Here is a 56879-nt window from a genome sequence, read left to right as displayed (position 1 = left end):
CAAAACTATGTTTTTAACTCCTACAAAGTCGACTATGTGCGCAAGTCATTCGACTAAGTCTCTCACAGTTTTGAAATTATGTTAATGCTTGTATTAAATGTTACAACAGCTATATTTTTAAATATGTTGACCAAGCATTTATTGTGATTCGACTGCATTAATCGTACATTCAATTAATTGCAATGATTGTTACTAACTGCTTTAACTGAATTGTGATATTCGACTGCATTAGTAGCTAAGTCGACTAGAATGCGTCTGAGATGTGTTATCTATATATTGATGCGAATTTGAATTCTGTGAGTGCTATTGTGATTCTAATCATTTTGATATCTTTTGCAGAAAGTATGAAACTTACAGAAAGAGAGAAACGCTCCAAAAAAAAAGATTGAACCTGTGATTATCAATTTCTGATTTCTTGAGAAGCAAGCTTGCTCGGGTTTTCAAAGAGTTAATCAAATCTGCACAGAGAGGTGTTTACTGGAAGATCAGAGTTGACAATCTACTAAAGATTGGGTTGATTCCATGTTGTGATTACAGGAAGAAGAGCGTGCGGCATTCTTGCACTAGTGCAGAATTGGCCTTTAACGTCACCCCATAGACGTCCGTCCACAAAAGCCCGAACGTAAATAATTGACCGGTGGCATGTCCGTAAATAAGTGAAACTGTAGACGTTCGTTGTGAAGGGGGTCGGACGTCTATAATATTATAGACGTCCGGGCCCCTACCACAGACGTCTAAGAGGCTGGAACAATCACCTCTTCAACTCCCTCTGTCAGCCCTTAAACGTCCGTTGTGGAGGGGGCCGGACGTCTATAATATTATAGACGTCCGTTCCCCCATATCGGACGTTTAGGGTGCTGGCAGGGTGGTTGAAGAATTAAATTCTTCAACCACCCTGTTAGCACCCTAAACGTCCGTTGTGGAGGGGACGGACGTCTATAATATTATAGACGTCCAACCCCCTCCACAACGGACGTTTAAGGGTTGATAGAGGGAGTTGAAGAGGTGATTGTTCCAGCCTCTTTGACGTCCGTGGTAGGGGCCCTGACGTCTATAATATTATAGACGTCCAACCCCCTCCACAACAGACGTTTAAGGGTTGATAGAGGGAGTTGAAGAGGTGATTGTTCCAGCCTCTTTGACGTCCGTGGTAGGAGCCCTGACGTCTATAATATTATAGACGTTCGACCCCTCCACAACGGACGTCTAAGAGGCTGACAGGGAAGTTGAAGCGTTCATTTCTTCAGCCTCTTAGACGTCCGTTGTGGAGGGGTCGAACGTCTATAATATTATAGACGTCAGGGCTCCTACCACGGACGTCTAAAACCCCCCGCGAATATCAAATTTAAATCCCCAAAGACGTCATATTAGTGATAGCCCCAACGTCTATAATATTATAAACGTCGGGGCCCCATAGTACTGGACGTCTAATAGTATTTATACTAAAACGCGAACCCGCGAGCAGTTACGCTCACTGTTCATCGTCTTCCCCGCGAACTCTCTCTGCAGCATTGCATTTCCAGGTGCGTTTTCTCTCTTTTGGACTGTTTAAATTTACTTTCAATCCGATTACATTGCTATGTGATGAAATATCTTTGATTTGAACCGAATAAAAATCGTTTTCGGTGCGTTTTGGTGCAGTTTGGTGCGTGTTCTTGGGCGGCTTTTTCGACTGTTTTTGGCCTACATTTTAGGCCGTGCCCTCCTCGATTTCCCTCCCTTTCATTTGGAATCTACTTTTCAGGTTAGCTTGTTCGTTGATAAAGACTTTTTGTATGCATGTTATTGGTTTTTGTGTATGCATGTTTTTGACTCTATAAGGTATGCATGTGTTATTGGCTTTTGAATATTCATGTATTAGTTGTGTTATTATAATTGTGATATGTTAGAATGTAAGTATCAAATCATTGAGTGACACTTAGTTCCTGTTTGAAATTTAACACAAACGATTAATCTTTTAATCGTTTGTGTTAAATTTTGAATTGTCCGATTGGACAGTTTGAGAAAATTAATTTTCATTATTTGCAAAACATGTGAAATGGAGTTTACGGATAAGATTGATAAAATTTCGGTTCAATATTTGTGTTGTTCTCCGGATGCATATTTGATTGTGGTCATCGTTGACTACTCTCATTTCGTGTATTTCGGAGACCAATGCGAAATGCTGCCGAAATCTTATCAATTTTATCATGTAGACTTCTTTGCACGTGTCTTAGCAAATTATGAAAATTAATTTTTTTGAATGGGTAGGGCCTAACCTTGTGAGAGTTAAAAAACTTATACTGATGATTTTACGAACATAGTATGGATCGAAGCTGGATGAATGAACGTCGCATAAGTGAAGAATATGATAAGGGTGTTTTAGAGTTCTTGCAATACGTTGAACAAAATGCTAAGTCTGTGAACGGGACATATTTTTGTCCTTGTGTTTGTTGTCTTAATCAAATACGGCAAGACTTAGGCAATGTGCGTGACCATCTATTCATGTACGGCATAATGAGGACTTATACCGTTTGGACTTGGCATGGAGAAGTACTGGACCAACCTACCACGTCACGAGGAACGAATTATGTGAAAGAATGGATGAGTGACCATTTAGAGGACATGATACGTGATGTCGGTGAAGATAATTTTGGAAGAGCTAATTTGTATGATTCTCTTATTAATGATTCAGAGCAACCGTTGTTCCCAAGATGCTCGAACTTTACACGTCTGTCTGCAACTTTAAAGTTGTTTAGTTTAAAACCAAGGAATGGATGGACCGATAAAAGTTTCACCGAGTTGTTGGAGTTGTTTAAGGAGATGCTTCCAGAAAATAATACTCTACCTATTCGTAATTTCGAGGCCAAAAAAATTTTATGTCCAATGGGTCTTGAATATCAAAAGATACATGCTTGTCCTAATGATTGTGTTTTGTACACAAAGGACTTTGCTTCGCTAAAGTATTGTCCAACATGTGGTTTATCCCGTTTTAAAAAGAAATATGACAGAATCACTACTAATGAAGGTAATGATGGTGCACCTGCTAAGGTGATGTGGTATTTGCCTATAATACCTAGGTTCAAACGTATGTTCTCTGTAAAAGAAGATGCAAAGAACCTTAAATGGCACTCTGACGAAAGAAAGTGCGATAATCTTCTTCGACACCCTGCTGATTCACCACAATGGAAAAAGATTGATGACAAATTCCCAGAATTTGGTGCAGATCCAAGAAACTTAAGGCTTGCACTTGCAACTGATGGTATAAATCCTTATGGAAACTTAAGTAGCAAACACAGTTCGTGGCCAGTTATGTTGATGATTTACAATCTTTCTACTTTGTTGTGCATGAAGAGAAAATATGTGATGTTGCCCATGATGATATCGGGTCCTAGACAACCTGGAAATGACATTGATGTTTACTTACAACCTTTAATTGATGATTTGAAATTGTTGTGGGAAGAAGGGGTTGACGTGTTTGATTCACATGTTCACGAACAGTTCCGTTTGCGTGCAATGTTGTTTTGCACTATAAATGATTTCCCAGCGTTTGGAAACTTGAGCGGTTATAGTGTTAAAGGTCATTTTGCATGTCCCATATATGAAGAAAACACTAGTTACCTTCAGTTGAAGCATGGTCAGAAGACGGTATATACAAGACATCAAAAATTCCTTCCTCGTAATCATCCTTATCGTAGATTGAAAAAAGCATTTAATGGAAGTGCTGAGGATGAGGTTGTGTGCAGACCCCAGAATGGTGAAGAGGTGTACAACGAAGTCAAAAACATTGACATTGTGTTTGGAAAACATCATAAAAGTACCTCTGCAAAAAACATTTGGAAGAAACGATCAATATTTTTTAAGCTTCCATATTGGTTTGAGCTTGATGTTAGACATTGTATTGATGTGATGCATGTTGAAAAAAATGTTTGTGACAGTGTCATCGGAACTTTATTAAACGTCAAAGGGAAGAGCAAAGACGGAATAAAAGCACGACAAGATTTGGCTGACATGGGAATCCGATCTGAGTTACATCCACAGATAATAGGAAGACACACCTATCTGCCCCCAGCCTGTCACACACTTTCTAAAAAAGAAAAACAAAGTTTTTGTAACTGTTTAAGAAGTGTGAAGGTTCCACAAGGTTATTCTTCAAATATTAGTAACCTTGTGTCTATGCAAGACTTAAAGCTAGTTGGTTTAAAGTCTCACAATTGTCATGTATTGATGCAACAATTGTTACCTGTTGTTATTCGAGGCATATTACCTCCTTCTGTTAGGGGTATTCTGACACGTATGAGTTTTTTCTTTAATGCCATTTGCAAGAAAGTTGTTGACCCTCGAGGTTTAGATGAATTGGAAAATGAGGGAATAAGACTACTATGTCAATTGGAGATGTATTTTCCACCTTCCTTTTTTTGACATCATGGTACATTTGATTGTTCATCTAGTCAGAGAAATTCGAATATGTGGGCCGGTCTTCTTAAGGTGGATGTACCCAGTTGAAAGATACATGAAGATCTTAAAGGGATATGTCAAGAATCAGTATAGACCAGAAGCTTCAATCATAGAGCGATACGTTGCAAAGAAGCCATTGAATTTTGTTCAAGTTATATGCCATCTTGTGAACCCGTGGGTCTTCCCAAGAGCAGACATGAAGGAAAATGTGAAGGTAAGGGTGTTCGAGGTGTGAGAACTCAAAGTGTTAGCAGAAAAGAAATTGACCAAGCTCATTTGTACGTCTTAAACAACACTATTGATGTGATTCCTTACATTTCTGACCACGTTAATGAAATACAGTCAGCAGACCCAAAAATGAGTGAAAAATGGCATCTTAATGAACATGTGAAAACCTTCTTACAATGGTTTAAGAAAAAGATTTATACGACTCCACATGTTTCTGAAACTTTATTGAGGTTATCTCGTGGGCCGAACACGGATGTCATTACATATGGTGGGTACTATATAAACAATATTTCTTTTCAGACAAAGGTAGAAGATGACAAAAGCAGAGTTCAAAATAGTGGCGTCACACTACAAGCTGAGACTGTGCACTTTGCTAGTTCTAAAGACAAAAATCCAATCACAGCATCCATCAGTTATTTTGGAATAATACAAGAAATATGGGAAGTTGATTATGTCACTTTTAGAGTCCTAGTTTTCAAGTGTAAATGGGTTGATATAAATTATGGTGTCATGACAGATGACCTTGGTTTCACATTGGTAGACTTGAACAAGATGAATTACACTGATGAACCATTTATCATGGCTAGTCAAGCAAGACAAATATTCTACGTATATGATCCAACGAATAACAAATGGTCAGTGGTTTTAGAAGGAAAAAACATGCATGGACATGATGATGACGATTCTCTTGATATACTTGAGACAACATCTGTTGCATCTAGACCCACTGAAGACCCAGTTGATGACGTTGCCGATGTCATCCAGGCAATTCGTAGTGATCACAATGAAGGGATTTGGGAAAAAACAATATCTTAATAGGTTGATATTTTTGTTTTTTATTGACTTTATATGTATGTTCATCATAATTGAATTATTACTAACCTTGTATAATTTTTCAGGTATGTCGGCCTCAGACTCAGGATCGGGAAAGACCAGACGTGGTCGAGGTGTCACCCGAGTGGCAGATGTGACATCCGGACGTGTGGATGGTCAGAGGAGACATGTTGACATTGACCCCAGATCATGTCATCCATCAGGGCCAAATGCTGATAGGTTTAGGAGTTATCTGGGTAAGTTAGCAAAAAGTCATGTCTCTATCCTTCATGCATGTTGGGATGACGTCCCAAAGGTCGACAAGAACCTCTTATGGCAAGATATTCAGGTATGTTTATACTTCATGCAATTTGTGATATACTTATCTTTCATGTTTTATTATCAATAACATATTTTTTGTTTTTGACAGTAACATTATGATATTCCAAACACAATACAAATTAGAAAGAAAGTGTTATCGCATATAGCGATAAGATGGAGGGATTTCAAGACAAGGCTGACACGACTCTATGTCTTTGGAGACAGGCAACATGAAAATCCCTGTCAGCAATATACATTCACAGAGGAGGATTGGATGCAGTTTCGTGCATCTAGAGAGTCTGAGGAATGAAAGGTATGTTTCTTAACATCTGAAAATGTATTCATTGAGTTTTTATGATTTTACACTTATTTATATACACTGTTTCACAGGGTAAAAGGTTAGCCGCCCAAGAAAGACAAAGGCTAAACGATGCACCACACTTGTTATCACGAGGTGGTTATGCAAAACTGGAAAAGAAACTTAGAAAGTCTAGAGCGGATGCCTTAGGACTTGAGTCGCCGGACCTAGCACCTGCACCTGCTAGGTACGAGCTGTGGAAGGCTGCTCGGACTAAATCTGATGGGAACATGACATCTTCTTCAGCTGTCTTGATCTCACAGAGAATTGTAAGTTCAAATTATAAGCAGTTGTTTGATTGTGTATCTATCACAGCATGTCTTCTAAGTAACGATTGTTTTTTTATGTGCCGGATGAGTTGGTTGAGCAGCAGACTCAGGGCACATTTGCTGGCCAAGGTAGGGACGACATTCTAACAACGGCCATTGGAAGGCCCGAGCACCCAGGACGTGTACGTGGAGTTCCTGGGGCGATTGGTCTTCGTGACTACTTTGGCCCTACACAGAAAACCCCCCATCAATGAGTCAGGAGACACTGAGGCAGATGGATCTTCAGTGGGAGGAAAGACTCAACCAAAGCATGAGATCAATGGAGCAACGATTCATGAAGCAACTACAAGAACAAAAAGAAATACAAAGAACGCTTGAAGAAAAGCTGCATTCCATGACGGAAGGCAACATGGGGGCCGCTGAAACTCCCACACCACCTCGGGTCAGCACTAGAGGATCATGCTCTGCTGTAGAACCCACTCAGTATAGCGGTCAGTATGAGCTATTGGTTGATGGGGATCCCCCACGCATTGTGGCTGTCGGACGAGTGCTTGAGGGAGGGCAGACTATTCATGGTGTTGCCATATTACCCCAGCACGTGCGTGTGACGATTGACGAGGTTTGGGATCCCCAGGCTCAGGTGCCTGTACCCACTCCAGAAATTAACTTTGTGGGGGAGGCCATAGGATCATTTATTGCCTGGCCTAGAGCATTGATCATGTCACACATCGCTACTCCACAGGTATAATGTCTTTTTCCTTAGTATTTCTATGTTTATTCTTCAAATATTTGTTGATAACTCTTTGACGTAAATTCTTATCTTTAGTTCACACGTCCTCAAAAGCAGCCAATTCATGATACAGTCACACATGAAGATGATGACATGGCTGAAGCGGAGGATGATCCTCTATCAAAGCTAATGACAAAATTACCTAGGTTAAAGAAAGCACTAGTAGAACTATACTGGGATTTGAGAGTATTTGGTCTTCCCCCACATGTGTCAGTTTATATCACTCTCTCTGATGCATTGGAGATGATTGGGGGAGACTGGATGTTGAATATTTCCATCATTCAGCTGTGGTGCATGTAAGATAGTCAATTTGGTCTTTCATATTACTTTTATTTAGATTCTTATAGTTTCTAACAAACTTAACTTTGTTGTTTTAGGTACATGGACACAATCATTGTAGACCAAGGTCGGTCTTCCATGTACGAATTTGTTGAACCTCAGACCATTCAACCGTCTGGTAACACACTTCAAAACAGACAACATTATTTGCAAACATGGATGGATGAGTCAAAAAGAGACGTATACCTTGTGCCATACATTGATGGGTAGGTGTTGTTATATGTGGCCAGTTCATTATTATAGTTTCCTTAATTAGTTAAATAACTATTTATCCTTTATGATAGCATGCACTGGCAGCTGATGGTCATCATTCCCAAAGCATGTAAAATTATATGGTTTTGTTCGTTGCATAGGAAGATGAAAAATGACTTGAGAACAATGCTTCAAGGGTAAGTGTTTCTCCAAAAATGACTTTGAATTTGATGTTCACCTTCAACTTTTATGATAAATATAGTCATATTAATTTTACTTTGTGTTTCCCATATGTACAGAATTATTGGTAAATCACGTGGTCAACTGGTTCAAATTTTGTATCCAAAGGTTTTAAGTCATTTATAGTTCTAATTCATTTTCTATGTTATTGAATAATCTAAATTCTTAACTATTTAGTTTGTTATTTTAGTGTAACCAGCAGCTAGATTCATGGGAATGTGGCTTCTATGTGATGTGTTGGATTAAAACCATCATTCGAGCTGTCATTACAGATGACTGGAATGAGGTAATGACGTATACCTTGAATACATTACAAATCAAATTCATCTTCAAACATATATGAAACCAATGAATCTTTCTTGAATTTTGCAGCGCTTCAAGAGTACATCACCTATACCAGAGGACACAATTAGACAGATAAGGCAGGAGTGGACCGCTTATCTTCTGCAAAGATGGAGTTAGGAATAGTTTTATTTGTTGTTGAACATTGCTTAGTTTTAGTTTAAGTTTTATCTTGATAGTTTTGGTAGTGGATTATATTTTACATTAAGTAGAACTTTGTTTATATGAAACACATATATATATTATTGCAAAATTGTTCTGGACAATTTTCTGCTTTTAAGGTGTGGTTTTATTGCAAAAATAAATTAATTTTTTTAAAAAAAAATGCCCAGTAGACGTCGGTTAGTGCACTATCGGACGTCTATAGACGTCTGTCAGTGCACACACCGACGTCCAACCCCACCCCTAGCACAAAACAATTCAGGCATGTGGTCGTCGGGTGCTACACCTCGGACGTCTGTATAGACGTCGGGGGCGGAGGCGACGGACGTCTGTGGGGACGTGTGACGGGGCACATTGGACGTCTATATGGACGTCCGAGGGTGTAGACCTGACGTCTGGATAGGCGTCGGGCCTGACACATCAGACGTCTAGACACACGTCCGATGTGGACCCCTCGACGTTTGAGTAACGTCACCCACAAAGACGTCGAGGGAAGGTCGGACGTCAAAAAGCCAAAAGAACGGACGTCTAAAGCCCTTTCTGCACTAGTGTTGACTTTGAGGGGTTTCTCAAAGGGTGTAGACAATAGAAGAGGGGATTCTTGCTGCTGGTCTTTTTGTTGTATGCCTATATTTTGATTAGAGGGTTAGAGAGGTGTTTTATATTTTTGACGTGGAGGTCTCTATAAAAGCCTTGTTGTAAAAACCTTGATCATTATAGTGCATTTGCTTCGTGTGGTGGAAGGACACTAGATGTAGGCTTGGTCGAACCAGTATAAAAACTCCGCGTTTGATCTTTCTATCCCTACTCTGTTACATTCAGTCGACTTTATTTTTCACGCATTCGATTATATTCCGCTACACTACAAAGCCTTTTTCCTTGCGTTTCAAGAAAGCTTTTAAATGCATCTACTTTGCGAAAAAGATTTAAAGAAAACATTGTTTTTGTGTTTCACCAATTCACTCCCCCCCCCCCCCCCCCCCCCCTCTTGGTGTTGAAAATTAAGCCATTCTATTTTAACAATTGGTATCAGAGCTGGTTTTCATAAAATATTTGAAAAACAAGTCGATTACTTTTTTCTTTAAATCGACTGATCCTCGAAAATGGCTTCTGTTTCTCAAACAAGAAGGATAAGTGAATCTGCATTTGAACTGATATCAGCTACTTACAATGCAAAATTAAACTCTGTTACTAACGGCTTCTATGAACATTTTGAAACAGGGATTTAATGAAAGAAAGAAGTTACTTGTGTCAACAAGTTCAGCTCTAGATCACAAAGATTAAATCTGCAGGCTGAAAGATTTTTGAGATTTCTCAATATGAAGAAAGATGATAAGATTCAAAGTGAAAACAAAGAAAATGTACAAGAAAGGATCTCATCATGATGGCAAAATCTAAGACAGCAGAACAATGCTTGAGACAAGGAACGAAAAGCTCCATGTGGTACCTGGACAGTTGATGCTCAAGACATATGACAGGAGATCCAACAAAGTTCATTAGTATATCTTACAAGACTTTTGGTTATGTCACATACGACGACAACAACAAACGAAAGATCATGGGTATAGGTAAAATCAAAACTCCTTCTTCTTATGAAATTAAAAAAGTACTTCTTGTTGAAGGGTTAAAGCACAATCTACTCAGGATCAGTCAGTTATGTGATAGAAGATTGAAGATTACATTTCAACCTAAATATTGTCAGATCAGCAATGGTTCAACTGATGAGATGTTACTTGTGGGAAAAGACATAATAATATCTACATAATCGACTTCAAAGATATGCCATTCAAGTTTGTCGTTTGTTTGATGACTAAGGAAGATGATGCCTGACTGTGGCACAAGAGACTAGCTCACATCAACATGGGTTAACTGAACAAGTTAGTATCAAAGGATCTTGTCATTGGTCTTCCCAACATTCACTACGCTTCTGAGAGATTATGTGATGCATGCCAAAAGAGAAAACAAACTAGGCAGTCCTTCAAGAACAAAAGGGAGATGTCAACTTCTAGACCTCTGCAACTTCTACACATGGACTTATTCGGTCCCTCAAGGGTAAAAAGTCTAGGTGGAAATTCTTATGGATTAGTAATCGTGGATGACTATTCTCGCTTCACTTAGACCTTCTTCATCCTTGCCAAGAATGACACATTCAAAGTGTTTAAGAAGTTTGCTGCTATTATTCAAAATGAGAAGGAACTCAGAATCAAATCGATTAGAAGTGACCACGACAAAGAATTTCAGAATGAAACATTTGATGAATATTGTGCAGAAATGGGAATATCTCGAAATTTCTCAGCACCTAGAGCACCTCAACAAAATGGTGTGGTTGAAAGAAAGAATAGGGCATTGGAAGAGTTAGTAAGAACAATGTTGAATGAAAGGAACACGCCAAAGTATTTCTGGGCAGATGTAGTAACTACAGCATGCTATGTGTTGAACAAAACTGTAATAAGATCTATGTTGAAAGTAACTCCATATGAGCTATTCAAAGGAAGAAAGCCAAATATCTCACATCTAAGGATCTTCGGATGCAAATGTTTTGTACTAAACAATGGAAAGGAAAACCTTGGTAAGTTTGACTCCAAGGCTGATGAAGCAATTTTTATAGGATATTCACTTACAAGCAAAGCTTATCGGTTATACAATAAGAGAACAATGCGTGTTGAAGAATCGGTTCACATTGCGTTTAACGAGTATGTTGAAACCGCTGTTAATCCTGAACAGACTAGAAAATTTATAGAAGCTGACAACTCTGCTGGAGAAGAGGAAGAAAATGAGGAAATTTCAAAAGAAGAGAACTCTGAAGACGTAATCGATTCACCCATAGCAGAATCGGTTAAGGAATGGAAAGTTCCTAAAAATGTCTCTACAGGAAACATAATTGGTGATATTACGAGAGGTGTGTCTACAAGAAGGCAACTGAATCAGTTCTGTATGAATGTTGCATACGTGTCTAAGATTGAGCCAAAAAGGGTTGAAGATGCTCTTGCAGATGATAATTAGATGATGGCCATGCAAGAGGAACTAAACCAGTTTAAGAGGAATAATGTATGGGAACTGGTACCAAGAACAGATAACCTGCAGGTCATAGGCACTAAATGGGTTTTCATAAATAAGATGGATGATTCAGGTGAAATCATAAAAAATAAAGCAAGATTAGTTGCAAAAGGCTACTGCCAAGAGGAAGGAATCGATTATGATGAAACATATGCACCTGTGGCTGGAATGGAGGCAATAAGAATTCTTCTTGCTATTGCATCAGTGATGACATTCAAGCTATATCAAATGGATGTCAAAAGTGCATTCCTAAATGGATATATTAAAGAGGAAGTTTATGTGGAACAACCACCAGGATTTGAGGATGAGTTTGAGATGTCCATGATGGGACAGCTTACTTACTTTCTTGGTCTTCAAGTCAAACAAGCTAAAAATGGCATTTTCATTCACTAATCCAAGTATTCCACTGATCTGTTGAAGAAATTCAAAATGTTGGATTACAAGGAAGCTACAACTCCCATTGCTACAAACTGCTACTTAGATCATGATGAAGCTGGTAAGAACGTTGATCAAAAGATGTACAGAGGTATGATCATGTCTTTGTTATATCTAACTGCCAGTAGACCTGACATCATGCACAGTGTATGTCTTTGTGCTAGATTTCAGTCTTCACCTAAAGAATCACACCTAACTGTTGTAAAAAGAATTTTGAAATACCTCAAAGGAACAAAAAGTCTTAGACTATGGTATCCAAACGGTACAAATATTTTTCTTGAAGGTTATAGTGATTCTGACTTTGGAGGTTGTAAGCTAGATAGAAAGAGCACTAGTGACATTTGTCATCTACTTGGATCTTCTTTAGTCTCTTGGCATTCAAAGAAACAAGCTTGTGTGGCATTATCCACCACAGAAGCTGAATATAAAGCAGCTGGTAGTTGTTGTGCTCAGTCTCTTTAGATCAAGAGCCAACTAGAAGATTACGGTATATCACTAGATCACATTCCCTTAAAATGTGATAACACAAGTGCAATAAATTTGACTAAAAATCCTGTTCTTCATTCGAAAACTAAGCATATTGAAATAAGGCATCACTTCATACGAGACCATATCCTCAAGGGTGAAATTAAGGTCGAATATGTAGATACCTTACATCAATGGGCTGATATTTTTACAAAACCGTTGAACAAAGAAAGATTTTATACTATTCGAAATGAACTAGGAATCTTAAATGACAGTAGTATAAAGTAGTGATTTATATCTGATTAAAGTCAACTGTGTTATGTGTGAAGTTGATTGCTTTACTATTTATCATTGCATTCATACATTTAGACACACAAATTATACCTATATTAATTATTGCATTATAATGATACTAAGATGCTTGATCTGGAAAGAATCTTGAAAGGTTTTGCAAGAACATTGCTTCTGGATGAACAACTAGAGATTAACTCAAATGGAAAGCAATGAAATCGATTGCAATTGTGGATCAATCGATTACTGTTTAACAGGGGTTATAAATTCCATGATTTGGAATTCGGTTATTCTGATTATTGATTACTTACTGTTGATTGTTTTATATCTGATATATCTTTGCATTATAATTGATTGAAATGTTTGAGAGATTATATTGAGATTGTGGAATGATATTGTATCATTGTTGCATTAATGTGTTTGCATCAGTTATGAACTGATACAATATTGTTATATGCTCATATATGCTCTGATATAATCTGTGCATACTGCATTGTGCATCTGGGTTTTGAATATAAAACATGCATAATGACAGGGGGAGCATTACATATTTTTTAAATATTTCACATGCCTATATTTAAGGGGGAGAATATATCTTTAACATGTGATTATCTGTGACAGGGGGAACATCTTTATTTGTTTGATTAACATGATTTACTGATGCATCTCTGAAATAATTGATTATCTAAATATCAATACCTATTTGCATACCTTTTTTGCTAATGCACAAAGGGAAAGAATGCTGGGAGAATGTTTTGATATTCCTTTTGAGCTCTGATATACTCTGATATGTTCTGATATGAATTGATATGTTTTTTGCTCTGAATAAAAAATGACAATCTTTCAACATTTACTCTAATACATTTTGATCATTTGCTCTGATACATTTTGATATAATATGATTTGATTTGTACAACATGATTGTTTATTAATCATTGTTGTGCATCATCAAAAAAGGGGGAGATTGTTGAGATTGTTGATAGGGGGAGATTGTTTAGTTGAACCTACAATCTCAAAGTTTCTAGTTTTTTATGATGACAACACATAATTAATAACACATGTGTTTATGTGTTACATGTTCATTCTTTCATGATTATGAATATATGAGAACATGTTTGTGTTGTGTTGATCATTGCAATTCACTATGTTATATGTGAGATTTAATCTGTGATTGCATGAAAATTGTTTTGGAAAAGAAAAACCACATGCACTTTTGTTGAACTTATTATATGTGGCAAAACAACAGTTTTAAGTCGACTTCATTATGAAGTAAGTCGATTAAAACTTGTGGCTTTGCACAAACCTTTTCAAAGTATGCTGTGAGAATTTTTGAAGAGAAAGTTTTTCAAAACTATGTTTTTAAAAAGTCGATTATGTGCGCAAGTGTGAAACTTACAAAAAGAGAGAAACGCTCCAAGAAACAAGTTTGAACGTGTGATTATCAATTTGTGACTGCCCCCACACATCAACACGAGGCTTTCCAATGTGCTTCCTCACTCGCACACTTTCCGGGAAAACTTCCCAGATGGTCACCCATCCCTAAATTACTCCAGGCTAAGCATGCTTAACCATGGAGTTCTTATGGGTTAGGCTACCGAAAAGCAAATGCATTTTGGTGATATGAGTAGCCAAATCAATCCCTTTAAGCTATTGATAGGTTGTCGTTGAAGCTATCAAATTAATACTACTTTTCAAGGAAACTTCAGTATTGCCAAGTAATATTCAAGAAGGTAGATAAGGCTAAAGTAACCCTGAGTCGTCTCCCAACGAACACGGAATTGCTTTTGAATATTTGACTCTTACGAATGCTATGCAATGCTTATGGATAAAAGTAATGTTTGGAGAATGTTTAAAGAACAAATAAGAAACTTAAAAACAATTACGATGAAATAGGCTAATTCCACTACTTTTCCAAGATAGATTCATCATCGGTTATTCACGGATAATTGTTCAATTGATTATTGTTTAAGTTTCAAATTAATTAAAGTACATTCTTAATTAATTCGAGGGCGATCATGCATTTAACCAAAGTAAATTCCCAATCAAATGAAAAACCTTTCTAGATTATTCACAATAAATTCAACCAAAGTACATTCTCAATCAAATTCTATTGTGTTTAATCATGTCTATTCTTAAATCTCCTAACCAAGTTAAAAGTTAATCAATCAAAGTAAATTCTCAATTAATTATAGTTGAAATTATTACTACCAACCAAAGTACATTCTCAATTGATAGTAAAAACCATTTAATCATATGAAAGTTCCTAAATTAAATCAAAGTAGATTCTTAATTAAACCTAGAAACCCTAGAACTCATATAATCAATATGCATGTAGATTCAAACACATTATGATGCAAAAATCTTTACTTTTAACAAGATAGAGAGATGAAAGACATAGAGAGATGAAAGACATAGAGAGAGAACAACTTAAATCAATAATCAAAATAAACAATTGCATTAACTGAACGTAACCTCAGAATCCATCATGGAATTACAGGAGAATAGCCCTAAATGCTTAGCTCTCCATGAATGGAGTTGAATACGAGATGAAAGAAAAGTGAGAGGAGTATGAGAGAATGAATGAATTAAGTGAAGTCCCCTTTTCTGCCTCCCTTGGGTCTCTTTATATAGGCTTGATTGGGCTTGGACTCTGAATAGTTTGTTGATAAGATATTTTCTGTTGATATATTATATCTTTCAAATATTCATTAGATTAAATCAGTTTTAAAGAATATTTGATAGATATTAACTCAATTATCTTATATCCTATATCTTCCAAATAACTAAAAGATTTAGATAATGATAAAATTATTTGGAAGATATTTTCTGTTGATATTCCCAAATTAAATTCAACAACTGAATTTTATCTTTTAGATTTTCTGACTTTCCAAAATTGCTCAAATACCCTGAAATGTCCTCTATTTGCACTTTAGCCCCTTCAGAATTCTCCAAAATTGCACCAAAACCCCTATTTGACCAACTTTTACCAGCTTTGACTGAGGAAGGGCGCGACCATTGAGAGCTTGCCACGTGGCAACCCTCTTTCTCACCCAATTAGGATTTCAAATAAAATCTTATTTTGGCCTTAATTTGCAATTTGACCAATAAAGTTTCAATTTCAGCTGCACAAATAAATATTAGAACATCCAAGAATAATTTATGCAACTAAAAATCACTTTTTAAGTCTCTTTTTATTCCTAAACCCAAAAATTCCAATCATCACAAATCCTCTTTCAATCAATCATTCAAGCACATGAATTTCATAAAAAATTTAATTTTAAAGCATAAATGTGGGCACAAATATGCACTCATCAACTATCCTTCAACTGTATAGTCTCATACCTATACAGTCTCTAGATCCCTCTCATTGCGGTGTATGTTCGATTCATCCATGTGTCCCTTCCATTGGAAGCCTACCAGAAGCCGCTCTTTGTTTGTGCCTCTTGCACTTCGTGCCTCTTGCACCGGCGATCACTCCCCGCCCTCGTCAGTGCCCGGGTGTCACACTTGTTGCTGGTCTTTTTGTTGTATGCCTATATATTGATTAGAGGGTTAGAGAAGTGTTTTATATTTTTGACGTGGAGGTCTCTATAAAAGCCTTGTTGTAAAAACCTTGATCATTATAGTGCATTTGCTTCCTGTGGTGGAAGGACACTGGATGTAGGCTTGGCCGAACCAGTATAAAAACTCAACGTTTAATCTTTTTATCCCTACTCTGTTACATTCAGTCGACTTTATTTTTCACGCATTCGACTATATTCCACTACACTACAAATTCTTTTTCCTTGTGTTTCAAGAAAGCTTTTAAAGGCATCTACTTTGCAAAAAAGATTTAAAGAAAACATTGTTTTTGTGTTTCACCAATTCACCCCTCCTCTTGGTGTTGAAAATTAAGCCATTCGATTTTAACATAACTTTTGATGTTTCTTTTAGCACATACATATTCCATGTTACTTGTTCTGTCGTTTTTTGCTAATGCCCAAAGAGGGATAGTAACTGGAAAACATGTTTCTTATTGGTCATCATCGAAGAAAGGGAAGATTGTTGATAGGGGGAGCTAAATCTACCTTATATATCTTGGTTTTTTATGATGAACAAAAGAATGGTTTTATAGTTTCTTACACAACAAATAGCATGATAATTGTTATATATGTATCTTGTTTTTTTGTGCTTGTTATGAGAATTCATTTGTACTAAATTGAATCATGCTTTAAATAGATTGAATATATCATTTATGGGTGAAATAATTGATTTAACAAATAATATAATCTGTTAACTTTCACCGGATATCATTGTATGCTTAACAAGAGCAAACTGCTTTTTAATAATCGATTGCATAAGTTGTATAATCGATTAAAACAGAAATTTATGCCATTATATGTTTCATTTGTGATATATCTGTTTAAAATGAAAATTGGATTGAAAATTTGCTTAAGTATAGGATTAATCATTACATAAGTTGTATAATCGGTTAAATCAATTTACTTTGTTCAAATTCATTTCATTTGATAGCCTGAATTGTCATAATGATCAAATGAATTTATAACTAGCTAGTATGATTAAATAATCGATTACATGCTTAGGATAATCTGTTAAAACCGAAACAAACTTGTTAAAGCAGAAGGAAAAGCTTAACATATTACATATATACCTTAATTGATTATAATGTGTTAGGATTCAGAAAATCCTATATATATGCTTCTTGAGCTCTATTTCAAAACGTACAATTGTTATCACTTTCATATACTAAATGTTTTATTAAATTTTGATTACATGAGCATTCAAGAAGGGATCTTGAAGAATCAAGGTTCAAATTGGGTGATGTACATATCAATATTCTTTCAAGAAAGTGGGTTGGATTGTTCTGATTTGATCTACACCAAGAGAAGTGTGACTAAAAGATCAGAATCATCATTGACAATATGTATTTGTCTACCTATGCGTGTTGGCGAGGTGTTGATAGCTATGAGTGTTCTCAAGGGTTGTAAGAGAGTGAGGGTTGTTGAAGGAGGACTGGATGTAGACTTGGGATTAGCCAAACCAGTATAGATTGTTTGTGTTGATCTTTCTTTTTACTCTTTCTCTTTTAATGTTTATTCATCACTTATTGTTTATTGATTTTAAAAAAACCAAAGATTTCACAAAAATTTAAAAAAAAAAACAATTTTTAAGGCTTACAATTCACCCCATAAGTAAACAACCCAAAAAGATTAAAATATCACTATGGATTCCACTCATAAGAAACAATAAAACCAGCCAATGAGAATTTGAACCATTACCCCACCTCATGCACCACAAATACCAACCCCAACCACTAGACTACAAATCCCTCATTGACAATCATACACAAACATACGAATATAAATACAACAAACCACACCCTATATAAAAAAAACATATTTAATAAAACAAAGAATTAATTTATTTAACTGATAAAAATTATAACACAAACCCAAAAAAAATATATCATAATTAATTTTTGTTATTATATATTTTATTTTCTTTGGGTTTTACATTGCACAAGATTGAATGTCTACATATTCGCCCTTGCATTTAGGTGAACTTAAGTAGGAGCAATGCTCAGTTCTTGTAGGACTCTAGCTTGGAAGTCTTTAAATGGTATGTAGACAAATAGGTCTATGAAGAAGTAGGGGTAAAAGAAGAACAAATCCAACTTTGAATTTGCCTTGCTGTGACAAACCTGATTGTTCCCCGACATACGTGGAGATGTACAACATCATCCTCTACGTCGTCTTTTAAAATATAGGTTCGATCGGCAAGGTCCACTAAATCGTAGCCTCACCTGAAGCGACTAGCATATTCGCTCACCTCGTGTGCAGCCCAACGATAATCGTGGACTTCTTAAAGGTTTTGTTTGTCCCCTTTATCAGCTGTGTCTACGTAGATTTCTCCAACTATGTGGTCACTCGTTTCCTTTACAGCCTTCTCTTTTTTTTCCCTAGTCCCTTATCAAACCTTGGTAGTTTGAATAAGTGTCATAACGTTATCTACAAAAGCCAAACTTTGCTTGGATGACCCGAGCGATGATGTCGACACAAAGGTGACATCAGTAGATGCCTTGCCCTCCCCTACCAGAAGATCCTTTCGAAGATATCTCTATGCCAGAAAGTATTACCTTGAATGAAAAGAATATGAAGCTAAAAGGTGCAAAAGTAAGTGCTTGAGTGAAAGTGGTGAAAATGACCATCATGTCCCTATTTATAGAAAATTTTTAAGACACGTGGCGCTTTCACAATTGTCAGATCAGGAAGCATCCAAAGGCAAAGGGTGAGCGACATTTCGCATCTATTGTCAGTTCTAGAAGTGCAGTTGACGAGGTGACTCGACCTGTCATATTTTCAAAAATGAGCTAAGTGAATGTAATGGTTCGCGAAGCGACTCAACATTTTGTCACCAATGACCATATTTTCGCTTATAATCTTAATCGAAGCTCAAAGCTTGGGAATATTGTGTATTGTATGTACCGTCGATCAAACTCCTTGACTGATCGTCCAAGCCTGGAGAAGACTGGCCGACTACGATTAAAATCAACCAATCATATGATTAATCTAAATAGGTCAGTAATCATGTTTAACATAATTGAAACGTGATTATTAGACAATCCTAATCAAAAGTCCTTAGAAAAAACTATAAATACAGGTCGAATGAATGGTTGTTGGGACCTTTTTTAGGCATTTTTTCTAACATTAATTATTTAACCAATCAAACTTGAATTGACTTAAGCATCAAATTATTTTTAACACGTATATCTAATCGCTTAGAAAATAAATAATCCGAATAGAAAGAGAACAATTAAAAGTGAGTAACAAAAAAATTGTTTTATATAGATGTTCCACCTTACACTACAGTAAGTGAATCCCATAATAATCTTATAATAACATCATTATAAATATATAAATATAAATATAAATATATAAATATAAATATAAATATATATATATATATATATAATGTATGATTGGAAATAAGTTGGATTGAATAACATCTTTTAGACTATTTTAAATATTTGACTTATTAAGTACAAATAAAATAAGTTTATTTGTCTATAAGTTAAAATCAACTTATATACATGTTAAATATAAATCAAAATAAGTGATATAATTTTAGTTTATAAAAGCTTAGTTTTTATCTTTTTTTCTTATTTTAAAATATAATAATTTCATTATAATTTTTTAGATCACTTCATATGAACTTTCATTTTTAAAAAGATGTTTCAACATTTTGCCACAATAATAATGGCTTCGCCGTAATAAAATATCAATGTTGCACCTGAAATTATAGTGACAATAATTGAAGTGGTTTGTTAAATTTTTTGTCTTGAAAATGAAATAAACTGTATTGTTTTACATTTTCTTTTCTGCAAGATAAGGTATAACCTACACGTGTCAACTTCGTTTTCACCGTGGGCACAGATGATCTTCCAAGAAAACTCGAAGGAATCAGATTAAATAAATAAATAATCAAAACACGAAAACAGATGACGCCATTAACAAGAAAAGTAGAGAGTATGAGGTTGGTGTTGAAAGTTTTCGCAGTTGTAGAATTAGTGCTTCTGATAGTTCACCCTGGTGCCCAAGCCTTTAGCAGAGACCAGTTCCCTCGTGACTTCGTGTTTGGTGCATCAACCTCGGCTTACCAGGTTCTTCTTTCTCCCTCCTCTCTGTTTTTCACACTCTTCTCTATCATAGTTTTGTGATTCTTTGCTGAATTTGTGAATGGCGTGATGTGAAAGGTTGAAGGTGCAGCAAATGAAGATGGCAGGAAGCCAAGCATATGGGACACCTTCTCTCATGCTGGAAATGGTACTACCCTCTACTCACTACTCTCATATCTACACTATGCTTCATTTCTTTTCACATATTAAATCTATTTTTATACTTTATTGCTATTATCTTTTTCATGAAATTTAATGCAAAGATTTTTTTCAGCGAATTTGTATGCTGGTGATGGAGATGTTGCATGTGATCATTATCACAAATATAAGGTTAGTGACCCTGGAGTGTAAGGATCTATATAAAAAGAACCAAAGGAAATTGTTGTATATACACAGAAGATGCAGATCTTCTATGATCCACTTGCTTTAAATTCTTGTTCAATTAAAAGGATTTCATAGTTTGTTTTGAGCTACTATCCTACTTTGACTTTCCTGCAGGAAGATGTTAAGCTCATGGCCAACATGGGCTTAGAAGCCTACAGATTTTCCATATCATGGTCAAGGCTTATTCCAGGTGATCATCAATCTGTTGTCAGCGTACTCTTAAACTAATGTCTAAATTAAAATGTGAAAAACTAAGTTGTACTAGATACACACACTTGGTTTAATTTGGGGGCAATGAGTCTCTCTGACTCCAATTGAATATGGTTGCCTGGATCAAACATTATTATTTCCATGTTCTGACCATGTTGTTTCCATGTATTATCAGATGGAAGAGGACAAGTGAATCCCAAGGGACTACATTTTACAACAAACTTATTGATGAATTGATCAGCAATGGTTCTTGTGAAGACTAGATATTTTCCTCTTAAATTTGTTTAACTCGTAAGAGGTTCTTCCAGGTTTTCTAGTAAATATGTTTTTGCTCTATGATTTCTCTTAATGTAGGAATAGAAGCACATGCTACATTATACCATTGGGACCTACCAAGCACTTGAGGATGAATATGGAGGATGGGTTAGTCGAAGAGTTGTGTATGTGTTAGGAAGAAAAATAATGCTGAAATGTCTACTAGTGCTAATGCTGAAATGGATGGTCACATGGAAGATATAATGCACAAGGAGACAAATCTAGAGTTAGTTACTAGAAGGGGACAACTAGCAATCAATCATGAAACCAGGGAACCAAGAAGGAGCAGCAGAAGGAGAATATCAAATAGGAGGTTACGGGACTTTGTCTAGGAGGAAAAATATGTGGTACAATTCTCCTTCTTTAGATTCTCTCTTCTCTCTCCAGTAACAATTTCTCTAATCCTTACTATTTCTCCTCAGGTACTTTGGCCCTGGAATAAACCAGTGACTATGGTTGTCATCTCTGCTACGGGGATCGTTTAGAATTGATAATGGAACGTTTGGAATGATTCCAATAGTAGAATTAAATTCTATTAAGTCCATTTATTATTGTATTGACTTTCTTCATTAGAAATATACAATCAGTGCAGTTTCATTGCAGAGTGTTTGTTGAAATTTATTTACTGCATAACATTTGGTGCTTTCATTGACCATGGCCGACGGTACCAGGATGAAGACGATGGAAGTGGACATTAAAAAACTCTATCAGCTGCTATAAGGCAATGCAAGCTCATTGTGCTGAAATAGCCAGCATCAATGAGGCTACTCAATGTCGAATGAATGATATTCAACAATCTTTAACTCTGCTTTTGCAGAATCAAAATGTTACTCACGCTTCTTCATCCGATCGGGACCACACCCATGTTGGGAACTCCTCTAATGAAGTCCACACTGCAAATCCTCAACCATTTCCAACACGACGAATGAATTTCGATCTTCCACGCTTTGATAGTTCTGATGCGCTTGGATGGATATTTAATTTTGATCAATATTTCTCGTTTTATCAAGTCTCAGACGAGCAACAAATTGTCATTGCGAGAATGCACATGTCAGGCCCAGCTATTCCATGGTTCCAAATGCAACAGTGCACAATGCCTTTCCGCTCATGGAACAAGATGAAACGTGCCATCGAGATCGAGTTTGGACCCACCTTATTTGAATCACCACGTGAGTCTCTTTTCAAACTCCAACAGCAAGGTACTGTTTCCAAGTACTACACAGAATTCATTACCTTAGCCAATCGCACCAACATTGAACCAACAGAGGCCTTGTGTGACTGTTTCATTAGTGGGTTACGCATGGAAATTAGAAGAGAAGTAAAGGCTCAATGCCCAACTTCATTGATGCGTGTTGTTAGTTTAGCCAAACTTTATGAAGATAAATTATCTTCTTCGTTCAAAACCACTCAAGGACCCAACCCATACCGTCCAACAAACCTAGTTTGAGGCTTCTCGCGAGGAAGGTGAATATGGTTAATACATCACACTGAGTCTTGGTTGTGCGATTATAACAATGCTATTTGAGTTTCTGAGTTTGCTTTGTTTGCAGGTTGCTATGAGAAGCGATTTGGAGATTGTCCCTCTGATATTAGGGTTCACAAATTGGGGGTGAATGAAGACTTCATGATGGTTTTGCAAAGGAGAAGACGCCATGGTGTGCGAAGACTTCCTATGAAGACGAAGCTTGCAATGGTGCTGCGATTTGCGTGGATGAGTTTCTTTTCTGGAGCACGATTTAGGGTTACTACATTGGGTTCTGTCGCGGTTGGCGGTGACCACTTGGGCGAGAGGTTGGTGGTAGCGGCTTGTGCGGGGACAGAGTTTTTAGCGAAAGGTGGTGGTTGTGGAAGAGGAGGAAGAACCCTACCGTTGGGGAGCCTAAAGAAGAACACATGGCATGAAACATGGCACGTCATTAGCCATATCACGCAAAAATTAACGTTGTTGGTTTTCGATCACTAAATATTACAGTTTAAAAAGGAAAAGGATAAAAGTGAAGCATGGTTTGAAAGAGAAACTATACCTAAAAATATTTGATTTTTGAGGGACTAAAATAATATTTAATCCTTATAAAAATTAATTATTAAAAAAATAACAAACAAAAAATCATTAGAAAAAGAAGATTAAAAACAACCCATTATTAAAAAGTTTTGCGTTGAAACAAGAATATATGTTTTTATTTTTTATCAATTGAGAGGAGTTACACAGTATTATAATCAATAATATAATATCTTTGACATATAATTAAAATGATTTATATATTATTTAGCATTATAATAGAAATTATCAACTAATTTATTTTCAAAAAAAATTATGTAAAAAAAACTAATGATTTATACACCTTTCAATTTTTCTATACATTTCAAACATCTAATAAAATACTAATATTTTAATTTTTCTACTTAATTCATCACAGTTTATTTTGATTTTTAAAATGAAAATGCTCTTCAATAAAAATATGCATACATTTTTCTTACTTTAGATATAGAAGTTATTGTCTTCGTCCTCTGGACGACCTTTGGGTTAAAAAAGAAGCATTATAACTCCATAGGAAAACCAATCAAGACCAACAAATTTGAAGTGAAAAAGAATATTAAGCAAGAAAGAAAGTGTACTATACCCGGGTAGCCGATCGTTCGAGGGGAGTGTCATCCGCACCAACCAGTAATCTAGTGATCGCGAGCCAAGTAAGATGGATGTCATTAATGGCCAGTTAATATATTTAATGACCATATCAAAGACAAATATATGGTATTTATGGGTGATTGGCAGATTATATTGCAGAAATATATTGTATTAATGAATAATTAATATAATTAATGGGTTGGACAATTATGAGACCAATAAATACAATATTAATGTTTAGGTAAGATCATCTTATTCCAAATTACTATCAGAATACATAATGGGCAGTTTTTTCTTACTTGAGTGTAAGAGTATTTTCTGCAAGACCACCCCTGGCCCGGAGGAAAACTTAAACACTAGACGAACGGATTGGCATAGTGAAGGTCATATCTGCAGGAAAAAGAGGCTAGGATTGAAGACGGACAACCTCGAACCCCAATTAAACTGAAACAGAAAGAAAGAGGAAAATCGAGAAAGAAATGAGAAAGAACCAAAGGTGAGGTTGGTCATGGTGATGTTTTCGTTATTGTTGGGCATTGAGAAGAAGGTTGAAGAGAAAAAGAGGAAAACATGAAGAGAACTAAAACTCTAGAAAGAAGAGAATGAAGAAAAACATAAAAGAGAGAAAGAGATGGGTCAGCGTCGCACGCAGAGGAACAGAGAAAAGAGAGAAAAATACAAACTTCTTTGTCACGTCAGTACAAAGTTAATTCTGTTTTTGCAAAATTAATAGAATGAATTTAATTGGTACAAATTATAAAAAGTGAGGACGAAATTATAACTTTTTAAACGGAAACGAAATTGAAACTTAGTAGTGAATTTAAAGAGATTAAATAAACAATTAAACTTAAAATATATAATTTATTATATTTCTTCAAGACTAAAAAATTTCTCCCCTCAGCCTTTTTCACGTGCTAAAAAAAATTACTCTTCCCTCTCTCGACAAAGCCAAGCACAGAATAACTAATTTCTCTCACTCACCTAAAGTCATGAAAAAGTCAAAACTAAAAAAACTAGAAAGAAAAGAATAAATAAATCCTCTGCCCATACCTTTCGTTACCCATGAAAAAAAAAGAAAGGAAATATAACTTAAAAGTTAACTTAATTCTCTACCAAACCTGCACCAAAACAAAATATTCCAGGCTTTCTCTTAAAGCATGTAAAAGAGATTAATGAAAGCATTGAATGCAATAAGAAAAACACACTTCTTGACATTCACGTGGATCACTTGACAAATTTAAAGAACGTCCCCCCTCACAGATTGAAAAATTAAAATTAATGAAAGCATTGGATGCAATAAAAAATAGAAAATAAAAAGAACTCGAGCCTTTTTTTTTTTTATCTTAGAGGAAGTCAAACTTGAGATCTTTCACCACCCCTCTCCAAACTCCATCTAACATCGAAAAAATATAGTATTATATTATATAAAAGAATTATCACAATTCTAAAATTAACAAAAACATGAAGGAAAAGTATAAAGTTATTTACAATTATCTCAAAATAACTATAAAGATAAACTTTATATACAATACTAGCTTAAGAGCCAAAACTATCTATAAGAACTAAACCCAACAACCTAAGTATCTGCAACATTTCCTTCTAAAACATGCTCCAAAGATCTCATCTCCCACTGTTCACACCCACCAGATGATCATAGCGAAGAGAGGAAACAAAGGAAAACATACAACACAAACATAGAGAGAAGGGTAAGCTAGAATACAAACAAATAAAGATATATTAATACATATTAAACATTCATCTAAGATACACTACATTAACCCAAACTACATTTTATGTATGATCGCCCTTTGACTTGACCATCCGGATTAGTATGAATATTAAGTTATGGCAATTCATGCACTTTTTGTGGTGAAACAACTGACCCACACCAAGTTACCACACACAAGGTTCGTCCGTTATCACTCGCCTTAGGTCAAGGTAAAGCCCCTAGACTAGGATCTTCTGCTATTCTCACGACATACCTCACCCTTCTCTACTTGAGAATAAGTGACATTAGAATGTCAGGATGAACTCCAAGACTAAGCCTCCCATATTCATACTTACAACACTTGAAACCACCACTAAGAAATTCCTCCTTTGAATTCTCTTCCATACCACTCGAAACCATAATTAAACCCATATACTTTCACTTTGTAACACAACACATAACATTGATAATCATATAATCTCATAAATACTTATACATCATTTACAATGAATCAAACATAACTCAAAGTTATCAGGAAACAAGTATAGGAAGAACCAAACAGATTCTGGACTAGTCGCTCAGCGACTAAGCTCGCTAGGCGACCACAGAGTCCTCTCGCTCAACGACCCCACTCGTTGGGCGAATACAAAGACAGTGGTCCAGACCCCCTAACCTCTTGCTCAACGACCCATCTCGCTCAGCGACCCAACTCGTTGTGCGAACACAGAGATAGTGGTTTAGACCCCCAACCTCTCGCTTAGCGATCAAGCTCGCTATGCGAATACAGAGATAGTGGTCCAGACCCCCTAACCTATTGCTCAGCGACCCAGTTCGTTGTGCGAATACAGAGATAGTGGTCTAGACTCCCTAACCTTTCGCTCAGCAGCCCAACTCGTTCAACGAGTCTACATAATTCTACAGCATCAAAACTGCATAATTAACACCCTTACCCAAACTTGACTTATTCTACAAATCTTTCCCAACTTCTAACACTAGATTGTATTCTAGAATCAAATGTAACTAATTAAACACATTTAACCCAACCTAAACACATTTTAAACTCAAAGACCACAAGCTTTTACACTAAATTTCATCGAAACCTCACTTTAGAGACTCAACCTGAATTCCACCAGTTATGGAACAATTTCAAACAACTTAGGGACCCTAACAACTCTCAAATCACTTACTAACACTCCCCAAACTTACCATTTGAGCACAGAACTCATAATTCACGTTTTCACTAGTCAGCACCCCAAAAACTAGTATTAAATCAAGCTAAACGTTGCCTAACCACCACCATATATCAGATTCCTTCCATTTTAAATGCTTGAACAACTCACAAAACATCTCATAACAGACCACAACTGCATCAAACCAAGTTACCATCCCTATCTCACAACTTCACTACCTAAAGCCTCATCTTTTCCTTCAAAACACTACCAAAACTTCTAAGTTTTATTACTCAATAAACCTTACAACACCTATTCCAAACAGAATTGTAACACCTTAACATTCAATTTCAAGTCAAATAATCAACTCGTACACTTTTCAACAGCATTTTATCACCACATACACAAAAACACTCAATTAACTTGGTTACAACTAGCACATCAAAGAATTCTCACCCAAAAAATTTAATACTCATATAGAACACCAAATTTACACCATAAACATCATTTAAAGAAAACTCTAGCTTCTCTTACCTCTAAACCAATTGTCCCAACTTCTCAAAACACTCCACCGATTGCTTGCAACACAAGAGATTTCTAAACGAACCTACAAAACACCAATTTTGAAACGAAACACCAATTCTGAAACGAATAGAGTCTTTAAAACTCTAAATCAACCAAGAACCAAGAAAGAAGATAAATTGATACATGCAAAACAATTTCTCTTTGCATGATCAAGGATCAAGAAAATACCAAGAAAAGGAATGAAAACTTACTTGCTCTAAACAACAAATTGATCAGTTAGATAGGTAGTATTTGTCATAAGGATTGCCTAGACACCTCCTGATCGTCAAATAAATGATTCAGGAATTATAACTCTTAGAGATAAGGTATAAAACTCTAAAAAAATGATTTCTAGAAAGATGATACGTTTCAAAATAATGAAACTCGTTTATAACAAAATTATTTTTAAATAAACTATTTAATATTAAAATAACCGAGTCTCATTATGTTTAGACTATCATCACTTCTAAAATACCATTTTCTGGAATTTTACATATATTGACCACTATATCAAGTTCTTGCAAAAAACTATACTTAAATCTTTTTTAAACATTTTCAAAAATTAAAATAAAAATTAATATCAATTTATTTTTATTCCCTCCCTTAACACTTCCTTCACACAAATACGCAGGTAATAAAATAAAATAAAAATTATTTTATACGAATTTTACATAAAACCTTTTATTTTGTTAATAAAATAATAATAATAATATTTTCTTATTTATTGACATTTTTACTTATATTTAAACAACATATGAATATAATAATAAATTAATATATTTACGTTTATTGTATTTTTTTTGCTTTTCATATTAAAATTTTAAAAATATAAATTTATATATTTTATATTACACTTTTTAATTTAGTGATAATATAAATTTTTAATAATTTTAGTATGGATTTGTTAATTTACATAAGGAGTTTTTTTAGTTGGTATATTTTAGCAAAGTGTACCAAGTTTTAGGTTACGAAAAAGTCTTTATTAAAAATAACTAACTTTAAATTCAAGGGTATTTTAATAATTTTAAAATTTAATTTAAAATAAAAAAAAATAAAAGATAGTAAGTTATTATCTTTTACTATATATTTTTTTAAAAGGTAGTTGTTTTTTAAAATAAAAAATAAAAAATAAAATAAAAGGTAGTTATTTTTTAAAATAAAAAATAAAATAAAAGGTAGTTGTTTTTTAAAATAAAAAATAAAATAAAAAGTAATAACTACTCATACACATGGATCAATGAGAATGATAAATAACTACCTTTTACTTTTTTTATTTTAAATTAAATTTTAAAATTGTTAAAATACCCTTAGATTTAAAGTTGGTTTTTTTTTTAATAGAGACTTTTTTCTAACCTAAAACTTGGTACACTTTGCTAAAATGTACCAACTAAACAAACCCCTTAGTTAAATTAGCAAATCCCTTTCAGTATATATCAATTAAATTATTCAGATTTTCTATAAAAAATTTAATTTTTAATTTTTCAATTTTAATTTAAGTTTTAGTAAATATAATATTTTAAAAGAAGATAACAAAAATAATCTCACTTATTAAAATATGGATCGTGATATTCTAACAACAAAATTTTAACACATTTTTAACAACGCCAAGTGTCATTGTTGCATTGGTCCAATTCTTTTTCTTTTATTTCTGAAATTGTGACATCGAAATTAATGAGAGCTTCAGAAAATTTGGGATTCTAAATATACCCCTTGTCTTATTTCATTAGAAATCATTGTTCTCTTTCTTCCTTCTCATTCACCATCTTCGTTCTAGCTCTCCCTTTTGCTTTTCGGTCTCCCTCTTCCTTGTGGTTGTCGCTTTTCCTTGTCGTTCTCCTTCTACATTTTCGTTACATTTCTTCGTTTTGGTCAATGTCGTCCTCTTTGTTGAGTGTATTGTGCAAAATGGCAAGTTCCGGTAACCATGGTCCTTCGACGAGCAAGGTAAATGCATTCTTCCTTCATTTTGTACATTGCGTTTTTGGTTTGGATTTTGGGTTTTCCCTGTTAAATTTTTTGTTGTTTTTGTTTTAGGGCTTTTATGTTTTGGTTATTTTGTTTGTTGTTGAGGGTTAGTCACTCCTTTTTAACAAAGTATATTTCTACTTTGAACGAGCATTTGACAGAGAAGCACCGATCACTAATTGCGGAGATGATGGACAGAGTGTTTTATGTGAAGAACCGTCCATGAACACTAGATTTTTTTTCCCCGGGAGGCATGTCCACCAATCCACCTCCAATGAAGACTTATGTGAGGATGGGGTCACGAAGGCGTTACAAGAGCATAGTGCTTAGGACTCCTTACACTCAATTTCTTAGAATAAAATATGAGTGATATTTGTATAGATTTCTTAAGAGAAAGTAATACAAAATTGTACATAGATGAACAAATGTTTGTAATTTGGAATATATTTTGTTCAATGTAAAGAGAAAGTAATACAAAATTGTACATATTATTAATGTTAATTGAATTTCCTTTGTTATTGTCATTGTGAAATGAGGTTTTGTTTGAATTGTTACTGAATAAAGTGACCACTTTGATTAGTATTGATGTATTTGATGGAGGAATGAAACAATGCTTGTGACATGATGAAGTTAGGTGAAGTCCTAGAACTTCTGCACCAAAAACACAATTGTAATCGATTTCAACTCATTGGTAAACAATTACACAAACAAAATCTAGGATTTGTACAGAAACTTGTACTGGAGGAGTCAGCTGTGGTAACCTAGGTGACCATAGTAAAAAATTTTAATTTTTTGACAAATCCAATGGTTTTCACTTGATTTTAGTGTTTAAGTGTGAGTAAAATCTGGAAAGTCATGTTTGGGCACCCCATGATTGAGGAAAGAAACAATGTTTATGAGATGAACAACTTAGATGAAGTCTTGAAACTTCTGCACCAAAAAATACACTTGTAATCGTTTACAAATGCTTGGTAAACGATTACACGAACAAAATCCAGGATTTGTACAGAAACTTGTACTGGAGGAGTCAGTTGTGGTAACCAAGGTGACCATAGTCAAAATTTTTAATTTTTTGGCATAAATCCAATGCTTTTCACTTGATTTTAGTGTTTAAGTGTGAGTAGAGGCTGGAAAGTCATGTTTGGGCACCCCATGATTGAGGAAAGGAACAATTTTTATGAGATGAACAACTTAGATGAAGTCTTGAAACTTCTGCACCAAAAAATACACCTGTAATCGTTTACAGATGCTTGGTAAACGATTACACGAACAAAATCCAAGATTTGTACAGAAACTTGTACTAGAGGAGTCAGTTATGGTAACCTAGGTGACCATAGTCAAAATTTTTAATTTTTTGGCATAAATCCAATGGTTTTCACTTGATTTTAGTGTTTAAGTGTGAGTAGAGGCTGGAAAGTCATGTTTGGGCACCCCATGATTGAGGAAAGAAACAATGTTTATGAGATGAACAACTTAGATGAAGTCTTGAAACTTCTGCACCAAAAAATACACTTGTAATCGTTTACAGATGCTTGGTAAACGATTATAGGAACAAAATCCAGGATTTGTACAGAAACTTGTACTAGAGGAGTCAGTTGTGGTAACCTAGGTGACCATAGTCAAAATTTTTAATTTTTTGGCATAAATCCAATGCTTTTCACTTGATTTTAGTGTTTAAGTGTGAGTAGAGACTTGAAAGTCATGTTTGGGCACCCCCATGATTGAGGAAAGGAACAATGTTTATGAGATGAACAACTTAGATGAAGTTTTGAAACTTCTGCACCAAAAAATACACTTGTAATCGTTTACAGATGCTTGGTAAACGATTACACAAACAAAATCCAGGATTTGTACAGAAACTTGTATTGGAGGAGTCAATTGTGGTAATGTAGGTGACCATAGTCAAATTTTTTAATTTTTTGGCATAAATCCATTGGTTTTCACTTGATTTTAGTGTTTAAGTGTGAGTAAAGGCTGGAAAGTCATGTTTAGACACCCCAATATTCACAAAAGTAATACTACTTTATTGTTGATTTTTTTGTTCAGAAGTCTATTACAGAACTTGGTTTATTCAAGTACGTATTTATCAACAATAATCCGCAAAAGGTTGATGTATACATTCATGATGAGAACTTTAAATTTCCATAAAGCACTTAAGTATTAAAAACATTACAATAGTAAAGTAGCAACATAGTAATCCATGCCTCGCCGGTGTGTACGAAATACCAAAACATTGCCACCGACGAACATCCAAATAGGGGGAAATGATAGAACTTAGACAATGCGAAAACACAATACAGGTGTTTCTGAATAATTTTTGAAAGTCATAAAAGACTGGTGGAGATTCTCAAGAGAGTGGAGAGCGAAGAGCGACTTCGCAAAAGTGCTCAACTTTGAAAGAAAAAGACTCAAACAGGATATTCGAAAGAGTGGCAGAGAGCGGAGATCGACTTTGCAAAAGTGCAAAACTTTGAAAGAAGAAGACTCACACCGGAGAATCGAAAGAGTGGCAGAGAACGGAAACCGAGTTTGCGAATGTGCTAAACTTCGAAAGAAGAAGACTCAATCCGCCAAAAATGTCCTCCTAAACAAGCCGGTTCCATTTAAAAGTTAAGCTAATCATTTTGCAACACGTGACGTTATCAAATAGTTGGCAAAAATTTGTTGTCAAGGAATCATTTTCCTTAAAATATAACCTTGTCCCATCCCAGCCATTCGAGTTACATCGAGCATAAACGATTTCCGTAGTTACTGTGAGTATAAGAGGGATTCCACATATTCCAGGAGTAACGCACACAGATTAGGGATTTCTTGTTACTCTTTATTACCTAATGTCATATCAACTTTAATTTTTCAAAAGATGTTTCATAATTACCGGTTGCTACAATAATCCGTGAGAAAATATCAATGTTACATCTGAAATAATAGCCACAGTTGAGTTTGTTTGTTTTGTAGTACTTTTTTCTCTTGGAAAGGAAAGAAAGTGTATTTTATATATATAATTTTTTTTCTTTTTTTCTGCAAGAAAACTTCAGCAGCATTTTCACATACATAAAGATACAGCGGTAGATGGGTGTGGGCAGATATGGCTTCGGACAAACTCATAAGAATCAGAATAAATAAATAAAAAGACAACAAATAGACGCTGAATCACAAGAAAGCGGTCATTTGTGTTTCATAGTCAAAACATTAAAACAGATGACGCCATTAACAAGAAAAGCAGAGAGTATGAGGTTCATGTTGAAGGTTTTTGCAGTTGTAGAATTAGTGCTTCTGATAGTTCGCCCTGGTGCTCATGCCTTTAGCAGAGACCAGTTCCCTCGTGACTTCGTGTTTGGTGCATCAACCTCGGCTTACCAGGTTCTTCTGTCTCCCTCCCTCTCTGTTTTTCACACTCTTCACTGTCCTACTTTTGTGATTCTTTGCTGAATTTGTGATTGGCGTTATGTGAAAGGTTGAAGGTGCAGCAAATGAAGATGGCAGGAAGCCAAGCATATGGGACACCTTCTCTCATGCTGGAAATGGTACTACCCTCTACTCACTACTCTCATATCTACACTATGCTTCATTTCTTTTCACATATTAAATCTATTTTTAAGCTTTTTTGCTATTATCTTTTTCACGAAATTTAATGCAAAGATTTTTTCAGGGAATTTGTATGCTGGTGATGGAGATGTTGCATGTGATCATTATCACAAATATAAGGTTAGTGACCCTGCTGTGTAAGCATATAGATACAAAGAACTAAAAGAAATTGTTGTATATACACAAAAGATGCAGATCTTTTATGATCCACTTGCTTTAAATTCTTGTTCAACTAAAAAGACTTCATAGTTTTTTTTTGAGTTAATATCCAGCTTTGATTTTCCTGAAGGAAGATGTTAAGCTCATGGCCGACATGGGCTTAGAAGGATACAGATTTTCCATATCATGGTCAAGGCTTATTCCAGGTGATCATCAAACTGTTGTCAGCCTACTCTTAAACTACTGTCTAAAATAAAATGTGAGAAACTAAGTCGTATTAGATACACGCACTTGGTTTAATTTGGGGGAATCAGTCTCTCTAAAATCAAAACATTATTATTTCCATGTTCTGACCATGTTGTTTTCATGTATTACCAGATGGAAGAGGACAAGTGAATCCCAAGGGACTACAGTTTTACAACAACCTTATTGATGAATTGATCGGCAATGGTTCTTGTGAAGACTAGATTTTAAATTTGATTATCACGTAAGAGGTTATTCCAAGTTATCTAGTAAATGTATTTTTGTTCTATGATTATCTTAATGTAGGAATAGAAGCACATGTTACATTACACCATTGGGACCTGCCACAAGCACTTGAGGATGAATATGGAGGATGGGTTAGTCGAAAAATTGTGTATGGTTCCCAAACTTGAAGTCTCTAGTCGTGTTACAGTCTTGTCCTAGATAGAAATTGTGCAAATTAAATCTGGCATGATATTGAGAAATGGTATACCATATTTATATATGTATGTTTGTAGGAAAGACTTCACAAAATATGCAGAAGTGTGCTTTAGAGAATTTGGAGACAGAGTTAAGTATTGGACTACCGTGAATGAGGCCAATATGAATATACTAATGGGCTATGATGTAGGATTGGCACCACCTCAGAGGTGTTCTTCTAACCTTATAATGAACTGTTCCAGAGGAAATTCCTCAACGGAGCCATATTTGGCTGCCCATCATATGTTGTTAGCACATGCTTCAGCTGCTAGGGTATATAAAAAGAAATACCAGGTAAAAATTATGTATCAAATGGCCCATTCAAGCCACTCTACTATGTCATTCGTTAGGCCTTATATTTGCATTTTAAACCATAATCTTGAAAGGGTAGAAGGAAAGGTCATCATCATGATGATGTCTTTTGGAAATGGTGATAAGATAGTTTAATTTATTCAGTAAACAATCTATTTTGGATGCAGGGCATGCAGCATGGCTTAATTGGGTTTAGTCACCTTCTTCCCGGTTTTCTTCCTCAAACAAATTCTACTGAAGATTTAATGGCCGTTCAAAGGGTCCAAGACTTCTTCATTGGGTGGTAAGTAACAATCCAGGCATGGTATCTCTTTCCAATACCTGTTGACATTCACAAATTTGCATCTTGGAATCGCAAAGGAGAAACATTTCAAAAATATCTTAACTCAGGTGAAGGAACATGATTTCTGTATCTATAACATGCCCCTTCATATAAGAGTTCTTTAATATTAAAGCGTGACAATACACACACCTTGCAAGTCAAATATCACAAAAATGTGACGCGACAAGGAATAAACTCTTGAATCTCTTTGTTTATTTCCCACCTCATGTCTGTTGCTTGGGACACTTTGATCTCTAGGCACTGTGAAACTTTGTAGGTATACTCTAACAGTGGAGTTTATAAATTTTTCATGTACTGATATACTGGTTTTGTACCATTTATGAGATTCATGAATGGTTTTATATCTCAATGTTTTATACATTATACAGTTGGTTTTGTTATGATTTGTGAGAGCAGGTTTATGAATCCCTTTATATTTGGAGATTACCCGGATATAATGAAAAGGAATGCTGGCTCAAGGCTTCCTTCCTTCACTCAAAAGGAATCAAATCTAGTGAAGGGCTCACTCGATTTCTTTGGAATAAACTTTTACTACTCTGTTTATGTTAAGGACAGTCCAGACAACCTGAAGAAGGAGAACAGGGATTACGTAGCAGATCTATCAGCAAAATTTCAAGGTACGTCTCATAGGATATAATATGATAGGTTATAATGGGTAATAGGTGAAGGAGAGAGGAAACAGTTTAGGAATTAGTTGTTAATTTGGTTAGTTGGTTTGGGGGCCTTTATAAGAAGACAGGAAACTCTTGTGTGAGGGAACGTTTTGATAATCTTATAGATTGAGCTTTGACTCTTTGTGAAGGGGAGAGACTGCTCGCCTATTCTTTGTGTTTTATATAGTCTATACAATAAAAAATATTACTCTTTTGTCTCTTTTCAACTCTGTGTTCCTATCAACGTCACAAGTCGTTTCTCTTATACATTTTTATTGCATAACCAATTCTATATCTATGTTGAACAAATGTTTCTTTATTGTGAGATGTACTATCCTACAGTTTAAGAATCAAATACTTGTTACGAATGGAATTGGACTTTATTCCAAGATCCATGGAATTAGACTTATTGACATGCTATTTTATATTTGGCTTAAATATGTTTTTCGTCCCTTAAGTATCACACGATTTTGGGTTTAGTCCCTACTCGAAACTTTGATGGTTTTTAGTCCTCATAGTTTTGAAACTCTTACTATTAGTCCTTAAAATTGGACGGCGTTAACTTTTAGTAGATGTGGCAAACGGCGAGGCCACGTCTTATGCCAGCTTGCCTCTTCAATCTCTGCCACGTTGCTTTTCTTTTTATTTGGCCAATAAGAATCTGACACGTGTCAGCTCCCTTCCACCCCAAATTAGGGTTTGCCAGATTGGGGAAACTTGCCCCTGCACCTCCGCCATGGTAGAACGGATCTAGTATCAAACGAAAACCTACAAATTTAATGGAACCCCGAATTGTAATTGTTGTTTAGGGGGTGGACAGGCAGGCATTATTATAATGTAATGGTCTATTAGTAGCAGGTGGAGTTGGTGCTGGTGCTGGTGCTGGGGCTGGTGCGCGAAGATACATTAATTCTTCCGGGAGGTTTCGAGGTACCTAATTAAGTTAGGAGGTGAATAAGGAAAGGAAGTCAGTTAATGATGGATGGGATAAATGTGGAGTGGAATGGGAAGAATCGGACCGCGGCAGGAGATGGCGATCTGAGAGTTGTAGTGGACTTAGCAGAGTTCCTGGAGAGAGATAGAGGCGGGGGAGCAGTGTAGCGAAAACCTAGATCTTCGCCGTCGTCGTCGTCGGCAGTCTGAGAAGCCATGACCTGAGCGAGGCGCTGAGTAGCGACTTTGGCAGCAACATTCTGAGTCCTTTTGACGGTTGAAATTCCAGTTGTATTGAGGGTGAGGGAGGAAGAACGAGAATGGCCACGTGAGTGTCAGATTCTTATTGGCCAGCAACGTGGCAGAGAGAGTGCAGAGCGCAGCTGGCATCAAACCTGGCATCGCCGTTTGCCACATCTACTAAAACTTAACGCCGTCCATATTTAAGGACTAATACTAATAGTTTCAAAACTACGAGGACTAAAAACCATCAAAGTTTCGAGTAGGGACTAAAACCAAAATCGTGTGATACTTAAGAGACGAAAAACATATTTAACCCTTTATATTTTTCAGCAACTGATAAAGGGTTTGCCCTTCCATATTGATTTTGTCTCCTGTTTATCATAGAATATAAGGGTTGTTTTGGTTAAATAGTGTTTAAATTTTCTAATTCATCAGGCCAGGAAATCTAATTCTCAATCAATGTCTCTTGCCCTTTATCAATTCAAATCTTCAATAAATAAACTTCCTAATCCATGCCAACAAACGTTAAAAATCCTGTGTAAAAAACTTTAATATTGCCTTGTTATTGATAAGAACTTGTTCAGATAGTAAACTTCGGTCTGTGTTGTCATCCATCTTCCTCTAATTTTGTGGAAATTAAACAGCTGATTATTGTTCTTTCTGGTTGCAGCATATCTTCCAAATGATAGAACTAAATATAAGGTAATAGCAGGAACACGGTGCTATTCCACTCTATGTATTCCTTTATTCTTATAAAGATTTAGCTATAATACTTTCCACTAACCAGCTGATGGGTTTAGGTGCCAATTACTCCCAAGATTCTCCTAAGGATGTTAGACTCACTAAGGAACGCTTATGGCAATATTCCAATTTTCATACATGAAAATGGTATGGCAATTTCCCAACTTGGAAATCAGAAGTTTCATGATTCTTTTTTCAACATATTCAACTGTCCTATTATGTAGTTGTATAGTAAGCCTTTTTAGCTTTGCAGGCCAAGAAACACCTCATAATTCATCATTAGATGACTGGTCGAGGGTGAATTACTTGCATGCATACATAGGGAGCATGATTGATGCACTCAGGTACTTGTACTTTTATTTTCATTTTCAAGTGTGAAGGAAAGTTAAAAGGGATTACAAAAGCTGATTTTTGTTTATTCTTTTTCCTTTCTTTTGGACACACAGGAGTGGATTAAACGTAAAGGGTTATTTTGTATGGTCCTTCATGGATGTATTCGAAATAGTGGGTGGATATGAATCAAGTTACGGTCTATACTACGTAGATATGAATGATCCAAACTTGGGGAGGCAACCTAAGCTCTCTGCTAAATGGTACTCAAATTTTCTGAAAGGGAAGCCTTCTATGGACCCAAAGATCACCAATGAAACTCAGAACAATGCAAGTGCTACATGAACTAATCAGAGCAAGTTTAAAATTCAGAGCGAATAATAAAAGGTTTTTGAGGTCAAAATGATAATACGTAAAGACTAAATAATTTTTATTAGTTTTCATTTTCCCAATAAATGACAGATATTGGACTATTTGTTTTAAGGACTTAATGTAAAATAGGGCTCTTTATTCTGCTTTAATTTATCTTTGAAATATTATTTTCTTTTTCTTTTGTTTTCGCAATTTATATTTATGTCATAATAAAGACTTTGCATTTATAATTCTAATAATTAACAAGGATACGTACATTACAGTTAGTTAATGTATATTATTTTAATATACTAAGGTGGGACATGTGACATGTATTATATTTATATTATTTATATTTTTAAGTTTTTAAAATCTCAAGTTTTTTTTTTATGACGTAGAGTTTTATTCCAAACTCAAACTCTTCACTTTCAGTTTAGGCAAAGTCTTCACTATCACCATATTCAAATAGAATATCTCTACTAAAATTTAAAATTTTGAATTTTAACGTCATTGTAACATGTTATTTAGTGGCAATTTAAACCGTCATTTTTTTTCAGTTAATTAATTGTGATAAAATTTAGAGTGTATTATAACGTCAATTTATTATATTTATAATTGTATCACCACAACATTTTCTGGGTAAAAATTACATCGATTTGACTGCACTGATAGTAATATCGGTAATAGCTCTGTTAATGTATTCATTCAAGTTGTGCACTGTTCCATCTGCATGTATGAAGATCGTGTAAAAGTAAGAAACTGAGAAATATATTCATATATAAAGTGTATAACTGCGGCTTGTGCTATTAATAACAGAGTATTCTTTCACAAAAACAACTACCGAATAGCTGTGTGATCCAATATTGAAAATTGATCCACAGGTTGCCCCGTTTAACTTTTCTTGTTAATAGAAAAATCTTGTCCATGCATGCTAATTACTTAATTCAACAACTTAAGTGACTTGGCGAAATTCACATTAACATGACACAACTAAGATATGTTCGGTTTGATAAAATATTTACACTTTCTTTTGTGTTTTCAATATTAATTACAAAATATGGCATACTTGTTTTAACCTGTTTTGAAATATGTTTTCAAATAAGCTTTCAAAGGTGCTTTCTGTGTTTCATATATTTCTCTTTATTATGTGATATATAACATAATGATCTGTCATGTCAAAGCCATACAAGTCCAGTTTCCTATAGAAATTTCCCAGTCATTACCTTATGCAACCATAGGTTCATGTGGAGGAGGTTCTTCAATCCACTTTCCACCAAAATCTTTCATGTTTCTTTTATCGGATGCAAAACTACGAAGAAATATTGGAGCATGCACAACTCTGAATAATATGAAATATCATGAGAAACAATTTCATATACTTCACTTTGATAAGCAACTACTTATCAATGCGGATGATCAATACATTATTTCATCAACAAAATTGAGGGAACACCTAAAGAAAGCAAAGTTCATAAATAAAGTTATAGGTGACAAGTCGCAATATCATGGACAAACCATATTGTAAGATGCTGTAAACCATGATATTGAGCAATTTCAGGCTTTCTTAGAGCAACCAATAGTTGTGAAAGTTGATTCAACATATGGACTCGGGAGCCCAAGAGAACTCTCATGAACTGAAATGGTTATTAAAAATTGGAGAACAACGAGGAGGCCAAGGTATAAAAACATGGTTTGTTAGCGGAACCGGCCAATAGAAATGCCGCCTAAAAGATTACCAACAACTCCTACAGAGCAATCTATCCAAACAAATGTTGGGTAACAGCGATACTTGTTCCCTTATTTGTGAATGCAAAATAGACACTAAGCGGAAACGTAGAAATGAAAGAGTAATGAAAATGATAGCACAGTAAATTTTTACATGGAAAACTTTTCGAAAAAATCATAGATCTTGTGTAGAAAAATATCTCCATTATAAAAGTAGGATTACAAAGTGTTCTCTTAATATCTGAGGATCTCTTTATAGAATCTCACTAATGAGTGTATATTTATGTCCACATTTATGTTTTAAAATTCAAATTTTTGATGGGATAATTGTGTTTAAATGGTTGATTTTAAGTGAATTTGTGATGATTGAAATTGTTGGGTTTGAGAATTAGAGAGACGTAAAAAGTGAGTTTTAGTACATAAATTATTCTTGGATGTTCTAATGTTTATTTGTGCAGCTGAAATTAAAGCTTAATTGGTCCAAATTACAAATTAAGGCCCAAAATCAGGTTTTATTTGAAAAATAATGTACATATGGGCTAAAGAGGCAGTCTTTACCTTGCATCTCCCAAATTTCCCTACATACACCCTTCTTTTCTTAACCAAGCCCAAACACTAAGCCTTTTTTCCTACACCCCTAAATTTTCCTACCCATACCCCTCCTACCACTAACTAGTCAGACTTCACCAGATTACACCATGTGGCAATCCATCACCAACATATCAAACCGTCCTAATGATACCACATCACTCATCCTTCCACTAATCAGTGAGCCAATCAGGTTTTGCCACATCACCACCCCTGACACATTTCACAATCACCATCTCCAAACAGAAACCCTAATTCCCAATCCAAACCCTAGGCGCCGTCAGCCACCAGCAACCACCTTGCCGCCGCGCCACTACAGGCCACCACAGATTCTCGTCGTTAGCCGCCTGGTGCCAGCGCCATCTTCAACCGTCACTGTTCATTCCACGCTAGCAGGGTCGTCACCGTCAAGCCGCCACCATCGCGAGTCCTTCACGCCACCGCACCGCCAGCCGCTAGTCACTTCCGCCGCGACACAAATCGCAACCTTCAACGTATATCACCATCTTCCTCGCGAGTTCCGCCATGCCATCCTCCATCACTAAATCAAAACTTGCATCAAAACCAGACCTGCAATAAACCCAGCAATCACCGAAACAGAAATCAAAATTGTTGCCGCCACCATAGAAGACATGGAAATCGTGGATCCCCTTCTTCTTCCTCCATGGCCGCCACCATCCATCATCTTCACCACAACACCACCACGAACAACATCCACGTCACCTTCATCGTCCTCCACCGTCAAAGCCACCGCTGCCGGCATCATCAGCAACCTGTAGAAAAATCCCAGGCAAAGCAGCCGTCGTAGGAGCAAAGGGGAAGCCCTTTCCCCAATTTGAAAACCTAATTGGGAAGGAAGAGGGCTGCCACGTGGCAGACCTTCATTGGTGCGTCCTTCTCTGGTCAAACAGGGGTTTTGTTGCAATTTTAGAAAATTCAGTTGGGGCTAAAGCGTAGATAGAGGAAATTTCAGGGCATTTGTGTAATTTTAGAAAGTTAGAAAAGCTAAAAGATAAAATTCAATTGTTGAATTAATTTAATTTGGGAATATCAACAGAAAATATCTTCCAAATAATGTTATAATTATCTAAATCTTTTAGTTATTTGGAAGATATAAGATAAAAGATTTTGGCAACATATTCAGAGTCCAAACCCAATCAAGCCCTATATAAAGAGACCCAAGGGAGGCAGAAAAGGGGACTTGACGTCATTCATTCATTCACCACTTCTCTCTCTTATTTCATAATGTATTCAACTCCATTCATGGAGAGCTAAGCGTCTAGGGCTATTCTGTTGTAATATCATTATGGATTCTGAGGTTAGATTGAGTTAATGCAATTGTTTATTTTGATTATTAAAAAAAATAGGGAACAAAATTAATTGTTTCCCCACTCACCCTTTGGGATGGTATACTAAAACTCTTTCTTGTGTAGACTCACACAGTTTTTGCTGCACTATGTCTTCACCTCTTGGTGGTATTTCTCTCCTTCACAGTGGCTCTCTCTCCTCTCTTCTATTGCGTTGTATTTAAGTCTCGGTTGTGTTTTTTTATTGCACCCTGTAATTTCCTATTTATAATTGTAGAAAGAAGAAGGAGTCCAAAATAAGAGGTTGGTGAGGTGGCCTTAATTTCCGGAAAGCATACAATAGTGTGAGACAATGCCAATTAGTAGTGGCTACTTTCAATGCATTATTTTTCATAAGCAAACTTTGCTCAATGTGTGGTGGGTCCATTTTATTATTCAACAAAACTCTCCCGTAAACTTAAAATGAACCTTCTATCTTTCTTTGCATTTTGACTTAGTGGGAGGTACCATGACACCATCACCTTGGCAACAATCTTCAACCTTCTTTGTTGGTATTGACTTAGTCATCATATCAGGCCAATTCAATTCTCTATGAATTTTCTCTATCTTCAATTTCTTCTCATCCAAAGCTTCTCATATCTAATTATACCGGATGTCAATGTGCTTTGAGTGTGAATGGAACATGGGGTTCTTGGTTATATGAGTAGTACTTTGATTATCACAGTTCACGACATAATCATCCTAATCATGTCCTAATTCGCTTAAAAAATTCTTCATCCATAACATCTCTTTAGAGGCTTTAGTGACTGCTACATACTTTACTTCAGCGATAGACAATGTCACACATTTTTGAAGCTTTGTTGCTAAGAAACAGCTTCCCCTACAAAAGTAATAAGATAACTTGATGTTGACTTCCTTGAATCGACATCTTCAGCCATATCTGAGTTTGAATATCCGATTAGGTTTAGATCTGCATTGCTAAAACACAAGCTTCTTTTGGCAGATCCTCTAAGATACCTTAGTATCCACTTAACAACTTCTCAATGCTCATTTCTTAGATTTGACAGGAACCTGCTCACAACTCCTATAACGTAGCCAATATCTAACCTTGTAAAAACCACTGCATACATAAGGCTACCCACGACAGAAGAGTAGGGTACCTTGTTCTTTCTTCTTTTTCTTCTTCATTTTTTGGACATTGACACTTGTTGAGTTTGAAATATCCAACAATTAGAACACAAGCAGATTTGGCATTGTGCATGTTGAACCTTTTGAGAATCTTCTCGATGTAATCTTCTTGAGATACCGACAACATTCTTTTAGAATAAAAATATGGAGATTTTCATTCCTAGTATTCTCTTCACTGCACCCAAGTCTTTCATGGCAAAAAACTTACTCAATGCCTTCTTGAGATAGTTATTTTAATTTTATCCTTTTTCACAATCAACATATCATTAACATATAAGAGAAGTATGATGGACTCACCATTTTCATAATTCTTCACAAATACACAGTGGTTTGCAGAGGTCTTCTTAAAATTATGTTGGATCATGAAAGAATTAAATTTCTTATACCGTTGTCTTGGAACTTGCTTCAGACTATAGAGACTTTTCTTCAGACAACACACCAAGTGTTCTTTGCATGGTTCTTCAAAACCCTCTGGTTGCTTCATGTAAATTTCCTCTTCTAGGTCTCCGTGTAAGAATGTTGTTTTGACATCCAATTGTTCAGTATACAGGTCTTGTTTTGCGGCAAAACCTAGAATCACTCTAATAGATGTCATCTTCACCATTGGTGAAAATATGTCATCAAAGTCTATTTTTATATTGTGGTTGCACCCCTTCACGACAATTCGTGCTTTATACCTTGGGTTTGGATTGTTCTCTTCATTCTTGAGCTTGAACACTCATTTGTTCTACCATGCTCTTCTTTCTTTTGGTGATTCTACCAAATCATATGGTTGATTTTCCTTTAAGGATTGAATCTCTTCTTTATGTATCATAAGTTGGCTTGATATTAATCGAGCTAGTGATCTCAAGTCGAGAAAGATACAAATCTAAGTATGATTACAAAATAGTGGGTCAAGAAATGCTTATGGTTCAGGTCAGTGAATTAACAAAGTGAAGATGGAGTGCTCAAATTCGTTTTTTTGTTGCAATGGAATAGTGTTTTACTTTGGTAATGCGATAGCATAGTTGGAAACTATGTTACTCAAGAGTGGAGATTAGTAAAGCAATATGAAGTTCCCATAATGGGTGTGGTTAAAGGTGATCAAGAGCATACTAGGTGGTTGTTAAAACAGAAGTTGTAGTGATCAAGTCAGTTATATAGTGCTTCTTAAAAGGGGTTAATAGAAAGTCAAAGGAGATCAGTCAAGGGTTGCTCAGAAGTCAAGCATATTAGAAGTTTTAAAGGAAATTCACAAGAGACAGTGAAGAATAGATGAAAGAAATAGGTGGTTGGTTATGTGAAAGAAAGATCCTTAAAATCTAAGGTTTAGAGGTTGAGAATTTGTGTTAAGAGTAATGGTTAGACCAATTTAAGTTATTTAACACTAGAACATTTTAGCATAGAGGCAAAGTTTTTCATGTCAATAAAGTTGTTGGGGAGTAGTATCTTTGTCAAGTAGGTGGTTGTGATAGAGAATGAGAGGAGAATAGGTTGTTCCTCCAATCCGATAAGTGAATTTTCGAGGACGAAAAGTTTTCTTATTAGGGAGAATGTAATACCCTAGAAAATGACATTTTAGAAGTGATGATAGTTTAAAAATAGTGAGACTCTCTTATTTTAATATTAAATGATTTAGTTATAAATAATTTTGTTATAAACTTGTTTCATTATTTTAAAACTTACCATCTCTCTATAAACCACTTTTCTAGAGTGTTACCAATAAGGAGTATTGGTAAATCTTGAAGAAATTTGTTTTGATGATGCTGCAAGAAGTTTTACTTGAAGAAGATATTAGAATTAGTTAAAAGCAATTTGTAGAAATTAAATGTAGTAGGAAATTCTTGTAAACTTTGTAAACTTGCATTTTTAACTGCAATAATCGATTATGGAATGGCAATAATCGATTATGGAATGGCAATAATCGATTATCACAGAGTCATACAGGAACAATCGATTATCACATCATATAATCGATTATCACTTTTTGAAAATCCTGTAACGGACTTGAATAATCGATTATCACTTACAATAATCGATTATTCGTGGCAGTTGAGACTTAACCTTAGATATTCAGAGCAGCTCGCTATATAGTGGTTTTTATGTGAAAAGATGTAGTTGAACATAGAGCTTTTGAGAATACAGTGTGATCTGAGGAAGTTCCAAAAGCTAGTTCATTGCATTGCCTAGTCTTGTGAAAAGGAGAAGCTCGCGCTTTGTGGGTCAAAGGTCGGAGCGGTTCTCTTCAAGTTGGCAAAGTTGTTGTTCTTCCGGTTCGTTCGTTCGAAGGAAGGTTTTATCTTTTTCTGTTTTTATTCACTCTTATTGTAATTTGTTGAAACTGATTTTAGTGAAATCGTTAATCACTTTTTATAGTGATTAACTACTGGGCGTAGATTCTTTTGAATCGAACTAGGATAAAAATCCAGTGTGTCAATTTTTTTATTCCTTACACTCTTTACTATTTTATGCACATCAATTGTTTGATAAATTTTCTCTAAGAAAATTGATTTTCTAAAACGGACCATCAAAACTTGATTTGTGACCGTAACACGTTTTCCGAATATTTTATTCCGCTGCGCGACTCTATATCGGTACCGATTGTTCCTACAATTGGTATCAAAGCATCCTCTTCCTCTCAAGAAGACATCGCCGCAGAGCTGCTGGAGCATCCTCTTCCTCTCAACCACGTCCGGCAACCATTGATGGATGGATTTCAGATCAAGGAAAACATGCGGACTATGTTACTTCTTGGCAAGAAAGAAGAATTATGGCGGTAAAGTATATTCGCCTTGATTTTTTCCGTTTCTATGGATTTCAATTTCCAGAGCTTTTTAATGTTCAAGGACTCTCAAATCTGGTGGAGCAAAGAGGTTGCATTTATCCTGATCTCATCAGAGTGTTCTACTTCAACTTGAGATATCGAGATGGGATTATTTCCACTAAAGTCAAGGGTGTTCGCATAATTTTAGATGATGATGTGTGGACCAACGTTGCCCAACTACCCATCTGGGATGATGCTGTCAAAGTTCATCTCGGACAACAAGATTTCGATCGCTTGATGACTTTCCAATCCTTCCTGCGTCACCCTAAACAACAGACTCATCGAAGGCAATTGCTTGTTGGAGGTTTCAAGGTTGAAGAAAGGATGATTCACTACCTATCATGCTCAATGCTCTGAACAGGATCTACTTCTTTTGTATGGGATCCTAAATCAAATACACATCGATTGGCCTACTCTCATTGCTGACACTATGGTAAAAGCTAAGAAATCCCACTCCTATCAATTTCCTTATGCTCTTCTTATTTCTAGAATCTTGGAGTACAAAGGTGTAAATGTTGAAGGAGAACTTGTCCAAGCCAGTCAAGCTGTTGGCTCGGAAATTGGCAATACTACCTTTCGTCAGATGGGATTCATTACTAGAGGAAGAGTTCTCATTCACAAAGATGATGACCATCCTGATGAAGATGAAGATGATGACATCGATACTCATATGGCAGAACCAGTTAATGTTGTTGCTCCTTCTGATGTTGGTCCATCTACCATGCCCTCATCCTCCTCACTCTCCATGGAAGAACATTTTGCTAGATTATCTAAGCAATTAGAGGATATGAGTCTAGCACAAAGAACACACTTTGAGGAGATTTATGAGTGGCAACAATCTGTTGATGAGTACATGGTTGATCAATTTCTTGATCTTGATGTTTGCCTATCTAACATCGAGAATCATCTCAACCTTCAACCTACAGAGAGATCTCATAGTCCTGAGTTTTAGATGTAGGTTCTATGTTAGAATGTTTTGTTGTTTGCTTGCTATTTCATCTATGTTATAATTCTGTCTGTTATGTGTCTTCTTATAATGTAATCCTTATTTTCATAAATAAAATGATCTCTTGATTATATGCATACTTTGTTTAATTGAGGGGGAGATCATATTTAGGGGGAGCCTTTAACATCAAATCTTTTTGCTTCTGATCAAAAAGGGGGAGAAGTATAAATTATTACAGGTATTGCTAACTTTGTTGTTGTCTGTTAGCTTGTATGTTTTGCAGGTAAGCCAAAATTGCTTTTAAAATTGAATTTTTGATCATCATCAAAAAGGGGAGATTGTTACCAATAAGGAGTATTGGTAAATCTTGAAGAAATTTGTTTTGATGATGCTGCAAGAAGTTTTACTTGAAGAAGATATTAGAATTAGTTAAAAGCAATTTGTAGAAATTAAATGTAGTAGGAAATTCTTGTAAACTTTGTAAACTTGCATTTTTAACTACAATAATCGATTATGGAATGACAATAATCGATTATCACAGAGTCATACAGGAATAATCGATTATCACATCATATAATCGATTATCACTTTTTGAAAATTCTGTAACGGACTTGAATAATCGATTATCACTTACAATAATCGATTATTCGTGGCAGTTGAGACTTAACCTTAGATATTCAGAGCAGCTGGCTATATAGTGGTTTTTCTGTGAAAAGATGTAGTTGAACACAGAGCTTTTGAGAATACAGTGTGATCTGAGGAAGTTCCAAAAGCTAGTTCATTGCATTGCCTAGTCTTGTGAAAAGGAGAAGCTCGCGCTTTGTGGGTCAAAAGTCGGAGCGGTTCTCTTCAAGTTGGCAAAGTTGCTGTTCTTCCGGTTCGTTCGTTCGAAGGAAGGTTTTATCTTTTTCTGTTTTTATTCACTCTTATTGTAATTTGTTGAAACTGATTTTAGTGAAATCGTTAATCACTTTTTATAGTGATTAACTACTGGAGGTAGATTCTTTTGAATCGAACCAGGATAAAAATCTAGTGTGTCAATTTTTCTATTCCTTACACTCTTTACTATTTTATGCACATCAATTGTTTGATAAATTTTCTCTAAGAAAATTGATTTTCTAAAACGGACCATCAAAACTTGATTTGTGACCGTAACACGCTTTCCGAATATTTTATTCCACTGCGCGACTCTATATCGGTACCGATTGTTCCTACATAGAGTTGTTTATCTTCTCTCGAAGAGTTCTGACTCCTGAGTCATCTATTTGACGATTAGGAGGTGTCTAATCGCTTATGGCGACAAGATCTACATTTCTAGCCGATCAATTTCTACCATAGAACAACTAAGTTTCTACCCTTATTTTTATTAGATTTCAATCTATGATTTTGTCCAAGAATCCTCCTTTGCATGTGGCTTTTCTGTTTTCCCTTTTATTCTTGGTTAAATTGAAGTCCTAAGGACTCTGTCTGCTTTCAAATTTGGTGTTTTGTAGGTCCGTCTAAAAATTCCTTGCATTTCAAGCAATCGGCGGAACATTCTTTATAGTTGGATTGTTCTTTGTGAGGTAAAGGAAGCTAGTGTTATGTTTTGATAGTATGATGTTTAGTAATTGTTGGAAATTGATATGAATTGTGGTTGATCACATGATTGTTGGTGGACTTGTTTGATTTTGTGGTGAACTTCAAATTTTATGTTGGATTGTGTTATTAAGATGTGTGATTGTGTTGTTTTGGGTTAAATGTGGAGGGGAATTGAACTAAGTTGAATGGTAAGTGTATTTAGTAAAAAAATGGAGGGATTTGGTATGTCAGTTTTTTAGATAGGGGTTAGAATGGGTAAATTGAGTTTTAGAGTATGTTTATAGGTGAATTAAGACTTGTTGGAGTAGTTAATAGTACTTTAATGGTGTCTTGGTTGGTTTTGAGTTCAAATGATGGGGTTTTGAGGAGTGAAACTTTGAATTAATGATCAAATGAGAGAAACTGTGTTTTTGAGGATATTTTATGGTCATTTGAAACTTGTCTAGAGTCTTAGTTACGAGAAATCTAAGATAAAATGAATTAGTAGTTGAAATGTTGAGTTGTGTATGGTTTTAGTTTCCATTTTAGGGATTTTAACTAGTGAGATTTTAAATTTGAAATTATGGGTTATAGGTGATGATTTGTAATATGTTATTGAGTCAATTAGAACTTGTTCAAATGGGTTAGGCTGTAGAAATTTAGTGTAGAAGGTGAAAATCTGAGTTTAGGTGCTTTTGGATTGTCAAAAAATGGTTTGATGCACTAGTCTTCAGTCATAATCATCAAATGGATTCTTACTTCTACTTATAAATATGTTTTCCCATCAATTATAATGTTTAGAGAACCCCTTTGATAAATAGAACCAGTCTCAAGTGCATCAAAAGTAAATTTTGAAGTGTTCTATGTGATGGCATGGCGCCCGAGCGCCCCTTGTTCCAGTGCAGCTCGTGCCTGGGTGCCCTCGAGCGCCCCTACACCAGTTTTGGAAGGTTTTCAAGGTTCTGGAAATCTCTTTTGGACGTTCTTTAGGTTGTTTTAGGGGTTTTGAACCCTTCCGGAGCTGTTGGTGAGGGTTTCAAAGTTGTTTTCCTTGCTTAAGTATGAGTTTAAAGGGGTTTTGTGTTGTTTAGTGGTTCTTCTTGGACTATTCTTGTGTATTAATGTATATGGAATGGTTTCATGTGATTTTTGATGACTTGTTGGTTTGTTTATGGTCCTTTGAAGTATAATTAGTGTTATATATGTTTGTATGGAATGTAAAAGTGAAAGGTTATATGTATATGGTTTCATATGGATTCAATTGGTTTCATGATTGGTAAAATGGGTTCCACAGAAGGACTCCTTCAGTGTGGTTTCAAGTATCTTTAGAATGAATAGGGAGCTCAGTATTGAGGATTATCCTAACACTTTAATGATCTTTCATTCTCAAATAGATAAGATTGACCTATTTGGTCATAGTAGTAGGAGGGCTTAACCTAGGTGCTTTCTGGAGGCTTACGACACGATAATAGACTAACCTTGGGAGGGTGGTAGGGTGAAACCCATTGACAATGACTTTGCAAAATAGTAGAGGTCAGCACAAGTGCACAACCTGTCATAACTCGACATTCATTCTAAGTCTGAACAATCGGTGTAGGTCTTTACATATTAAGATGTTTGGATGGGTGAATGTTACATATTTGATTTAAGGATGGTAGGTTATAAATGATATATGACACGTTTTGTATTCTAGCTTACCCTTGCTTTTGTGTTGTCTGTCTTTGTGTATGTTTTCTCTTTTGCGATGATCACCTTAATGGTGTGAGCTTAGGGAAACATTCTTTACAGTTGCTCTAGCGAGAGGTGAGAGTGAAACAATTGGGAAATCAGATGATTCTAGATGTGTAGATCTTGTCTTTCGTAGGTTTATTTTCTTATAGTAGTTCCATTATCATCTATGTAATATTAGTTTTAATAAACCCAGCAATCACCGAAACAGAAATCAAAACTGTTGCCGCCACCGCATAAGACATGGAAATCGCAGATCCCCTTCTTCTTCCTCCATGGCTGCCACCATCCATCATCTTCACCATAGCACCACCACGAACAACATCCATGTCACCTTCATCGTCCTCCACCGTCAAAGCCACCGCTGCCGACATCATTAGCAACCTGTAGAAAAATCTCAGGTAAAGCAGCCGCCGCAAGAGCAAAGGGGAAGCCCTTTCCCCAATCTGAAAACCTAATTGGGAAGGAAGAGGGCTACCACGTGGCAGACCTTCATTGGTGCGTCCTTCTCTGGTCAAACAGGAATTCTGTTGCAATTTTGGAAAATTCAGTTGGAGCTAAAACGCAGATAAACGAAATTTCAGGGTATTTATGTAATTTTGGAAAGTTAGAAAAACTAAAAGATAAAATTCAGTTGGAAAGTTAGAAAAACACGAATACTTAGTAAAACAAAATAGTATGAAATGAATTTAAAATATTTGTGTATTAAAGTATTATTTCTAAAAATAAAACTATCACTTTTCTACATTTTCTCAGGTCTTACATATAACATCTCAATTTTCATATTGTTCAACTACTAAAGGATTCATCATATTTTTAATAGTACAAAATAGTTCACTCGAGAAAAACAAATAAACTGGTATTACAATTATGCAGATATAACATATAATAGGAAAATATATATACACGGTCCTACACTAGAAGGAGATATACTACATTAAACCAAAAGTGTAATATAGTCTATACAAAACAAAAAAGAAACAATGAAATGTCTGACTTTAAGCCTCAGCTTCACCATCAACTAGCACCTGCTCACCAAAGACATTCTTCTCTACTCACACCATTAAGTTGATCATTGCCAAAGAGAAAGGAGCACACACATATAAACAAAAACAAAAGGGTAAGTTAAAGTATCAAAGAACATTCATACAATTTAAATCAATAATATCTTCTTAATAATTGTTCAAATCAAACAATACAAAAATAAACTTATCAACTCTAGACTTCGACCATCCAAATACATGTATTAATGTCGACTCATGGGGGACATGTCTAGTGTATGGTGAAACAACCCTTCCACATCAAACTATCACACACGAAGGTTAATCCATCAAACATCCATGGCCAATAGATGACCAGCCTAAGGACCTCCTATTACTCTTCACGACATAATCATCCTTCTCTACTTGACATTGGAAGTTATTAAAAGTGTCAGAATCATTATCCAATCTCGGAGTCCCTTCTTCAATACATCACACTACAAAACAACAAGGATTTTCCCGTTGATTCCCTATCACAACCGACTTAATTCACACTTTCCATTTCATTTGAACATAATCAAACATATAACATATAGTACTATTATCCATTCCAACTAAAAACTAAACATGAATCAAATCAATTTACATCAGTCTAAGCCAAATCAAGAACCAAAAAAACATAGAAAACAAACATTACTACGAAACACAGAGCGTCCAACACTCAACCCCTCGTCCAGTGAGTCGGACCTCTCTCACAACTAATTATAGGAAAAAAAAGGTTTAGACCTGTAACGAAAACCTGGCGCTCAGCGTCCTAGAATACCGCTCAACACCCAGAAACCAATGGCCCATTGACTTGGGCAGCGCTCAACGCTCTAAAGCACTACTCAACACCCAAGAACTAGAGGCTCACTATTTTTCTATAGCTTCATTTCTATGAATTGGGGAACTGAGGAACTATTCGGATGACCAAATTGGTATTCTTAACTCAATGGAAAGTTCTAAAATATGTTTTGATGCCATATTGAACACAAGTTAGCTCAATTGATTTAGAATCTCCTATTCTCTAATTCAAAACTAAACCAAAAACTCATATATAGCAGATTTTACATATTTCAGATCAAATTTTAATGAACTAAATGGTTAACCAAGTCCTAATTGACTCAAAAATAGACTTCAAACATCATGTTACCTCTTAAATCAACTCCTCTATAATTTTACCTATTAAAACCCAAAATTTTAAACCAAAAATGAGTCATTTCTCTAACCTATTGTCAAACTAAAGTTCAACAACTAATTGATCAACCAAAACAACAACCTATTATCCATATATCATCAATAATTAAGCATAATTTTGCAAGAAATCATAGCAAGTCTCTTCCAATATTAGACAACAAAAATTTAGATCAAGTTAAAGCAATTATACCACACCACAAGAAAAGCTCAAACAAGCTTAATCTCTAAATCAAACTCAAGCATACCAACTCAAATTATCAAAGCACTAAAACAATAAAAAAGAGGTATTTAGCTTCCCTTACCTTATAGATGATCAAGCCGCCTTAAAACGCCTAAAAAAGTACCAAATGCATAAAAAGCCTCATCTTCTCCTACGAATAGCAGAAACATAATCAGGGCACACCGTTAGGACCAATGATCAACATAGAGTCGTATTGAAGACTCAAACATCACATGCAACAATGGAAAGCTTACATACAAAAAAGAAAACGAAATTGACCAAAGAAAGGAGTAGAAACCAACTTACTCTATCAAAGACACTGATTGGTTAAACTTGAAGATCTCGCCACGAGAATCACTCAAGCGGTCTCAGATCTTCAAACAGATGAACAAAGAGCGAGAACCCTTAAAAAAAATTAGAAAACTTTCTAGGGTGCATTTTAAAATAATGAAAATCATTCATAATGAAACTATTTATATTAAAACCATTTAATATTAAAATAATTGAGTCTCGATATTTTTAAACAATCATCACTTCTGAAATGTCATTTGGGATTTTACGCACACTATTAATAAAGAATGATTTATAACAATTTTATGTGCATGTTAATCATTAAAATTATATTTAATTTCAATATATATCTTCTATTTAGGAATGGTAATATTGGTGAGATGGTATGAGTTGTTCTGCAAGTCCATTTAGAAAAGTGTAGAATGCATGAGTTTAACTTTATTGGTTTGTTCTACATAACTTCTAACTTATGCGAGCCAACAATGGGACAAGACGAGACGGGATGGATCAGCCTCCATAAATTTAAATTGTAAAAAATAATTATATGTGTTTTATATTAAAGGGAGAGACAAATACTCCATCATGCAACAATATTGATTTGTAGTCATTAAGTGTATGTAAATATAAGATTTATTAATTAAGCACTCAGATAAATACATTAACCATTATGATTAATAATGCACATAATTTCAATAAAAATATCATAATAGCTACAACTTGAAAAAAAATCAAGATTCAAAATGTTTTAATCAAATATTTTATTGGTTATGTTTAAACTATGTTTCTTTACTTCTTTGGACAGAATGCATTATGTTTGTTAATTCAAAATATTTTTTTTTAAAAATAAATAATTTTTATGTGACTCATCCTACAGGTCAGATGTTTTGTGAGACGAAAAAAAAATTAACTCATTTTTATGTGAGACGGGTCAATTTGAATCGTTTTAACAGACCAAATGTAGAGTGAGTCAAAACAAGTGAACCCATATTGTCACCCCTACTTATATTGAGTGAATAAAGGAGGAAATTAGAAATAAAACAATAAAGATTAAATAGTGGTTTTAAAAGTTATAGGGATGAGGAGAATGAAGCATAGAGTTCACTTATTTTATACAAAAAAACATAGAAAAAATATAAAAACACAATAATTATAACGTCCTTTCTAGATAATCCAGTCAATTTAGCCTCCCTCACATGGTTTGGCCTGACCCACATGAAGTAGGGTCAAAAGAACTCACAAGACCAAAAATTCCCATTGAAAAGGCTCACAAGACCAAAATATCCACAAAAACCTATGGGACAGGGCTAGCCCATAGATCTTCTTTTTGGAAAGGATATTCATTTTGAATACAAAAAAAAATGCAATTAACTCCTAATCTGTAACAAATCTAAGTGCTTTTAATTTGTCAAAGAACTATCTATAAATATTTTAATCACACTAACATAGAATTTGTAAGAGGTTTCATAAACTTGATTGCTTGCTTATACAGATAAATTATGCACCAACATGTTGAAATCATTGATGGGATAAACATATGTAAGTTTCCTTGACTCGCTAAACATATTTTTAAAGTATATCAGATAGTCATTTAATTTTGTTACGTGAAAAATTCTTTATTAGATCTAAATCAAAACTGAATAAGACATATCAATTTGAAAGTTTAAATAATGAATTTATGAATAATAAAGATTTTTTATTATGTATTTTTTTCTTTTTTTAAGTGTACAACTTAAATTCTATCAATTATTTATTTCTTTTTAATAATAAATATATATATATAATATATTTAGTGAATGTATAAAAAACTTTAGTATGAATTTTAATTATTATAATTAATTCAATATGGTTAGACTCCATGTTTTTTTAGAACTTTAACATAATGTACTACGTAATGCTCTATTAAAATTGTTATAATTTTTCTTCTTTAAAAAATTGATAAAATTAATAAATAAATTATAGTTAATAATTGTATTAAAATATAAATTATATATTTTATTTAATAATATAATAATAAGTATGATACAAAATATTAATTTAAATATAATAAAATATATATGATTTGACCGTATTACTATTCCTAAATAGAAGGTATATATTTAAATTAAATATAATTTTAATGATTAACGTACATATAAAATTGTTATAATTCATTCTTTATTAACAGTGTGTATATAATTATTTATATTATCTTCCATATAATTATATATTATATTTTTTAAAGAGAAAGAATAAGTTAATAGTGCATATTTATCCATCACATTGAAATTACAAAAAGAAATGTTGATAATTTTGAATTGATAATTAATCCAAACACTAAAGATAAAGAACACAAATACTTAAACAAGATATATAAGGAAAGTGATAGTTTCATTTTAACAAATGATATTTTGGTATACACATAAATTTTTAACATTTGACATTATTTTTTTATTTTTTATTCTTTTTATTTAAAATTATTAAAATTTATTTTTTTATAACTATTTAATCATTATAATTCAAATGAATATAAAGGAGCATTTCTTATCATTACTCTTTTATTTTTTAAAAGTAACATAGAATATGATAGTTTAATTTTTAGTACAACAACACATAGGAAAACAGGATCCACCATGAAATCCCCTCGTAATGCATTCTTTCGCGCAATCGCCGTTGCATGACCCTATGCAAACGTTACTCGGCGGTAGGACAATACGCCCTACACATGTTGTTGGCCCTACAATAACAACAAATTTAAACACATATAAATCACCATTTTTAATAATATAAGATTAATTACCTATTATTTTCGAAAACCCTATGTATTACAATTTATTATTTTTTAAATGTTTTTGTGAATATATTGGTAGGAAAAAGTGTCAAAATTAAAAAGCTCACTCCAAGTAAATAAGATAGTAACATTATATTGAGTACGTCTATTTTTCAATTGGTATATTTTAGTAATGTGTATTGATTTTTAGTAGACAAAAATACTTTCATATATTATATATTATAAATTATAATTTTTAAGGTTAAAGATATTTGAATAATTTTCATTCTCAAAACTATAAAAAAAAAACAAAAAACCCCGAAATGCTTACTTACCTCTGTCATTTCTCTCAACCCTTTTTCTTTCATCTCTCACTCCAACCCTTTTCTCTGTCATCCCTACTGTATTCCTAAGTGAAAAAATCAGAAACACTCACCTAACCCTAATCCACCTTCCTCACTTATCAAATTTGTTTCTCTCTCATTTCCATACTCTCTCACACCCACACAATTCCAATTGAAGTGAAATCTTTTAGATAAATCAATGTAATTAGGAGGATTCCATGAAAGGACATCAATTCAAATCCTGGATTTTCGAATTGAGAGAGATATTAAGAGAAATCAAGAATTCTCGCTATTTCTTAAATTCACAAATAGGTTGGGGCAACAATATTATAAAAATACTTAAAAAAACTAAAATCCTGGAAATTTGAAACAAAATACAGTTCCAGATCCATGTATTCTTTTTGTACTATCTTTTTTGTACTAGATTCAATTAAATTGGAACGAAATCCTTCATTATTTTTCGAATTCTTCTTTTTTATCTTAGTTGTTTTCATCTTTTTCTTAGATTCGAATCCGAAAAGAGTTATAAGTTAATTAAAAACAACTCGCGATTTGTTATTAAAGTCGAAAACAAATAAATAAACAAAGCAAGAACAACAAATTGTGGTGTCGCGTTGCTGTGTGTGGGTGAGAGGGAGTATGGAGATGAGAGAGAGAAACAAATTGGATAAGTGAGGAAGGTGGATTAGAGTTTGGTGAGTGTTTTTGATTTTTTCAGTTGGGACTACAGTAGAAATGACAGAGAAAATGTTGGAATGAAAAAGATGAAAGAGAAAGGGTTGAGAGGAATGACGGAGATGAGTAAAAGTTTGAGAGTTTTTTGTTTTTTTTGGTTTAATCATTTCGGACATCCTTATTTCCATGGAAATTTTCACTACGAAAATTCACACCAGGTTATGTCACTCTTTTTTTAAACCCTTTGTATATATAAATAACATAATTAACATTTATATGATAAGTAAATATAAATATAATTAAGCTTAATCTTGTTAAATATATTTAATAAAAATATCAATTTTAATAAAAATATTTGTTAAGATTTATATACAATTTAAATTTTTTTTGAATTTGAGAAGGGACAAAATTGTTTAATTTTTAAAATTAAGACTAAATTGAGACAAAATAAAAATACATTGATCAAATTGAGACACAATAAAAATAAAAATATAAGAACCAAATTGAGACTAATGCAATGACACATGGCCTGACAATATCAGTTTGACACGTGAAATTTTTTTTATTTTATTTAAAAAAAAATTAAAAATAAATACAAAATAAAAATAATAAAATAATTCAAAAATTCAAAAAAACCACAAACTGTCCTTTAACGGTGTTAGTACGGAACTAACGACAAGGTCTAAATTGATTCAATTTTTCACAATAAGGGACCTAATCGAGAGTATTTACAATACGAGGACTTATTTTAAATGATCCTGCAAAAATAGGGATGTACGAAATGATTAAACATTTTTTTTAGTTTTAAAAATAA

General features: G+C 34.7%; 3 protein-coding genes across 7 annotated transcripts; all 3 read left to right on the top strand.

Moving 5' to 3' along the window:
* The first annotated feature begins 11977 nt into the window (after positions 1-11977).
* Positions 11978-12445, top strand: LOC108327320 (secreted RxLR effector protein 161-like). Its single transcript, XM_017561036.1, has one exon. It carries the CDS (start codon positions 11978-11980, stop codon positions 12443-12445), a length of 468 nt encoding a protein of 155 aa, XP_017416525.1.
* Positions 12446-20234: 7789 nt separating this feature from the next.
* Positions 20235-22898, top strand: LOC108327042 (hydroxyisourate hydrolase). Of its 3 annotated transcripts, XM_017560718.2 has the most exons (7): positions 20235-20399; positions 20493-20562; positions 20689-20744; positions 20913-20988; positions 21184-21254; positions 21363-21670; positions 21746-21925. In XM_017560718.2, the coding sequence occupies exons 1-5, from the start codon at positions 20238-20240 to the stop codon at positions 21243-21245; spliced, it is 426 nt and encodes a 141-aa protein (XP_017416207.1). In that variant the 5' UTR covers positions 20235-20237; the 3' UTR covers positions 21246-21254; positions 21363-21670; positions 21746-21925. The 3 variants fall into 3 exon arrangements, with proteins under 3 accessions (XP_017416207.1, XP_017416206.1, XP_052728899.1); XM_017560717.2 differs by having other exon boundaries at positions 21184-21670; XM_052872939.1 differs by lacking the exons at positions 20235-20399; positions 20493-20562; positions 20689-20744; positions 20913-20988 and having other exon boundaries at positions 21249-21670; positions 21746-22898.
* Positions 22899-32399: 9501 nt separating this feature from the next.
* LOC108327041 (beta-glucosidase 11) lies at positions 32400-37898 on the top strand. 3 transcript variants are annotated; one of them, XM_017560715.2, is made up of 13 exons: positions 32400-32715; positions 32810-32879; positions 33005-33060; positions 33230-33305; positions 33478-33549; positions 33649-33736; positions 33861-34116; positions 34302-34417; positions 34874-35094; positions 36977-37008; positions 37107-37194; positions 37301-37391; positions 37494-37898. In XM_017560715.2, exons 1-13 carry the CDS (start codon positions 32554-32556, stop codon positions 37720-37722), a joined length of 1557 nt encoding a protein of 518 aa, XP_017416204.1. In that variant the 5' UTR covers positions 32400-32553; the 3' UTR covers positions 37723-37898. The 3 variants fall into 3 exon arrangements, with proteins under 3 accessions (XP_017416204.1, XP_052728898.1, XP_017416205.1); XM_052872938.1 differs by lacking the exon at positions 32400-32715 and having other exon boundaries at positions 32808-32879; positions 33213-33305; XM_017560716.2 differs by lacking the exon at positions 32400-32715 and having other exon boundaries at positions 33234-33305.
* Positions 37899-56879: the final 18981 nt, after the last annotated feature.

Source organism: Vigna angularis, chromosome 2, assembly GCF_016808095.1.
Source record: "Vigna angularis cultivar LongXiaoDou No.4 chromosome 2, ASM1680809v1, whole genome shotgun sequence".
Taxonomy (NCBI): Eukaryota; Viridiplantae; Streptophyta; class Magnoliopsida; order Fabales; family Fabaceae; genus Vigna; species Vigna angularis.
The sequence above is the reverse complement of the archived record's forward strand: the minus strand, read 5'-3'. Positions and strand labels throughout refer to the sequence as shown.

Bases quoted from the DNA above. Each gene is read 5' to 3' on its own strand.
- LOC108327042 (XM_052872939.1), top strand. From the start codon at position 22,048: ATGCAAGCTCATTGTGCTGAAATAGCCAGCATCAATGAGGCTACTCAA.
- LOC108327320 (XM_017561036.1), top strand. From the start codon at position 11,978: ATGTTGGATTACAAGGAAGCTACAACTCCCATTGCTACAAACTGCTAC.
- LOC108327041 (XM_017560715.2), top strand. From the start codon at position 32,554: ATGACGCCATTAACAAGAAAAGCAGAGAGTATGAGGTTCATGTTGAAG. The intron at 32,880-33,004 runs GTACTACCCTCT...AGATTTTTTCAG, and splicing joins CTTCTCTCATGCTGGAAATG to GGAATTTGTATGCTGGTGAT. The intron at 37,392-37,493 runs GTACTTGTACTT...TTGGACACACAG, and splicing joins AGCATGATTGATGCACTCAG to GAGTGGATTAAACGTAAAGG.